Source organism: Eucyclogobius newberryi, unplaced genomic scaffold (genome assembly GCF_026437365.1).
Source record: "Eucyclogobius newberryi isolate DKJ021-1_F unplaced genomic scaffold, fEucNew1.0.hap1 SCAF_16, whole genome shotgun sequence".
In the NCBI taxonomy this organism is placed as follows: domain Eukaryota; kingdom Metazoa; phylum Chordata; class Actinopteri; order Gobiiformes; family Gobiidae; genus Eucyclogobius; species Eucyclogobius newberryi.
The window spans coordinates 3,810,557-3,882,645 of NW_027315790.1; the positions used below are offsets into that span (position 1 = coordinate 3,810,557).

General features: G+C 46.9%; 2 protein-coding genes across 2 annotated transcripts; one reads left to right on the forward strand and one right to left on the reverse strand.

Annotated features, from left to right (window-relative positions):
• Nucleotides 1–927: 927 nt before the first annotated feature.
• On the forward strand, nucleotides 928–40,048 carry LOC140361577 (probable acyl-CoA dehydrogenase 6). The gene is made up of 9 exons (XM_072447297.1): nucleotides 928–1,175; nucleotides 5,522–5,642; nucleotides 8,938–9,067; nucleotides 9,404–9,510; nucleotides 9,815–9,982; nucleotides 26,193–26,366; nucleotides 28,399–28,560; nucleotides 38,954–39,104; nucleotides 39,384–40,048. Exons 1-9 carry the CDS (start codon nucleotides 957–959, stop codon nucleotides 39,472–39,474), a joined length of 1,323 nt encoding a protein of 440 aa, XP_072303398.1. The 5' UTR covers nucleotides 928–956; the 3' UTR covers nucleotides 39,475–40,048.
• Nucleotides 40,018–44,444, reverse strand: bet1 (Bet1 golgi vesicular membrane trafficking protein). The gene is made up of 5 exons (XM_072447299.1): nucleotides 44,331–44,444; nucleotides 41,670–41,776; nucleotides 41,530–41,586; nucleotides 40,981–41,156; nucleotides 40,018–40,373 (listed from the first exon to the last, which is right to left on the reverse strand). Exons 1-4 carry the CDS (start codon nucleotides 44,347–44,349, stop codon nucleotides 41,001–41,003), a joined length of 339 nt encoding a protein of 112 aa, XP_072303400.1. The 5' UTR covers nucleotides 44,350–44,444; the 3' UTR covers nucleotides 40,018–40,373; nucleotides 40,981–41,000.
• Nucleotides 44,445–72,089: the final 27,645 nt, after the last annotated feature.

Genomic DNA, 72,089 nt, shown 5'->3' on the forward strand with positions numbered 1-72,089 from the left:
CAATACTCATACGCAATAATGTCATATTCATGTGCAATACTCATACGCAATAATGTCATATTCATGTGCAATACTCATACGCAATAATGTCATATTCATGTGCATATAACTGCTGTAAATAAGAGTGTTTACATTACCACTATGATTAGTATTTTTTGTCTTATGTTAGCTTGTTTTTTTCTTTTTCTTTTATTTATCTTTTTCATTTTTCATTTTATTTTTTTCTCTATTCCCTATCAAGAATATGAGAGGTTCTGTACATAGGGGTTTTGTTTATAAGAGGTTTTTTTTCCAATAAGAGTGTTATCTGTTCTTTTCTTCTGTATTGACTGCGTTGCAACACCGACATTTCCCCATTGTGTGGACAAATAAAGTCTTATCTTATCTTATCTTAAACTGAGGAAAATCATATTCAAAACTGTTCACAAAATCTGCCCTTGTAGAAATATTCTTCAAAGATTTCATGAATTCACTTTGCTCCTTCTGTAACTGTTCAGACCGTTTTACAAACCATTTGCCATTTGTATCTTGATTGTTTGTACTGTAATGGTCAAATACATCCCTCTTCTACACAAAACTGACAAGAAAAAGGCAATCAACATCATAAAGTACCTCACTGACAATATTAATCTTCCTCTCGACAGTTATCTTTGATTTTCTGACTGTACCTGTATTTATTTATCAGTTTTTTGTAATATCATTTGTTTGTGAATGCTGGAACTATCTTATTTGTTTCATTGGGTTTGTAAATTAATAAATAAAGTAGGGTTAGAACAAAAAAGAAGACGAACGCGGATCATATTATGAGCGTATTATATATATATATATATATATATATATATATATATATATATATATATATATATATATATACATATTAATAGATCATGACGTATATTCACGAGACACGCTAGGAGGAGCGACACTGCGCATGCGCATGGTTTGTTGTTGCGGAAATGGCGCTCCGCACTCAGCTCCGCTGCGGCCACAGTATTCTCTCCAGAACACGGCTCTTCTTCGGGCAATTTCCAGCTCTGGTCCGCGCGCTGTCCGAGCAAGCCTCCGGTAAAGTCTCCGGTACAACTGCCTCGTCCGGTGGAGAGCCCTCGGGGGCTCTCGTGGACCATCTGATCTACTCACACGAGCACCTGGCTCTCAAGGACTCTCTGCGGAAGGTACTGTCAACTCTGTCATCTCCAGCCCAGGCACGAGCCCACAGGGCCTGCGCATGCGCAGCTGACTGTGGGGGTGACTGTGGGGGTGACTGTGGGGGTGACTGTAGAGGCGACTTGGGGTGACTGTGGAGGTGACTGTGGAGGTGACTGTGGAGGTGACTGTGGAGGTGACTGTGGGGGTGACTGTGGAGGTGACTGTGGAGGTGACTGTGGGGGTGACTGTGGGTGACTGTGGGGGTGACTGTGGGGGGTGACTGTGGAGGTGACTGTAGAGGCGACTGGGTGTGACTGTGGAGGTGACTGTGGAGGTGACTGAGGGTGACTGAGGGTGACTGTGGGACTGACTGTGGGTGACTGTGAGGGTGACTGTGAGGGTGACTGTGAGGGTGACTGTGAGGGTGACTGTGGGTGACTGTGGGTGACTGTGGGGGTGACTGTGGGGGTGACTGTGGGGGTGACTGTGGAGGTGACTGTGGGGGTGACTGTGTGGGTGACTGTGTGGGTGACTGGAGGTGACTGTGTGGGTGACTGTGGAGGTGACTGTGTGGGTGACTGTGTGGGTGACTGTGTGGGTGACTGTGGAGGTGACTGTGGGGGTGAATGTGGAGGTGACTGGAGGTGACTGTGGGGGTGACTGTGGAGGTGACTGTGTGGGTGACTGTGTGGGTGACTGTGTGGGTGACTGTGTGGGTGACTGTGGGGGTGACTGTGGAGGTGACTGTGGAGGTGACTGTGGGGGTGACTGTGGGGGTGACTGTGGAGGTGACTGTGGAGGTGACTGTGGGGGTGACTATGGGTGACTGTGGGTGACTGTGGGGGTGACTGTGGAGGTGACTGTGGGTGACTGTGGGTGACTGTGGGTGACTGTGGAGGTGACTGTGGGGGTGACTGTGGAGGTGACTGTGGAGGTGACTGTGGGGGTGACTGTGGAGGTGACTGTGGGGGTGACTGTGGGTGACTGTGGGGGTGACTGTGGAGGTGACTGTGGGGGTGACTGTGGGGGGTGACTGTGGAGGTGACTGTAGAGGCGACTGGGTGTGACTGTGGAGGTGACTGTGGAGGTGACTGAGGGTGACTGAGGGTGACTGTGGGACTGACTGTGGGTGACTGTGAGGGTGACTGTGAGGGTGACTGTGAGGGTGACTGTGGGTGACTGTGGGTGACTGTGGGGGTGACTGTGGGGGTGACTGTGGGGGTGACTGTGGAGGTGACTGTGGGGGTGACTGTGGGGGTGACTGTGTGGGTGACTGTGTGGGTGACTGGAGGTGACTGTGTGGGTGACTGTGTGGGTGACTGTGGAGGTGACTGTGGAGGTGACTGTGGAGGTGAATGTGGAGGTGACTGTGGGGGTGACTGTGGAGGTGACTGTGTGGGTGACTGTGTGGGTGACTGTGGGGGTGACTGTGTGGGTGACTGTGGAGGTGACTGTGGGGGTGACTGTGGGGGTGACTGTGGAGGTGACTGTGGGGGTGACTGTGGGGGTGACTGTGGGGGTGACTGTGGGGGTGACTGTGGGTGACTGTGGGTGACTGTGGGGGTGACTGTGGAGGTGACTGTGGGGGTGACTGTGGAGGTGACTGGGTGACTGTGGGGGTGACTGTGGGTGACTGTGGGGGTGACTGTGGAGGTGACTGTGGGTGACTGTGGAGGTGACTGTGGGGGTGACTGTGAGTGAGACCTGCCCCTTTATGCAAAACTGAGATACAGGGGCAGTTTTGTTCCCTCAGCTATTAAAATACTAAATAGCCAGATTATAGACTACAAATGGTCAGACTACACACTCATTTATTAATTTATGGATTTATAGCTTTCTTAATCTATTTATTTATTTATTTATTCTGGACTATTATTATAGTATTTTATCCGCTGTATTCTGACACTAATCAGTGTGCCTCATGACAGGTTCTCGTGTCGTAATAGTGACTGCAGAAGAGAGTCCATGTTTCTGAAACTACAATGGAAAGTAATGAGCAACTTATATTGTATTCATCCATTTTTAATTTTAAAAAATGAATGAATGCCACAACTGAGCCCAAATAGCACAACAACAATGTAATAAAACACCAGGAATTGCTATAAAGCTAAAGAAGTGGGTACATCAGAAGAAATGTCAAAAGGGTCAGATTTACACTAGATTTACACCATAAAGGTCATAAGGTCATGGACCAGAGTGCAATATGTTTGGAATAATTTAATTATCCCAAACAGGGGAGATATTCAGGTTTTAAGAGTGTCAAAATGAGGCGAAAGTGAACCCACAAGCTGTGACCTCTGACCTCTGCTGGTCAGTGCTGCTGTGCAGGGGAGCGGTCACCTGCACAGGGGAGCGGTCACCTGCACAGGGGAGCGGTCACCTGCACAGGGGAGCGGTCACCTGCACAGGGGAGCGGTCACCTGCACAGGGGAGCGGTCACCTGTGTGTACACAACCCCCATGTGGTCAGTCTGTTACTGGATTCATGCTAAACCACATACTATTATGTTCTGATATGTCAGAATTGAAGTTATTGAAAGGGTTTCATCAAATGTTGATATTCCATGTTATAACTGTGTTAATTAAGGAGGAAACGGTGATGTATCTGAACTTTCTGGGCATGTTTCACAATCTGTATCATCTGTATCATCTGTATCATCTGTATCATCTGTATCATCTGTATCATCTGTATCATCTGTATCATCTGTATCATCTGTATCATCTCATACAGTCGGGCGAGCAACGAGCATTTTGAATGATGCCATGCAAATATTTATGACCCGACTTGGACCTCCCGGGAGCAGAAGGAGGTCACAGGCGGTCCAACAGGCGGGCCAGCAGGCGGTCACAGGCGGTCACAGGCGGTCACAGGCGGGCCAGCAGGCGGTCACAGGCGGGCCAGCAGGCGGTCACAGGCGGGCCAGCAGGCGGGCTAGCAGGCGGTCACATGTGGGCCAGCAGGCGGTCACAGGAGGGCCAGCAGGCGGGCCAGCAGGTGGTCACAGGCGGGCCAGCAGGCGGTCACAGGCGGGCCAGCAGGCGGTCTCAGGCGGGCCAGCAGGCGGGCCAGCAGGCGGTCTCAGGCGGGCCAGCAGGCGGTCTCAGGAGGGCCAGCAGGCGGTCACAGGCGGGCCAACAGGCGGTCCAAAAGGTGGTCACAGGCGGGCCAGCAGGCGGTCACAGGCGGGCCAGCAGGCAGTCTCAGGAGGGCCAGCAGGCGGTCACAGGCGGTCACAGGCGGGCCAACAGGCGGTCCAACAGGCGGTCCAACAGGCGGTCCAACAGGCGGTCCAACAGGCGGGCCAACAGGCGGTCCAACAGGCGGGCCAACAGGCGTTCACAGGAGGGCCAACAGGCGGTCACAGGAGGGCCAACAGGCGGTCACAGGCGGGCCACATACCTACATACTGAGAAGAGGACTTACCTGGCCTTCGTACAGGTCCATGTACCATTCAAGGACGTGTCATATGGTCAGATATTTATTTATGGTCACACTTGTGACTTTGTGTAAAGCCTAGAACCATCATGAGGGTGTCGGTTCATGAGGGCGTCGGTTCATGAGGGCGTCGGTTCATGAGGGTGTCGGTTCGCGAGGGTGTCGGTTCACGAGGGCGTCGGTTCACGAGGGCGTCGGTTCACGAGGGCGTCGGTTCACGAGGGCGTCGGTTGTGCTGACTTTAGCCCCAGTGAACTAAACTGTGCCAAAGTGTTTAAAACTAACTGCTATGACACATTAACCACAGTATTTTGAATCATCTGTGACTTCCTGTGGAAGGATTCAGAGGCTAAAAACAGAACTTCAGACAGGGTCACGGGGCCACGTACACTCCGCCCACTGTGTTTGTTGCACAATCTGGGCCCCTGCTCCAGACTCCATGGCTTCCTATGCGCTAATCTAAATCTAATGTTTTCCGTTTTGCACGTTGTTGCCAAGTCGAGCAAAGCGTCACGCAAATTCTAATACCTGAAGGTCCAACCCCAAAAACAGTCCAGTCCCCAGTGCAGCCGAGTCCTAGGGCTGTTTTCAGTGTTTGAGTCACGTAAAGCACTTATAGCCCAGTGGAGGTCGAGGAATGTTTGATAAACTGAATATGTATTATTCATCCAGAGTAAAGGGTTTCATCTCTAACACTGACACCCTCAGCTCTAGTGTAATCAGGGGCTTTGTGTACGCTGTACACTGATGAGAACTACTTATACAGTCATTGATTGTTTTTATAAGCGGCGTTCTCTCATCCTGATTTCTATTCATTGAAATGTAATCCCCTGTGTCCTGGTGCAAGCAAGGCCTTTTTTCACCAGGACACTTCATGCATCATAACTCTGTATTTAAACTGTTTCTACTTGTAATATATCGCCTGATGTTTGTCTAGATCATTGACCAGGAGATCAACCCTCATGTTGACCAGTGGGAGAAAGAGGGCATTTTCCCCGCCCACAAAGTCTTCAAGATTCTGGGGAACGCTGGTTTCCTGGGAGTGAACAAGCCAGTGGGTAAGAGAGACCTTTGCACCCGACTCTGCATGGCTGGAATCCACTTCACAATCTAATTATAATAAGGAAACTAAAGGTCCTCACTCCTATCTTGTATACATGGAGTTTACTTTGAAGTGTATTATTGAGTGGCCATATTTGTTGTTGGCGGTGGGCCTTCTTCTGGGCGGTGTTGACACCTGACCATGTCTCTGGTTCTGTACCTGATTCTTCTTCTTCCAGGGCCCATATGCTCTAAACGCTAGGTTCCATAGCATGACGTCATCAGGTCTTGATCCAGAACCTTCACCGGGTTCCTTCAGATCATTTCAGCGCTCTAATGTCCTGCACTTCAAAGCAAGTCTTGTTAATAGCTAGTCTTATTGCCTGGGCTGCTTTAAGATAAGATAAGATATTCCTTTATTGTCTGGGAAATGTCATTGTTCCAACGCAGTAGATACAGAGGAAAGGAAGTTTAAAAAACACTCTTAATAGAAGAATTCTTATAAACAAAAACTCCTATAGACAAAACCTCTCATTTCTTAATAAGGAATGGAGGGAAAAATAAAGATAAAGATAAAATAAAAACAGCTAGCGTAAGACAAAATAAAATAATACTAATAATAACGGTCAAATTTACGTCCTCTGATGGCAACAGTGGTATTTCAAAGTGATAATGCCTTAAATTTTACCCCTGAGCCTCTGATCCCATTGAATTGAGAATCTTAAGAGAAAATGTATTACTCATTCTGTGAAAAAAATCATGTGATCGGTATCAACATCTGCAAAATGGGCCGATCAAACGCACCAATCATACTTGTCTTAGTCATCACGTTTGCCTTGAGGTAGATGATCTGTAAGTTATTGCAGTGGTGTAATTTGTAATTTAATCTTCTTATGAAACCCTTTTGGTTAAAACGCTCTGCTGTGGTCCTTTTAAAGGGCCCATATCCTGCAAAATCCACTTTTCAGAGCTTTTAATCTTCAATACCTACAGTGCTATTGGTGCCTTGTATAAGTGTTCTTTATTGAAGTCTGCAGTCTTTAGCTAGAGAACAGTCTTTATCATTCCCCTCGGATGAGCAGATGGATGGGGCGTGCTTTCCTGTTTCAGCCCATCCTCCAGGAAGCACTCTGAACCTGTAACACGGGAAAAATAGCATCAAGTGGCATCTTTAAGTCCCGATGTATCTGCTCCCCCTAACCCCCTAACCCCCTAACCCTGCTCCCGCTCACACCTCGTCTGTTCCCGAAACTACGAGCTCACCCACTTGTCCATCTTCTTCTGTTTATCCGGAGCCGGGTTGAGGCTGAGGCGTTCCCAGGCCAGCCCAGAGACATATTCCCTCTAGCGTGTCCTGGGTCTTCCCTGGGGCCTCTTCCCGGTGGGACATGCCCGAAACACCTCCCCAGGGAGGGGCCCAGGAGGCTCCGGAACAGAAGCCCGAGCCACCTCAGCTGGAGGAGCAACGGCTCTACTCCGAGCTCCCCCCGTGTGACTGAGCTCCTCCCCCTATCTCTAAGGGAGCGCCCAGCCACCCGGTGGAGGAAACTCATTTCGACCGCTTGTATCTGTGATTTTGTCCTTTCGGTCACTACCCAAAGCTCAAGACCATAGGTGAGGTCAGAACGTAGAGTGACCGGTAAATCCAGAGCTTTGTCTTTGGACTCCACAACAGCTGCTGCAGCGACTGCATCACTGCAGCAGCTGCAGCGATCCAACTGTAAAACATAATGTTGCTTGTTAATCTGAAGGTTTGTGTGAATGTAAAAGTGACATTGACCCATTTTCTGGAATTGAATGAACACTTTACCAAATGTGGTTTATGAAGATTTATTGACCAAATAACTAAACAGATATATGAATATGGAATATGCAAATGAGTCCATAACAGATGGAGAGGCTGGACATGATTGTTCTAGATCTAGTTGTGTGTTAGAGTTAATTCTAGGACGATATTATCAGCCTGTGAAGTGCATCATACGACCAGAACCAGAAGCAGTGAGGAGATGGGCCTGTGTGTGTCTGAGAGCCTTCGTGTTCCCTCCAGGGGTCACTCAGGGGTCACGCTGCAGCTCGGTCCACACGCTGGGCAGGGCACGGACAGTGTCAGGCTGAAGAAGCACTGGATCAGGTTCAGTGCTCTGAGTTCTCTTTGGCTCTGAGGCGTTCCTCAGATAAAAAGGGCAGATTCACGGATGAGGCTGGTCTGAACAGACTGTCCTGGACTTGAAAAGTTGCAAAAAGGTCCTTTGCTTGAGTTTGCATGAATTAGTTTTAATCACGTCTAAAAACGGGCACAGAATTCTTATTTATGGGAGAGAAAAGTTAGCTTCCGCGGGCGTGTCTCTCTGGAATGTTCTTTGTACCGTGGGTTAGCTTAGCATTGCTAGGCCAGAGATGAGGCCTTTTTCTCATCTCCTGGGTTGAGGTCATTCCTTTCTTGAAGACCTGATGGAACTGAGTTTGTCTTGTTTGGGTTGGTTTTGCACCAGTGTTCGACCAATCGGCATCATGCATTCTGAGTCAGAGTTAATCCGAGAAAAAGATCCGGAATGATGCAGCCATCGTGTAGCATTAACATTAACAAGACGAGCTATAAAACAATGAAATGAACATGCAGAACACAGTAACATTCTTTAGAGTAAACTTATCTTGTGTACAAAGTTACTAAAACCGTCTTTGTTGCATTTTAGCTAATGGCTTTGTGAGTTAATTTTAATCCAGTCATTTGATGTAAACGGTTTTAGTGATATCTATTTGTTTGGTTCTGCGCTAACTGTGTGGCAAATTAGGCTAAAATGTGCCTAACTAAAAGCTAAGGTGTACGTAGACTAATGTTGATTAAAGTTTATAAGTGATCAAAAAGTGATTATGAATTTTCAAATTCTTATAGTATAACATAGTAATTTGGATAGCTGTTCAGAATCTTTTGTTTTGATAACGCTGCCTCTGTACATTTTTGAAGTTGAAAACTAAGCCTACAAAGCTTAAGATTTACATCAATACTAAAATAATTTGCAAAAATTTGATAAGAAAAATATTTTTTTGCTATTGAAAACATTAACCTCATTAAAAGGAAAAGTGTGCATAGATATTAGTTCAAGGTTTGGCAAAGGTTAGTATAAATTTAAACGGCTCCTGTGGTTAAAGAAGGGATTGTTGTTTAAGCAGCTCAGCGTTGCTTGTGTAACGCTGAAGGGTTTGAGACTGACGGACCCAAGAGTGCAGAGGTCGTTGTTCTGGACTTTAGTTGGTCTGTGTCTTTGTCCATGTGTCTGGTGTCTTGTGGTGACCTCCATGTGTGTCTTGCAGAGTACGGTGGGCTGGGGCTGGACTTCAGCTACAGCATGGCTGTGGCAGAGGAGCTGGGACACATCCGCTGTGGAGGCGTGCCCATGGCCATCGGAGTGCAGACCGACATGGCCACGCCCGCGCTGGCTAGGTATGACCACGTGAATACTTCATTTACTCGTTTCCCCACTGCTCTGTACTATTGTACTATATATATATATATATATATATATATATATATATATATATATATATATATATATATATATATATTTGTATAAATTATTGCATGCATTATTAGCAAGTATTGAAGAAATCTACATTATAGCAGTTGGAATATAGACAGATTTAAAATAAAAAAACATCACTCAACAAAGTAATACAATTTGACGGATTGAAATGACAGGGTGACTCATGAGATCCTTGAGGATAAAGAAAACATATTTATGGTCTGTCGGTCTCTGATGTCTCGTCTGTGCTTGCTCAGGTTTGGCTCTGAGGCTTTGAAGAGCGAGTTCCTGCTCCCGTCCATCCTGGGGGACAAAGTGTCCTGTCTGGGCGTGAGTGAGGCGGGAGCCGGCTCCGATGTCTCCAGTAAGTCTTTTCTTTCCAAATTGACTCTTACACATATTATAACAGATTTTGACGTGCGGTGATGAGAGCAAGGGAGGCGGAATGAAGAGTAAATGTATCATGTAACATATTTGTCTGCTTGATGTTAAATATATTTTATTATATGTCAGTGAAAGCACTTTTCTTACATAAAAGTGAAAACATGTGTTTTTGTTTTCAGTAATAACACTAAATTAACTGTACATAATTACAGATTTATTTAAGATGGTTGTTTTTGTTCTCTTGGTTTGAATGTGTAAGAGCGTGACCTGAGCTTGTGGTGCAGGCGTCCGGACTCAGGCCGTGAGGAAAGGCGACGACTATGTCATCAACGGAGGCAAAATGTGGACCACAAACGGCACTCAGGCCGACTGGATGTGTCTGCTCGCCAACACCAGCCACGGGCCCCCGCACAAGAACAAGTCTCTCATCTGCCTTCCCATGGACCTTCCAGGTACTCTCTGTCTGCCCTTTGACCCATAGTGTAGCGTCTCCCCATCGCCGCCGTCTCCTCGTCTCTTACGACATTCTCTCACACATGAGGCAAAGCAGCATCAGAACACACTTGAAACTATTTAATCAAGCAAACGGTCTGAAGTGTCTAAAATAATCTAATATACAGGTATTTTCCCTTGTAGTAAATATTGAAAGGGTGGCAGAGTAATTGCAACACTGCTGGAAGAAACATTTCATCTTTAATTTGAAGTTGATGTCATTGGAAGAACAAAATATGGAGCATGATATTTTTTACAGAAAAGACCACAACAATGAGTAAAAACAAATCATACTTTAAGGAGTAGCAGAAATGATGTCATATGGAGCTCATAGACTCACACTGGGAAGAGTAAGAGTACTGTTACTTAAATACAAATGTTACTCAGGTAGGAGTAAAGATTTCGTGCTAGAAGTATAAATTGTGTGTGTATAATTTGACCACCCCTCACATCAGAACATATGGAGTGTTGTGTTGTGCCGGAGGTTCCTGTACAGGCCCAACTGGCAGATGATAAACAGTGGAGTCATTTGAAGGAGGTGGAAAATCTGTGTCTCTGACCTGGAAAGACCTAAACAAAGATGTTAAAATCTTAAACTGGTTGGCTACATTGACGTCCGTTTGCATTTTCATTAATTCGCTCTTTTACGTCTCCGTGAATATGAGGTAGCTTGTCATCAAATGACCTTCATTATTTAGCTTTACACCAGCAGAACGTGCTGTGCCAGCTCTTTCCCCCTGACCTTGATGCCCGTATCTGTTCAGAGTCTGCTGTGAGAGAGTTACTAAAGAGGAATGAAAGTGACAATGGGGAAATGGGAGAGTAAAGTTTGTGCACGTCTAAACTGAGAGAAAGGAGATATGATATGCATCATCAGCACTCAATTTGTAGTGGGCACACACAAATCCAACCGCACTTCTACTGAGTGTATGGCGTATCATTAGTTTGTTCAACAAAGCGTAGTTCTGTTATAATAGGCTCCACGCCGCTGTGAGCTCTCCTCCAGAGAGAGGACACGCTCTCACGCTCTCACGCTCTCACGCACACACTTCTGCTTGTGTCATTGTTGTGTCCTGTAGAGCCGGCACTCAGGCTCAATCTAACCTTTTTGCACGGGCTGCTACTCTGTTATGTAGTACATGAGCGTGCAAGCTGGGACGAGGTGTTTAGGTGGAAAACAGAGCGTCTCACAAGTGAACAAGGCTAACATGGCTAACTGGCCCTGTGCGGCTGCGGGCGGCCATCCCTCCGATGCTAAACTTGAACGGCCCTGTGTGGACTCTCCAGGGACTTGCCCGTCAAAATGAGGAGAGTAGATAACTTAACAAGAGTTGGCCCTTATGATGCGTGAAATGCATCGGGACACGACATCAAGAGCGGGGCCTGGCGCAGCCCAATACGACCAAATTGAATCTGACATAAAGGAGCTGAAAGCCAGAGGAGGAGACAAAGTGTGCATCAGTTACAGGTGCTGAGGGCCAAGGTGGTGGAGCTGTGGACGGAGGTAAAGGATATGATTCTGGAGTCACGGAAGGAAAAGATGGAGACAACACTGAAATTTCCCATAAGAAGGTGATTTGAGAAGAGAAAGAGCACATCTGTGAGAATAAGGCAGAGGTGATCATCAGGAAAATGCAAAACACAGAACTGAACAGCGACAAGAGGTGGAGCCATCAATGTGGGGAATGTGAGTTCAGGATGTGGTCACATGGGACTGATGGTTGTGACATGACATTACGCTCCGTGTTGTCTGCTTTGTACATAAACTCATCCACTCATTAATGTGCCAAATGTGGGAGAATTAAAATGGAACAAAACAAAAAAATATTACTATTCATCATCCAGAAGCAAACATAGGAGGGGAGTTTCCATGTTGATTTCAAACTGAAGCTGTAAAGACAAAGATGGCTTTGGATGGCCTTCTATATTAATATTATGGACCTGATTGCAAACAACTCAAGGAGAACCCTAATCTGTGGCGGTGTTTAGCAATATTTGCCTTCAACCTTCATTAGACGTGTCAAACTCGAGAGGCGCTGGAGGGAAGTAAATAATAAATGACATAAATTAATTAAAAAGATGGGACTGATTGACATCTGGATTCATCTGGATGTATTTAAATTTGTGGCGCTGGTGAGACCCATCCATCCATCCATCTTCTTCAGCTTATCCGGGGCCGGGTCACAGGGGCAGCAGTCTAAGCAGGGACTCCCAGACTTCCTTCTCCCCAGACACTTCTTCTAACTCCTCCGGGGGGATCCCGATGTGCTCCCAGGCCAGCCGAGAGACATAGTCTCTCCAGCGTGTCCTGGGTCTTCCCCGGGGCCTCTTCACTGTGGGACATGCCTGAAACGCCTCCCCAGGGAGGGGCCCAGGAGGCTCCGGAACAGATGCCCGAGCCACCTCAGCTGGAGGAGCAGAGGCTCTACTCCGAGCTGCCCCCGTGTGACTGAGCTCTTCCCCCTATCTCTAAGGAAGCGCCCAGCCACCCGGTGGAGGAAACTCATTTCGAGCGCTTGTATCTGTGATTAAAGGACCACATCAGGGTGTTTCATAAGGATAAACAACAGAACTGCAAACTTACAGATCATCTACAAGACAAATGTTATGACGTGTAAAGTGTGATTAGTGTCTGATTGGCCCATTTTGCAGATCACTGATCATGTGATTTTTGCTGTGATCGCGGCCGATCGATTTGCGCACCTCTAGTTATAATAATAATTTCTCAAAGCGGGTCATGGATACAGCGAAGCGCTAATGTAGATGGTCCAGGACTGACACGCATCATTTACAGATGGACTGTAGACTCAAGGGGTCATCCAGCCAGGTACGGGACTGAGGGGGTCACCACTGGTGCAGCAGGAGCCAGGCATCTGGGGACCTAAAATATTGAACATTGTTGATGGGGAAAGTCGGAGGAATCAGAGGATGTGGTCGAGCTGCCATACTTCCCCCAAGGCAGCGCCGCTAAAACTGTGGGTTTTATGTGTGTTCCTCACAGGAACGAGCTGGTCCTTCATGAGACTGTGTTGGCGTCTTTAATGTGGACACCTCTGTAGACACATTGAACACCACCACAGCATTTTCTATCTTAAGCCTATGTAGAGGCGCATTGACGTGTAACCAAAATGGCGTGAATGAGGCGTGAATGAGGCGTAAAGTACGATGCCTTTCCACTATTTTGGTCGAATCAAGCGGCACAAACACAGCGAACGGGAATCAAAGCACGAACAACCTGTGTGAACACTGGACGAAGCTTAGAGCCATCAATGTGAATACAGCATTCAACAAGCGACTGGACTATGTCTAATAATCATAGGCCAAACGTCCCTTTAAGTCCAAGATTGTCATTAAAAGCTGTAAAATATAACTTATGTGCAATGATAGAAAATGTCTCCATGAAAGTTCTGTCCGGCCTCTGTCACAGATCGAATGCCCAAATTTAATGTTTAATTTGCCGTTAGAAGAAATCCTAGGCCACAATTTCTGTTTCTGTTAGTGCTGTTAGTGCTGTTAGTGCTGTTGTACTGTTAGTACTGTTAGTACTGTTAGTACTGTTAGTGCTGTTAGTGCTGTTGTACTGTTAGTACTGTTAGTGCTGTTAGTACTGTTAGTGCTGTTGTACTGTTAGTACTGTTAGTACTGTTAGTGCTGTTAGTGCTGTTAGTGCTGTTGTACTGTTAGTACTGTTAGTACTGTTAGTACTGTTAGTGCTGTTAGTACTGTTAGTGCTGTTGTACTGTTAGTACTGTTAGTACTGTTAGTACTGTCAGTACTGTTAGTGCTGTTAGTACTGTTAGTACTGTTAGTACTGTTAGTACTGTTAGTGCTGTTAGTACTGTTAGTGCTGTTAGTACTGTTAGTACTGTTAGTACTGTTAGTGCTGTTGTACTGTTAGTACTGTTAGTACTGTTAGTGCTGTTAGTACTGTTAGTGCTGTTAGTACTGTTAGTGCTGTTGTACTGTTAGTACTGTTAGTGCTGTTGTACTGTTAGTGCTGTTAGTGCTGTTGTACTGTTAGTGCTGTTAGTACTGTTAGTACTGTCAGTACTGTTAGTGCTGTTAGTACTGTTAGTACTGTCAGTACTGTTAGTGCTGTTAGTGCTGTTAGTACTGTTAGTGCTGTTGTACTGTTAGTGCTGTTAGTACTGATGTTGTTGTAGTTACTGATGATGCCATTCCAGGGATAAACCAGTACTTGGGTGTTTTAGGTCAGACTGCTAAACCAAGTCTTAGAAACTTGGGTGTTGTCTTTGACAAAGACATGTCTTTAGAGCACCACTCCAAGCTGTTGACGAGGAACTGTTTCTTTCAGTTGAGGAAAATCTCTAAGCTCAGGAAAATGGTGTCTCAAAATGACCTGGAACTTATAATTCATGCATTTGTGTCTTCACGTTTAGACTATTGTAACAGTTTGTTTTCCTGTCTTAACAAGAAGGAACTCTCTCGTCTGCAGCTGGTCCAGAACTCTGCAGTGAGGATCTTGACCCGCACAAATAGAAGGGCCCACATTTAAATGCACTTGTTTTACGGACTGATTTTACTGTATATTGTTGTATATGTATTGTTCACTGTAAGTTTTTTGTGTTTTTATTGTTTTATTCTGTGTTTTGTGAAGCACTTTGTGACCTCTGTCTGTGAAAGGTGCTATATAAATAAAATTTACTTACTTACTTACTTACTGTTAGTACTGTTAGTACTGTTAGTGCTGTTAGTGCTGTTAGTACTGTTAGTGCTGTTAGTACTGTTAGTACTGTTAGTACTGTTAGTACTGTTAGTGCTGTTAGTACTTAGTGCTGTTGTACTGTTAGTACTGTTAGTACTGTTAGTACTGTTAGTGCTGTTAGTACTGTTAGTACTGTTAGTGCTGTTGTACTGTTAGTACTGTTAGTGCTGTTAGTACTGTTAGTGCTGTTGTACTGTTAGTACTGTTAGTACTGTTAGTACTGTTAGTACTGTTAGTACTGTTAGTACTGTTAGTGCTGTTGTACTGTTTGTACTGTTAGTACTGTTAGTGCTGTTGTACTGTTAGTGCTGTTTGTACTGTTAGTACTGTTAGTACTGTTAGTACTGTTAGTGCTGTTAGTACTGTTAGTGCTGTTAGTACTGTTAGTGCTGTTGTACTGTTAGTGCTGTTAGTGCTGTTAGTGCTGTTAGTGCTGTTAGTACTGTTAGTACTGTTAGTACTGTTAGTGCTGTTAGTACTGTTAGTGCTGTTGTACTGTTAGTGCTGTTAGTACTGTTAGTACTGTTAGTGCTGTTAGTGCTGTTAGTGCTGTTAGTGCTGTTAGTGCTGTTAGTACTGTTAGTACTGTTAGTACTGTTAGTACTGTTAGTGCTGTTGTACTGTTAGTGCTGTTAGTACTGTTAGTACTGTTAGTGCTGTTAGTGCTGTTAGTACTGTTAGTGCTGTTAGTACTGTTAGTGCTGTTGTACTGTTAGTGCTGTTGTACTGTTAGTGCTGTTAGTACTGTTAGTACTGTCAGTACTGTTAGTGCTGTTAGTACTGTTAGTACTGTCAGTACTGTTAGTGCTGTTAGTACTGTTAGTACTGTCAGTACTGTTAGTGCTGTTAGTGCTGTTAGTACTGTTAGTGCTGTTGTACTGTTAGTGCTGTTAGTACTGATGTTGTTGTAGTTACTGATGATGCCATTCCAGGGATAAACCAGTACTTGGGTGTTTTAGGTCAGACTGCTAAACCAAGTCTTAGAAACTTGGGTGTTGTCTTTGACAAAGACATGTCTTTAGAGCACCACTCCAAGCTGTTGACGAGGAACTGTTTCTTTCAGTTGAGGAAAATCTCTAAGCTCAGGAAAATGGTGTCTCAAAATGACCTGGAACTTATAATTCATGCATTTGTGTCTTCACGTTTAGACTATTGTAACAGTTTGTTTTCCTGTCTTAACAAGAAGGAACTCTCTCGTCTGCAGCTGGTCCAGAACTCTGCAGTGAGGATCTTGACCCGCACAAATAGAAGGGCCCACATTTAAATGCACTTGTTTTACGGACTGATTTTACTGTATATTGTTGTATATGTATTGTTCACTGTAAGTTTTTTGTGTTTTTATTGTTTTATTCTGTGTTTTGTGAAGCACTTTGTGACCTCTGTCTGTGAAAGGTGCTATATAAATAAAATTTACTTACTTACTTACTTACTGTTAGTACTGTTAGTACTGTTAGTGCTGTTAGTGCTGTTAGTACTGTTAGTGCTGTTAGTACTGTTAGTACTGTTAGTACTGTTAGTACTGTTAGTGCTGTTGTACTGTTAGTGCTGTTGTACTGTTAGTACTGTTAGTACTGTTAGTGCTGTTAGTGCTGTTAGTGCTGTTGTACTGTTAGTGCTGTTGTACTGTTAGTACTGTTTGTACTGTTAGTGCTGTTAGTGCTGTTAGTACTGTTAGTGCTGTTAGTACTGTTAGTACTGTTTGTACTGTTAGTACTGTTAGTGCTGTTGTACTGTTAGTGCTGTTAGTACTGTTAGTGCTGTTAGTACTGTTAGTACTGTTAGTGCTGTTGTACTGTTAGTACTGTTAGTACTGTTAGTACTGTTAGTACTGTTAGTGCTGTTAGTACTGTTAGTACTGTTAGTACTGTTAGTGCTGTTGTACTGTTAGTACTGTTAGTACTGTTAGTGCTGTTGTACTGTTAGTACTGTTAGTACTGTTTGTACTGTTAGTACTGTTAGTGCTGTTGTACTGTTAGTGCTGTTAGTACTGTTAGTGCTGTTGTACTGTTAGTACTGTTAGTACTGTTAGTACTGTTAGTACTGTTAGTGCTGTTAGTACTGTTAGTACTGTTAGTGCTGTTGTACTGTTAGTACTGTTAGTACTGTTAGTGCTGTTGTACTGTTAGTACTGTTAGTACTGTTTGTACTGTTAGTACTGTTAGTGCTGTTGTACTGTTAGTGCTGTTAGTACTGTTAGTGCTGTTGTACTGTTAGTACTGTTAGTGCTGTTAGTACTGTTAGTGCTGTTTGTACTGTTAGTGCTGTTTGTACTGTTAGTGCTGTTGTACTGTTAGTACTGTTAGTACTGTTAGTGCTGTTGTACTGTTAGTACTGTTAGTACTGTTAGTGCTGTTGTACTGTTAGTACTGTTAGTACTGTTAGTGCTGTTGTACTGTTAGTACTGTTAGTACTGTTAGTGCTGTTAGTACTGTTAGTACTGTTTGTACTGTTAGTACTGTTAGTACTGTTAGTGCTGTTGTACTGTTAGTGCTGTTAGTGCTGTTAGTACTGTTAGTACTGTTAGTGCTGTTAGTGCTGTTAGTGCTGTTAGTGCTGTTAGTGCTGTTAGTACTGTTAGTGCTGTTAGTACTGTTAGTGCTGTTAGTACTGTTAGTGCTGTTAGTACTGTTAGTACTGTTTGTACTGTTAGTACTGTTAGTGCTGTTGTACTGTTAGTGCTGTTAGTACTGTTAGTGCTGTTGTACTGTTAGTACTGTTAGTACTGTTAGTACTGTTAGTACTGTTAGTGCTGTTAGTACTGTTAGTACTGTTAGTGCTGTTGTACTGTTAGTACTGTTAGTACTGTTAGTGCTGTTGTACTGTTAGTACTGTTAGTACTGTTAGTGCTGTTGTACTGTTAGTACTGTTAGTACTGTTAGTGCTGTTAGTACTGTTAGTACTGTTTGTACTGTTAGTACTGTTAGTACTGTTAGTGCTGTTGTACTGTTAGTGCTGTTAGTGCTGTTAGTACTGTTAGTACTGTTAGTGCTGTTAGTGCTGTTAGTGCTGTTAGTGCTGTTAGTGCTGTTAGTACTGTTAGTGCTGTTAGTACTGTTAGTGCTGTTAGTACTGTTAGTGCTGTTAGTACTGTTAGTGCTGTTGTACTGTTAGTACTGTTAGTACTGTTAGTGCTGTTGTACTGTTAGTGCTGTTAGTACTGTTAGTACTGTTTGTACTGTTAGTACTGTTAGTGCTGTTAGTACTGTTAGTGCTGTTAGTACTGTTAGTGCTGTTGTACTGTTAGTGCTGTTAGTACTGTTAGTGCTGTTAGTACTGTTAGTGCTGTTGTACTGTTAGTGCTGTTAGTGCTGTTAGTACTGTTAGTGCTGTTGTACTGTTAGTGCTGTTAGTACTGTTAGTACTGTTAGTGCTGTTAGTACTGTTAGTGCTGTTAGTACTGTTAGTACTGTTAGTGCTGTTAGTACTGTTAGTGCTGTTAGTACTGTTAGTACTGTTAGTACTGTTAGTACTGTTAGTGCTGTTGTACTGTTAGTGCTGTTAGTACTGTTAGTGCTGTTAGTACTGTTAGTACTGTTAGTGCTGTTGTACTGTTAGTGCTGTTAGTGCTGTTAGTACTGTTAGTGCTGTTGTACTGTTAGTGCTGTTAGTACTGTTAGTACTGTTAGTGCTGTTAGTACTGTTAGTGCTGTTAGTACTGTTAGTACTGTTAGTACTGTTAGTACTGTTAGTGCTGTTGTGCTGTTAGTACTGTTAGTACTGTTAGTGCTGTTAGTACTGTTAGTGCTGTTAGTACTGTTAGTACTGTTAGTACTGTTAGTGCTGTTAGTGCTGTTAGTGCTGTTAGTACTGTTAGTGCTGTTGTACTGTTAGTGCTGTTAGTACTGTTAGTGCTGTTGTACTGTTAGTGCTGTTGTACTGTTAGTACTGTTAGTACTGTTAGTACTGTTAGTACTGTTAGTACTGTTAGTACTGTTAGTACTGTTAGTACTGTTAGTGCTGTTAGTACTGTTAGTACTGTTAGTACTGTTAGTACTGTTAGTACTGTTAGTGCTGTTAGTACTGTTAGTGCTGTTGTACTGTTAGTACTGTTAGTACTGTTAGTGCTGTTGTACTGTTAGTGCTGTTAGTACTGTTAGTACTGTTTGTACTGTTAGTACTGTTAGTGCTGTTAGTACTGTTAGTGCTGTTAGTACTGTTAGTGCTGTTGTACTGTTAGTACTGTTAGTACTGTTAGTACTGTTAGTACTGTTAGTGCTGTTAGTACTGTTAGTACTGTTAGTGCTGTTGTACTGTTAGTACTGTTAGTACTGTTAGTGCTGTTGTACTGTTAGTACTGTTAGTACTGTTTGTACTGTTAGTACTGTTAGTGCTGTTGTACTGTTAGTGCTGTTAGTACTGTTAGTGCTGTTGTACTGTTAGTACTGTTAGTGCTGTTAGTACTGTTAGTGCTGTTTGTACTGTTAGTGCTGTTTGTACTGTTAGTGCTGTTGTACTGTTAGTACTGTTAGTACTGTTAGTGCTGTTGTACTGTTAGTACTGTTAGTACTGTTAGTGCTGTTGTACTGTTAGTACTGTTAGTACTGTTAGTGCTGTTGTACTGTTAGTACTGTTAGTACTGTTAGTGCTGTTAGTACTGTTAGTACTGTTTGTACTGTTAGTACTGTTAGTACTGTTAGTGCTGTTGTACTGTTAGTACTGTTAGTGCTGTTGTACTGTTAGTGCTGTTGTACTGTTAGTGCTGTTAGTGCTGTTAGTACTGTTAGTACTGTTAGTACTGTTAGTGCTGTTGTACTGTTAGTGCTGTTAGTACTGTTAGTACTGTTAGTGCTGTTAGTGCTGTTAGTGCTGTTAGTGCTGTTAGTGCTGTTAGTACTGTTAGTGCTGTTAGTACTGTTAGTGCTGTTAGTACTGTTAGTGCTGTTGTACTGTTAGTACTGTTAGTACTGTTAGTGCTGTTGTACTGTTAGTGCTGTTAGTACTGTTAGTACTGTTTGTACTGTTAGTACTGTTAGTGCTGTTAGTACTGTTAGTGCTGTTAGTACTGTTAGTGCTGTTGTACTGTTAGTGCTGTTGTACTGTTAGTGCTGTTAGTACTGTTAGTACTGTTAGTGCTGTTGTACTGTTAGTGCTGTTAGTACTGTTAGTACTGTTAGTGCTGTTAGTACTGTTAGTGCTGTTAGTACTGTTAGTACTGTTAGTACTGTTAGTACTGTTAGTGCTGTTAGTACTGTTAGTGCTGTTAGTACTGTTAGTACTGTTAGTACTGTTAGTACTGTTAGTGCTGTTGTACTGTTAGTGCTGTTAGTACTGTTAGTGCTGTTAGTACTGTTAGTACTGTTAGTGCTGTTGTACTGTTAGTGCTGTTAGTACTGTTAGTGCTGTTGTACTGTTAGTGCTGTTAGTGCTGTTAGTACTGTTAGTGCTGTTGTACTGTTAGTGCTGTTAGTACTGTTAGTACTGTTAGTGCTGTTAGTACTGTTAGTGCTGTTAGTACTGTTAGTACTGTTAGTACTGTTAGTACTGTTAGTGCTGTTGTGCTGTTAGTACTGTTAGTACTGTTAGTGCTGTTAGTACTGTTAGTGCTGTTAGTACTGTTAGTACTGTTAGTACTGTTAGTGCTGTTAGTGCTGTTAGTGCTGTTAGTACTGTTAGTGCTGTTGTACTGTTAGTGCTGTTAGTACTGTTAGTGCTGTTAGTACTGTTAGTACTGTTAGTACTGTTAGTACTGTTAGTGCTGTTAGTACTGTTAGTGCTGTTGTACTGTTAGTACTGTTAGTACTGTTAGTGCTGTTGTACTGTTAGTGCTGTTAGTACTGTTAGTACTGTTTGTACTGTTAGTACTGTTAGTGCTGTTAGTACTGTTAGTGCTGTTAGTACAAACAGTACTAACAGTACTGTTAGTGCTGTTAGTGCTGTTAGTACTCAAATCAAATCAAATCAATTTATTTTTGTAAGGCCCAAAATCACAACAACAGTTGCCTCTGAGGGCCACAGGGAGAAATGAATCAACAATGTCTGTGGTGGCGATGGAGTCAGACAATGTCTGTGGTGGCGAGGGACGATGTCCCAGGGTCCTCTGTCCTTAGACTCTTCCTTCTCGGCCAGGAAAAACTACAAAAAAAACCTCTTTGGGGAAAAAAGCGTAGAAACCTGGAGGAGTTCCAGTGAAGGAGAGATCCGACTCTCACAGACGGACAGACGGACACGAGGGAGACTGGAGCTGGACCCACTCTTCAGGCAGATGAGGGACCGTCTGATTCGAGCTGGACCCACTCTTCAGGCAGATGAGGGACCGACTGAGGCGAACTGGACCCACTCTTCAGGCAGATGAGGGACCGACTGAGGCGAACTGGACCCACTCTTCAGGCAGATGAGGGACCGTCTGAGGCGAGCTGGACCCACTCTTCAGGCAGATGAGGGACCGTCTGAGGCGAGCTGGACCCACTCTTCAGGCAGATGAGGGACCGACTGAGGCGAACTGGACCCACTCTTCAGGCAGATGAGGGACCGACTGAGGCGAACTGGACCCACTCTTAAGGCAGATGAGGGACCGTCTGAGGCGAGCTGGACCCACTCTTCAGGCAGATGAGGGACCGTCTGAGGCGAGCTGGACCCACTCTTCAGGCAGATGAGGGACCGTCGGAGTCGAGCTGGACCCACTAACAGTACTAACAGCACTAACAGTACTGTTAGTACTGTTAGTGCTGTTAGTACTGTTAGTGCTGTTAGTACTGTTAGTACTGTTAGTGCTGTTAGTGCTGTTAGTGCTGTTAGTGCTGTTAGTACTGTAGTACTGTAGTACTTTAGTACTGTTGTCCTCTGCAGCTGCATTTTGAACCTGTTAAAGCTTTTGATAAAGGTTCACTAAAATATGCAGGTTGTGGGTTTGCTCCTCTCTCATGACAGTGGACATCTGTGTGTAACTGTGTGTAACTGTGTGTAACTGTGTGTATCTGAGTGTAACTGTGTGTAACTGTGTGTAACTGTGTGTAACTGTGTGTATCTGTGTGTAACTCTGTGTAACTCTGTGTAACTGTGTATAACATGCCACTGTTTCTGAGATAACGTCACTCCTTCCAAATATTATGGCTAAGCATGGAGGAGCTAAACAGCTGATTGTGCACGTGGGTGCAGTGGACATGCGGCGGGAACAGACTGAAGTTTTGAAAAAAGACTTCTTGAAGTTATTCGACGTGCTTGATAAAATGGAAATCAAAACATTCATAAGTGGACCTCTTCCAAACATCGACAGGAGGATAAACAAGTTTAGCCGGCTTCTTCAGCTGAACACATGGCTGTCCAAAGAGTGTTCCCCGAGAGGACTACACTACATTGAGAACTTCTATCTATTTTGGAAACGAGAGGACCTGTTTAAGAGAAATGGCCCCCACCTATGCAGAGGTGGAGTGAGGGTGCTGACAGAGAACCTGCTCCACGCTCTGAGGCATTGGACGGGGCCTGGACAGGGTCCTGAGCAGATAGTTAGAGAAGAGAGGAATGAGAGAAGAATTCCTGCTCCATCAGCCAGAGACCGAGCCAATGTTTCAACATCAAAAGCACCACAACCTCAGCCTCCACCAAAGGATTCATCAGCAGCTGCTCCACCACCACCAGCAAAGGATTCAGCTCCAGCTGCTCCACATTCCCCTCCACCGCCTCCAGCAAAGGAACAATCTTCAAAGGCCTTGGACCCATCTGTGACAAGCTCAACAACATCCCTGTCATCGCCCCTGCCTTCACACCAGCCCTGGGTTCCCCCTGCAACATCTACTCCCACTAAAGATTCATCATTCTCCTTCTCATCTCCACTCTCACCCATGGGCCTTCCCAGCCATTTTGAAAGCCTGATCAAATCAGGCATTAAGATGGCTCCACTCACGCCCAATATAGCAAGGGCTATGTCAGTACCGACTACACCAACAAAAGCCCCACCACCCATCCCCCCTCGCCTCTCACCTGGTCCCAAACTCTCCTTGGCTACAAAAGCCCCACCACCCATCCAACCTCGCCTTTCACCTGGTATCTCCCATAGCTAGGATGCACTGGGTCTCAGCGTTGCCGGGACTTATTGTCACATTAAAAATCAAACCAACCCGGGGCCCTATGTAAAAAGAGCCCCCCCTAGTGCTATTTCTGTAGTCACATCATCACAGAGATGGAAAAACAAAATGCGAGTCAGGCCCAATCTGAGAAATGTGATTCATATTCCCTGTGAGAAGATAAAGCCCAGTCTCACTGAAACTAGTCTGAAACTTGCTGTGCTAAATGTCAGATCCTTATGTAACAAATCTCTCTTAATTAATAATTGTATTTCTTCTTATAATCTTGATTTTATGTTTTTAACTGAAACATGGCTTGACAAAAACACAGGAAATGTAGTTCTGATAGAATCTGCTCCACCCAACTTTAAGTTTGAATCTGAAACACGAGAAAACAAAAAAGGGGGTGGAGTCTGTGCTGTCTTTAGAGATGAAATAATTACCCGCAGGTTGTCTTTTGGGGTGTTTTCATCATTTGAGGATGTATCCTTTAAAATGGAGCTAAAACGGTCTCCATCCATTCTCTTCATTGTTTTATACAAGCCTCCCCAGCACTGCCAACGTTTTATTGATGAATTTACTGAGATGCTTTCAGTCATATGCACAGACTTTGATGGTTTGGTCATTACAGGTGATTTCAATGTGCATGTTGATAATATTTGTGACAGAAACGCTAAACAGCTTGATGCTGTCCTTGAAACCTTCAGTCTTACTCAGCATGTGAGAGGCCCCACCCACAGCAAAGGACACACTCTAGATCTCATAATTACAAAGGGGGTAAATATTTCAAATGTTAATGTGATCGATGTTGCTCTGTCTGATCATTTCTGTGTCTTCTTTGACCTGTCTGTTTCTCCCAAACCTCCGGTTGGTCCTGCAGTTGTTCAGAGGAGACACATAAGTGATGGCACAGGTGCACTGTTTATGGAAATGATAAACTTTGAAAATGTCTCATGTTCTAATGTAAATGATTTGTTGAACTCTGTTACATCTAGTGTTTTGAATGTTCTGGACACTATCGCCCCTATAAAGGCTAAAATGGTTAAAAATAAGCAGAAGGCGCCGTGGAGAAATGATGATTCGGTCAGGGCACAGAAAAGGGAGTGCCGCAGGGCCGAACGGAAATGGCGCAAGTCAAAGCTCCAGGTTCAAAAAGAGATTTACAAAGAAAAGCTGAACATGTACAACCTAATCTTATGTAGAACTAGGGAAAGATATTTTTCTGAAATAATTGGAAGCTGCAGTAACAACTCGCGTGTCCTGTTTGCCACAGTAAACAGATTAACAAACCCTCCAGCTCAGCTGCCGTTAGAACTCATTTCCACATCCAAGTGTAATGAGTTTGCATTATTCTTTAATGACAAAGTTCAGGGCATTAAAAATGCTATAAATCCCACAATGCAAAAAATTACCCTAAAACCACCAAGACACTTAGAGCTAACTCACTTTGCACCAGTAACTGACAAAACTGTCCATGAGATCATCACCAGTCTGAGTTCATCTACATGCTGCCTTGATGTGTTACCCACCAAATTTCTAAAGTCTGTGCTGAACAGTTTGTTAGCACCATTCACTCACATGTCGCTTCAATCTGGAACATTCCCAATGTCTTTGAAAACTGCGGTCATAAAGCCTCTCCTAAAGAAGAGCAGTCTTGATGCCGCAGTACTGAGTCATTACCGGCCCATCTCTAATCTGCCATTTTTGGGGCAAAGTCCTTGAAAAGGTTGTTTACCAACAGCTCACAGATTTCCTCTTAATAAACAACTCATTTGATGTTTTTCAGTCAGGTTTTAGACCTCATCACAGCACTGAGACTGCTCTTGTCAAGGTGACAAATGACATCCGCCTGAACACTGACACGGGCAAAGCCTCTGTCTTAATTCTGTTAGATCTGAGTGCTGCTTTTGACACTGTCGATCATGGGATCCTCTTACAGAGACTAGAGGACTGGGTGGGCATCACTGGCACTGCCCTAAACTGGTTAAGGTCCTATCTGGAAGACAGGAAGTACTTTGTTGAAATTGGTAGCTGTGTCTCAGACCACATGACCCTGACCTGTGGAGTGCCCCAAGGGTCAGTCCTGGGTCCCCTTCTGTTCAACCTCTACATGCTGCCGTTGGGTCAGTTGATACGCAGTGAAAATGTGTCCTATCACAATTATGCAGACGACACTCAGATCTATGTTTCACTATCGGCAGGTGACAATGGACCAGTAGATTCACTCTGTCACTGCATCCAACAGATCAGTTTGTGGATGCAAAACAACTTTCTCCAGCTGAACTCAGACAAGACTGAAATAATCGTTTTTTTTTGGCCCACAGAAACAAAGAGAAAGTGTTAGCGGTCACCTCCAGAGTCTCGCTCTAAAACCTACAAACCAAATTAGAAATCTGGGAGTAATAATGGACTCAGACTTGAACTTTAATAGCCACGTCAAATCAATAACATCAGCGGCTTTTTACCATCTAAAAAACATTGCCAAAATCAAAAATATAGTGTCAAAACCAGATTTAGAGAGACTTATCCATGTGTTTGTCTCCAGTAGATTAGACTGTAACGGCCTGCTCACTGGTCTCTCCAAACGAGCTGTAAAACAGCTGCAGTACATCCAGAACGCTGCTGCTCGGGTCCTGACCAGAACCAGGAAGTATGATCACATTAGTCCTGTTCTCAGGTCTCTGCACTGCCCCCTGTGGCTCAGAGAAGAGACTTTAAAGCAGCTCTGCTTGTGTACAAGTCTCTCCATGGCCTAGCACCAAATCTTACTTACATCTTGGATATGTTAGTGCCATATGAACCATCTCGGACTCTGAGGACCTCAGGGACCGGCCTCCTGCTGGTGCCCAGAGTCAGGACAAAACATGGGGAATCTGCGTTTCAGTTTTATGCAGCTAAAATCTGGAACAGTCTTCCTGAAGATGTGAGACAGGCTTCTACTCTGACAATGTTCAAATCTAAGCTAAAAACAGTTTTGTTTAGCTGCGCATATGACTGAAAGGATTTTTTCTTTGCACTCTTCTCTTTTGTTTGTGATTTTATTAGTTTAGAAAATCAGTTGGATTGATAATTTTTAATTTTATTAATTTTATTGTATTTCTGTAATTTCTTTGTGATTTGAATGCATTTTCCTGCTGTGTGAAGCACTTTGAATTGCCTTGTGTATGAAATGTGCTCTACAAATAAACTTGCCTTGCCTTGCCTTGCCTATAACTGTGTATAACTGTGTATAACTGTGTATAACTGTGTATAACTGTGTGTAACTGTGTGTAACAGTGTGTAACAGTGTGTAACAGTGTGTAACAGTGTGTAACAGTGTGTAACAGTGTGTAACAGTGTGTATCTGTGTGTAGTGTAACAGAGTGTAACAGAGTGTAACAGTATCTGTGTGTAACTGTGTATCTGTGTGTAACTGTGTGTAACTGTGCTTGTGTTGTGTTGCAGGGATCCACATTGCTCGCTCCATCAGTAAAATGGGCATGTGGTCCTCGGACACAGCGGAGGTTTTCTTTGATGACGTCCGTGTGCCCTGCTCCAACGTGATTGGCCAGGAGGGCATGGGCTTCACCTATCAGATGCTCCAGTTTCAGGAGGAGCGCCTCTGGGCTGTGGCAAACAGTGAGTCTGAGGAAACCTCTTATTTGGGTTTTAGAGTGTGTCCTGGGCCTGAGTCCAGTACACACCTGAGGGGGGGGGGGGCTCCAGGTTGTTACCGCTGCACCAGGACACCAGCCGCTCCACCTCCTGTAGACACTCATCCCCGTCCAAGAAGGTGGAGTCAGTGCTCCCCCTGCAGGTGGAGTCAGGCACGTTGAGCTGGGAGAGCTTGTCCTGGAGCAGAGCAGGAGGTGGTGTTGATGCAGAGCTGAAGTCCACAAACAGGATCCTGGTGTAGGTTCCCCGGGAGTCCAGGTGCTGCAGGTGAAGTGGAGAGCCAGGTTGATGGCGTCGTCCACAGACCTGTTGGCTCTGTAGGTGAACTGCAGGGGGTCCAGCAGGGGGTCCAGCAGGAGGTCCAGCAGGGGGTCCAGGAGGGGGTCCAACAGGAGGTCCAGCAGGAGGTCCAGCAGGGGGTCCAGGAGGGGTCCAGCAGGGGGAGGTGAAGGACTTGAGGTGGGGCGGGACCAGGCGCTCAAATGACTTCATGACAGACGTCAGCGCCACAGGTCTGAAGTCATTAAGTCCAGTGATCCAGGGCTTCTTGGAGACAGGGACAATGATGGACGACTTGAAGCTGGGACATGGCCTGACTCCAGGGAGGTGTCTGTGAAGACGGGAGACAACTCTTCTGCACAGTGTCTCGGAGTGGCAGGGGAGACACTGTCTGGTCCAGCAGCTTCTTGGGGGTTGGATTTCCGAAATAGTCTGTTCAAATCCTGTCTCTAAACAGAGATAGACGCGGGGGAGGAGGAGGAGGAGGGTCCCGGGGTTGGGTTGGGTTGGTAGAGGTGGTCACAGTGGGGGGGAGGAGGGTCCCGGGGTTGGGTTGGTAGAGGTGGTCACAGTGGGGGGGAGGAGGGTCCCGGGGTTGGGTTGGTAGAGGTGGTCACAGTGGGGGGGAGGAGGGTCCCCGGGTTGGGTTGGTAGAGGTGGTCACAGTGGGGGGGAGGAGGGTCCCCGGGTTGGGTTGGTAGAGGTGGTCACAGTGGGGGGGAGGAGGGTCCCCGGGTTGGGTTGGTAGAGGTGGTCACAGTGGGGGGGGAGGAGGGTCCCCCGGGTTGGGTTGGTAGAGGTGGTCACAGTGGGGGGGGAGGGTCCCGAGGTTGGGTTGGTAGAGGTGGTCACAGTGGGGGGGAGGAGGGTCCCGGGGTTGGGTTGGTAGAGGTGGTCACAGGGGGGGAGGAGGGTCCCGGGGTTGGGTTGGTAGAGGTGGTCACAGTGGGGGGGAGGAGGGTCCCCGGGTTGGGTTGGTAGAGGTGGTCACAGTGGGGGGGAGGAGGGTCCCCGGGTTGGGTTGGTAGAGGTGGTCACAGTGGGGGGGAGGAGGGTCCCCGGGTTGGGTTGGTAGAGGTGGTCACAGTGGGTGGGAGGAGGGTCCCGAGGTTGGGTTGGTAGAGGTGGTCACAGTGGGGGGGAGGAGGGTCCCGGGGTTGGGTTGGTAGAGGTGGTCACAGTGGGGGGGAGGAGGGTCCCGGGGTTGGGTTGGTAGAGGTGGTCACAGTGGGGGGGGGGGAGGGTCCCCGGGTTGGGTTGGTAGAGGTGGTCACAGTGGGGGGGAGGAGGGTCCCCGGGTTGGGTTGGTAGAGGTGGTCACAGTGGGGGGGAGGAGGGTCCCCGGGTTGGGTTGGTAGAGGTGGTCACAGTGGGGGGGGAGGAGGGTCCCCGGGTTGGGTTGGTAGAGGTGGTCACAGTGGGGGGGGAGGGTCCCGGGGTTGGGTTGGTAGAGGTGGTCACAGTGGGAGGAGGAGGAGGGTCCCGAGGTTGGGTTGGTAGAGGTGGTCACAGTGGGGGGGAGGAGGGTCCCGAGGTTGGGTTGGTAGAGGTGGTCACAGTGGGGGGGAGGAGGGTCCCCGGGTTGGGTTGGTAGAGGTGGTCACAGTGGGGGGGAGGAGGGTCCCCGGGTTGGGTTGGTAGAGGTGGTCACAGTGGGGGGGTTAGTAAGTGAACGGTCTCTTGAGTGTGAGATGTTGACCTCTGCCCTCTGCTGCAGTCATGACGACCATGGAGACCATCATCCAGGAGACGGTGGAATACACCCGGCAGAGGAAGGTCTTCAGCCGGTCCGTGCTGTCCCATCAGGCAGTGCACTTCAGGCTGGCCGAGCTCCAGACCGAAGTGGAGCTGCTGCGCTCGCTCTTCTACAGAGCTGTGGGTACGATTCCCCTGGGGCACGACACACACTGGGGCACGACGCACACTGGGGCACGACGCACACTGGGGCACGACGCACACTGGGGCACGACGCACACTGGGGCACCACGCACACTGGGGCACGACGCACACTGGGGCACCACGCACACTGGGGCACCACGCACACTGGGGCACGACGCACACTGGGGCACCACGCACACTGGGGCACCACGCACACTGGGGCACCACGCACACTGGGGCACCACGCACACCGGGGCACCACGCACACCGGGGCACCACGCACACCGGGGCACCACGCACACCGGGGCACCACGCACACCGGGGCACCACGCACACCGGGGCACCACGCACAGTGGGGCACCACGCACACTGGGGCACGACGCACACTGGGGCACGACGCACACTGGGGCACGACGCACACTGGGGCACCACGCACACTGGGGCACCACGCACACTGGGGCACCACGCACACTGGGGCACCACGCACACTGGGGCACGACGCACACTGGGGCACCACGCACACTGGGGCACCACGCACACTGGGGCACCACGCACACTGGGGCACCACGCACACTGGGGCACCACGCACACTGGGGCACCACGCACAGTGGGGCACCACGCACACTGGGGCACCACGCACACCGGGGCACGACGCACACCGGGGCACCACGCACACCGGGGCACCACGCACACCGGGGCACCACGCACACCGGGGCACCACGCACACTGGGGCACCACGCACAGTGGGGCACCACGCACAGTGGGGCACCACGCACACTGGGAAACACAAACATTCTGGCGTAAGGTCAGTGTATTTATGGTTATTTGATTTTTGTTTTTAAAATGCCAAAAAATAATACCAGGGATTTTTGGTTTTAATCTTCCAATAAATAAATAAATGTATGATTTTGAAAACAAATGTAATTTACTTTTTAACTATAGCAAACAATACAAGAAAAAAAGGAGGACAGTGTCAGGGACCAGGAGGACAGTGTCAGGGGGACCAGGAGGACAGTGTCAGGGGGACCAGGTGGACAGTGTCAGGGACCAAGAGGACAGTGTCAGGGACCAAGAGGACAGTGTCAGGGGGACCAGGAGGACAGTGTCAGGGGGACCAGGAGGACAGTGTCAGGGGGACCAGGTGGACAGTGTCAGGGACCAAGAGGACAGTGTCAGGGACCAAGAGGACAGTGTCAGGGGGACCAGGAGGACAGTGTCAGGGGGACCAGGAGGACAGTGTCAGGGACCAAGAGGACAGTGTCAGGGACCAAGAGGACAGTGTCAGGGGGACCAGGAGGACAGTGTCAGGGGGACCAGGTGGACAGTGTCAGGGACCAAGAGGACAGTGTCAGGGACCAAGAGGACAGTGTCAGGGGGACCAGGAGGACAGTGTCAGGGGGACCAGGAGGACAGTGTCAGCGACCAAGAGGACAGTGTCAGGGACCAAGAGGACAGTGTCAGGGGGACCAGGAGGACAGTGTCGGGGACCAGGAGGACAGTGTCAGGGACCAAGAGGACAGTGTCAGGGACCAAGAGGACAGTGTCAGGGGGACCAGGAGGACAGTGTCAGGGACCAAGAGGACAGTGTCAGGGACCAGGAGGACAGTGTCAGGGACCAGGAGGACAGTGTCAGGGACCAGGAGGACAGTGTCAGGGACCAGAGGACAGTGTCAGGGGGACCAGGAGGACAGTGTCAGGGACCAGGAGGACAGTGTCAGGGACCAGGAGGACAGTCTCACAGTGTCAGGGACCAAGATGACAGTGTCAGGGACCAGGAGGACAGTGTCAGGGACCAGGAGGACAGTGTCAGGGACCAAGAGGACATTGTCAGGGACCAAGAGGACAGTGTCAGGGACCAGGAGGACAGTGTCAGGGACCAGGAGGACAGTGTCAGGGACCAGGAGGACAGTGTCAGGGACCAGAAGGACAGTGTCAGGGACCAGGAGGACAGTGTCAGGGACCAGGAGGACAGTCTCACAGTGTCAGGGACCAGGAGGACAGTGTCAGGGACCAGGAGGACAGTGTCAGAGGGACCAGGAGGACAGTGTCAGGGACCAGGAGGACAGTGTCAGGACAGTGTCAGGGACCAGGAGGACAGTGTCAGGGACCAGGAGGACAGTGTCAGGGACCAGGAGGACAGTGTCAGGGACCAAGAGGACAGTGTCAGGGACCAGGAGGACAGTGTCAGGGACCAGGAGGACAGTCTCACAGTGTCAGGGACCAGGAGGACAGTGTCAGGGACCAAGAGGACAGTGTCAGGGACCAGGAGGACAGTGTCAGGGACCAGGAGGACAGTGTCAGGGACCAGGTGGACAGTGTCAGGACAGTGTCAGGGACCAGGAGGACAGTGTCAGGGACCAGGAGGACAGTGTCAGGGACCAAGAGGACAGTGTCAGGGACCAGGAGGACAGTGTCAGGGACCAGGAGGACAGTGTCAGGGACCAGGAGGACAGTGTCAGGGACCAGGAGGACAGTCTCACAGTGTCAGGGACTAGGAGGACAGTGTCAGGGACCAGGAGGACAGTGTCAGGGACCAGAAGGACAGTGTCAGGGACCAAGAGGACAGTGTCAGGGACCAAGAGGACAGTGTCAGGGACCAGGAGGACAGTGTCAGGGACTAGGAGGACAGTGTCAGGGACCAGGAGGACAGTCTCACAGTGTCAGGGACCAGGAGGACAGTGTCAGGGACCAAGAGGACAGTGTTAGGGACCAGAAGGACAGTGTCAGGGACCAGGAGGACAGTGTCAGGGACCAGGAGGACAGTGTCAGGGACCAGGAGGACAGTGTCAGGGACCAGGAGGACAGTGTCAGGGACCAAGAGGACAGTGTCACGGACCAGGAGGACAGTGTCAGGGACCAGGAGGACAGTGTCAGGGACCAGGAGGACAGTGTCAGGGGGACCAGGAGGACAGTGTCAGGGACCAGGAGGACAGTGTCGGGGACCAGGAGGACAGTGTCGGGGACCAGGAGGACAGTGTCAGGGACCAGGAGGACAGTGTCAGGGACCAGGAGGACAGTGTCAGGGACCAAGAGGACAGTGTCACGGACCAGGAGGACAGTGTCAGGGACCAGGAGGACAGTGTCAGGGACCAGGAGGACAGTGTCAGGGGGACCAGGAGGACAGTGTCAGGGACCAGGAGGACAGTGTCGGGGACCAGGAGGACAGTGTCAGGGACCAGGAGGACAGTGTCGGGGACCAGGAGGACAGTGTCGGGGACCAGGAGGACAGTGTCGGGGACCAGGAGGACAGTGTCGGGGACCAGGAGGACAGTGTCGGGGACCAGGAGGACAGTGTCGGGGACCAGGAGGACAGTGTCGGGGACCAGGAGGACACAGAGCCAGTCAAATCCTTTCATTGGAGCTGGTTTGTTGCAGCTTTTCTCCTTTTTGACTTTAAGCTAAAAATAACTGTGTTTTTGTGTTATTAATTTATTCTATTGCATTTTTTGGATTCAATTTATTTTTGTAACGCCCAAAATCACAACAGTGACGGCCTCAGGGGGATAAAATACTCTTTATATACTCTTTATATACTCTTTATATACTCTTTATATACTCTTTATATACTCTTTATATACTCTTTTTATACTCTTTATATACTCTTTATATACTCTTGTAGGATATGCAGATGTCCTACCCCTGTTGCCATGGTGACAGGAATGCGGGCTAGGTGTTATCTACTGCCCGTGTGGAGTTTTACGGCCCTCAGAAGAAAGAGGATGTTATAGCGACAACAGAGACGCTCTGAACTTTGAAAATAACTTTTCATCAAATGACTCCTTTTGGATTACAGAGAGTAACGATCTCTCCAAGACAAACGCTCAAACGCTGAAAGACTTTGCGGTTTTAGTGGTTTTAACAGACAATCATCGGATTGCAAAAATGTGTCCACCAGATGACTTTACATGTACATATTGTGATATCGTGTTTAACATGTCATTTTAACTGTTTCATAACTTGTTTTGTGGACAATTTTACCTTTTGTGTAACTCTTGTGGCCTAAAGCCAGATCTCGTCTCCTTATCAGCTCTGACCCCAGCGTGCATGCTGATTGGCTGAAGCCACGGCGCCAAAACCCCGCGGGGAAAGACAAAGGAAAGAGCAGGAGTTACAGACCAGTTCCATCCAGAGTTCCATCCGAGCTCCAGAGCGACTTCCATCCGAGTTTCTTTCGAAGCTCGACCCTCCATCCAGGGTCCCACCAGCAAGGTCCATGAGGCCTTGGGAGCAGGCCTCGGGCCTAGTTAGCGTGAGCGATGCTACGCTACGGGACAAAGACTTTTCCAAGAGAAGCTAATGTTCCCTCCCGGAACTAAGAAACCTGTGCCCGTTTTTAAAAACGTGATTGATGCTGCATCACGCAAAATCAAGCATGGACCTTTTGCTACTTTTCAAGTCCACAGCCTTTTACCAGCCACATCTGTGGAGCAGCACGACCGCCTTTTCATTCGGGAACGCCTCAGAGCCAAGGAGAACGCCTCAGAGCCAAGGAGAACGCCTCAGAGCCAAGGAGAACGCCTCAGAGCCAAGGAGAACGCCTCAGAGCCAAGGAGAACGCCTCAGAGCCAAGGAGAATGCCTCAGAGCCAAGGAGAACGCCTCAGAGCCAAGGAGAACGCCTCAGAGCCAAGGAGAACGCCTCAGAGCCAAGGAGAATGCCTCAGAGCCAAGGAGAACGCAGATCGCAGAACCGATCCAGTCCTTCTTTGGCCAGACGACGTCAGAGCCGAGCTCCAGAGCAGGCCCTTGGACCCCACGCAGGCCCTTGGACCCCACGCAGGCCCTTGGACCCCACGCAGGCCCTTGGACCCCACGCAGGCCCTTGGACCCCAAGCAGGCCCTTGGACCCCACGCAGGCCCTTGGACCCCAAGCAGGCCCTTGGACCCCTCGCAGGCCCTTGGACCCCTCGCAGGCCCTTGGACCCCTCGCAGGCCCGTCTCCTCAGGATCACAGCTTCTGGTTCCGTTCGTATGAATGCACTTCACAGGCTGAATTTCATCTTAGACTTAACTCTAACACAGATAGATCTAGAACCATCATGTCTAGTGTTTTCCATCTGTTATCGACTCATTTGCATATTCCTAATTCATATTTATCTGTTTAATTCTTTGGTCATTAAATCTTCATAACCCACATTTGGTTAAGTGTTCCTTCATTTCCAGAAAAGGGGTCAATGTCACGGTTACGTTCTCAAACCTTTAGATCAACGAGCAAAATAATTTCTAATTAATTAATTAACTTAGATATCTGATTTTAGAGTTGTTAAATTGCCGATTATCCGGCTGGTGCCCCCATTCTACTCTTAAAAACATGATTCAAACTCACCCACACTTATGCAGTGTGTCATGTTTGAATTCTTGAACAATTCTTTAATCAATATCAACCTGAATGCCCCGCCCCCTTCACAAGTGGGAGGTCATTCAGAACCTTACAGTACTTGTACTAGTACTTACAGTACTTGTACTAGTATGTTACCCTACACTCTTTATATACTGTAGGCCAAAATTGAATAATAATTTGCCATTTTTTCTCGTTGAGAAACCATGAAATCTCCAGAGTTCTGTGTCTCCTGGGGCCAAAGTGGCTGTGTCTCCTGGGGCCAAAGTGGCTGTGTCTCCTGGGGCCAAAGTGGCTGTGTCTCCTGGGGCCAAAGTGGCTGTGTCTCCTGGGGCCAAAGTGGCTGTGTCTCCTGGGGCCAAAGTGGCTGTGTCTCCTGGGGCCAAAGCGGCTGTGTCTCCTGGGGCCAAAGTGGCTGTGTCTCCTGGGGCCAAAGTGGCTGTGTCTCCTGGGGCCAAAGTGGCTGTGTCTCCTGGGGCCAAAGCGGCTGTGTCTCCTGGGGCCAAAGTGGCTGTGTCTCCTGGGGCCAAAGTGGCTGTGTCTCCTGGGGCCAAAGCGGCTGTGTCTCCTGGGGCCAAAGCGGCTGTGTCTCCTGGGGCCAAAGCGGCTGTGTCTCCTGGGGCCAAAGCGGCTGTGTCTCCTGGGGCCAAAGCGGCTGTGTCTCCTGGGGCCAAAGCGGCTGTGTCTCCTGGGGCCAAAGCGGCTGTGTCTCCTGGGGCCAAAGCGGCTGTGTCTCCTGGGGCCAAAGCGGCTGTGTCTCCTGGGGCCAAAGCGGCTGTGTCTCCTGGGGCCAAAGCGGCTGTGTCTCCTGGGGCCAAAGCGGCTGTGTCTCCTGGGGCCAAAGCGGCTGTGTCTCCTGGGGCCAAAGCGGCTGTGTCTCCTGGGGCCAAAGCGGCTGTGTCTCCTGGGGCCAAAGCGGCTGTGTCTCCTGGGGCCAAAGCGGCTGTGTCTCCTGGGGCCAAAGCGGCTGTGTCTCCTGGGGCCAAAGCGGCTGTGTCTCCTGGGGCAGCGAGTCAAAGCCAATGAAGGGCTCTGGGCGTAACACATGGTGCATGTGGACCAGAGACAGAGCGGCTTCTGGTCTATAGTATAATGTATAGTATAATGTATAGTATAATGTATATAATAGTATAATGTATAGTATAATGTATAGTATAATGTATAGTATAATGTATATAATAGTATAATGTATAGTATAGTATAATGTATAGTATAATGTATAGTATAATGTATAGTATAATGTATAGTATAGTATAATGTATAGTATAATGTATATAATAGTATAATGTATAATGTATAGTATAGTATAATGTATAGTATAATGTATAGTATAATGTATATAATAGTATAATGTATAGTATAATGTATAGTATAGTATAATGTATAGTATAATGTATAGTATAATGTATAGTATAATGTATAGTATAGTATAATGTATAGTATAATGTATATAATAGTATAATGTATAATGTATAGTATAGTATAATGTATAGTATAATGTATAGTATAATGTATATAATAGTATAATGTATAGTATAATGTATATAATAGTATAATGTATAATGTATAGTATAGTATAATGTATAGTATAATGTATAGTATAATGTATAGTATAGTATAATGTATAGTATAATGTATAGTATAGTATAATGTATAGTATAATGTATATAATAGTATAATGTATAATGTATAGTATAGTATAATGTATAGTATAATGTATAGTATAATGTATATAATAGTATAATGTATAATGTATAGTATAGTATAATGTATAGTATAATGTATAGTATAATGTATAGTATAGTATAATGTATAGTATAATGTATAGTATAATGTATAGTATAGTATAATGTATAGTATAATGTATAGTATAATGTATATAATAGTATAATGTATAGTATAATGTATAGTATAGTATAATGTATAGTATAATGTATAGTATAATGTATAGTATAATGTATAGTATAGTATAATGTATAGTATAATGTATAGTATAATGTATAGTATAGTATAATGTATAGTATAATGTATAGTATAATGTATAGTATAATGTATAGTATAATGTATATAATAGTATAATGTATAGTATAATGTATAGTATAGTATAATGTATAGTATAATGTATAGTATAATGTATAGTATAATGTATAGTATAGTATAATGTATAGTATAATGTATAGTATAATGTATAGTATAGTATAATGTATAGTATAATGTATAGTATAATGTATAGTATAATGTATAGTATAATGTATAGTATAATGTATATAATAGTATAATGTATAGTATAATGTATAGTATAATGTATAGTATAATGTATATAATAGTATAATGTATAGTATAGTATAATGTATAGTATAATGTATAGTATAATGTATAGTATAATGTATATAATAGTATAATGTATAGTATAATGTATAGTATAATGTATAGTATAGTATAATGTATAGTATAATGTATATAATAGTATAATGTATAGTATAATGTATAGTATAGTATAATGTATAGTATAATGTATAGTATAATGTATATAATAGTATAATGTATAGTATAATGTATAGTATAGTATAATGTATAGTATAATGTATATAATAGTATAATGTATAGTATAATGTATAGTATAGTATAATGTATAGTATAATGTATAGTATAAAAGCAGTGTTTCTTTTTGTCATTAAACAGTGAGACTTAGTTCTTTAGATCTTTATCAATTCAAACTAAAGTCTCTCCATAGCGAGTTTGAGAAGCGAAGGGGCGGAGCTACAAAAGCGTTACACGTTTGAAGCTGACGCCGAGCGCTCAGGGCGCTCAGGGCGCTCAGGGCTCAGGGCGCTCAGGGCGCTCAGGGCTCAGGGCGCTCAGGGCGCTCAGGGCTCAGGGCGCTCAGCGCTCAGGGCGCTCAGCGCTCAGGGCGCTCAGGGCTCAGGGCGCTCAGCGCTCAGGGCGCTCAGGGCGCTCAGCGCTCAGGGCGCTTAGGGCGCTCAGGGCTCAGGGCGCTCAGCGCTCAGGGCGCTCAGGGCTCAGGGCGCTCAGGGTTTGAATGTATTCTACAAACCACAAGGAGCAGAGTCGTCTTTAGATGATTCAAAATTGCCTCTTATTTAATTATAAACCGTGAAAAAGACGGTTCAGCAAATCCAACGTTTTCAACCTCTGACAATTGTGTAAATAACGTTTTTATAAATGCAACAGAAAAGCATCAGTAGTTTGTAGTGTTTCTAAAGCCTCGATCTGATCTGAGACAAGCTTCAGGTGCTGATAATATAACTAATCTAAAACACTTTATAACCCGCTGACCCCTGTGCCCGCTGACCCCTGTGCCGGTGCCCTGTGCCCGCTGACCCCTGTGCCGGTGCCCTGTGCCCGCTGACCCCTGTGCCCGCTGACCCCTGTGCCCGCTGACCCCTGTGCCGGTGCCCTGTGCCCGCTGACCCCTGTGCCCGCTGACCCCTGTGCCGGTGCCCTGTGCCCGCTGACCCCTGTGCCCGCTGACCCCTGTGCCCGCTGACCCCTGTGCCGGTGCCCTGTGCCCGCTGACCCCTGTGCCCGCTGACCCCTGTGCCCGCTGACCCCTGTGCCGGTGCCCTGTGCCCGCTGACCCCTGTGCCCGCTGACCCCTGTGCCGGTGCCCTGTGCCCGCTGACCCCTGTGCCCGCTGACCCCTGTGCCCGCTGACCCCTGTGCCGGTGCCCTGTGCCCGCTGACACCTGTGCCCGCTGACCCCTGTGCCGGTGCCCTGTGCCCGCTGACCCCTGTGCCCGCTGACCCCTGTGCCCGCTGACCCCTGTGCCGGTGCCCTGTGCCCGCTGACCCCTGTGCCCGCTGACCCCTGTGCCCGCTGACCCCTGTGCCGGTGCCCTGTGCCCGCTGACCCCTGTGCCCGCTGACCCCTGTGCCCGCTGACCCCTGTGCCGGTGCCCTGTGCCCGCTGACCCCTGTGCCCGCTGACCCCTGTGCCGGTGCCCTGTGCCCGCTGACCCCTGTGCCCGCTGACCCCTGTGCCCGCTGACCCCTGTGCCGGTGCCCTGTGCCCGCTGACACCTGTGCCCGCTGACCCCTGTGCCCGCTGACCCCTGTGCCGGTGCCCTGTGCCCGCTGACCCCTGTGCCCGCTGACCCCTGTGCCCGCTGACCCCTGTGCCGGTGCCCTGTGCCCGCTGACCCCTGTGCCCGCTGACCCCTGTGCCCGCTGACCCCTGTGCCGGTGCCCTGTGCCCGCTGACCCCTGTGCCCGCTGACCCCTGTGCCCGCTGACCCCTGTGCCGGTGCCCTGTGCCCGCTGACACCTGTGCCCGCTGACCCCTGTGCCCGCTGACCCCTGTGCCGGTGCCCTGTGCCCGCTGACCCCTGTGCCCGCTGACCCCTGTGCCCGCTGACCCCTGTGCCGGTGCCCTGTGCCCGCTGACCCCTGTGCCCGCTGACCCCTGTGCCGGTGCCCTGTGCCCGCTGACACCTGTGCCCGCTGACCCCTGTGCCCGCTGACCCCTGTGCCGGTGCCCTGTGCCCGCTGACCCCTGTGCCCGCTGACCCCTGTGCCCGCTGACCCCTGTGCCGGTGCCCTGTGCCCGCTGACCCCTGTGCCCGCTGACCCCTGTGCCCGCTGACCCCTGTGCCGGTGCCCTGTGCCCGCTGACCCCTGTGCCCGCTGACCCCTGTGCCCGCTGACCCCTGTGCCGGTGCCCTGTGCCCGCTGACACCTGTGCCCGCTGACCCCTGTGCCCGCTGACCCCTGTGCCGGTGCCCTGTGCCCGCTGACCCCTGTGCCCGCTGACCCCTGTGCCCGCTGACCCCTGTGCCGGTGCCCTGTGCCCGCTGACCCCTGTGCCCGCTGACCCCTGTGCCGGTGCCCTGTGCCCGCTGACACCTGTGCCCGCTGACCCCTGTGCCCGCTGACCCCTGTGCCGGTGCCCTGTGCCCGCTGACACCTGTGCCCGCTGACCCCTGTGCCGGTGCCCTGTGCCGGCTGACCCCTGTGCCCGCTGACCCCTGCGCCCTGTGACTTCTCCCGCTGACCCCTGACCCCTGTGCCCGCTGTAAAGCCTGTGTTTCTCTCCACAGCTCTGTACCTGAAGGGCAACGACGTGACCAAGCTGGCGTCTATGGCCAAGCTGAAGGGCGGGCGCCTGGCTCGGGAGGTGGCCGACGGCTGCCTGCAGTTCTGGGGCGGGATGGGCTTCACCAGCGACTGCCTGGTCAGCCGCTTCTACAGGTCAGAGGTCAAACACCAGCTGCTTTTCTCCTTTGGCCTGGAATGTTCCACCCTCTAATATTGCATTTTATTATTTGAATGCAGATATGTTTATGGCTGAAAAATACATGTATTCTTACTGTCTCCTCTCCACAGATCTGACCAGTAACTTGGCCTGGTAGTGTCACTTGCTTGTCTCTATGGAGATAGAAACGTTTAATGCCATAGGTGGAACATTCCATACAAAGCAGAAAACACACTAAATGTTTCACTCATTTATTTATTTATTATTTTGTCCAGAGATTCCAGACTCATGTCCATCGGAGGAGGAGCTGATGAGGTCATGCTGGGAATCATCTGCAAGTACATGGACACACTGCCCAAGAAGTGACCGACCCCCAGCCGTCCTGTCCCGACCCAGCCTGTCCCGGGTCAGCCGTCCACACAAGTGCACTTCACTTTGATCCGTTGCCATGGATACTAATTGTTTTCAGGTACTAGAATGTGATATAACCAGAGGCAAGAGCCAGATTTCCCATTAATGACATTGAACTTTGCCCTGAACTATCCAAAAGGTCAATTTGATTTGTGATGAGCAGCTGGACATCAGCTCGTATATTACAACAGAAACCTGCATTTCAACTGCTCTGTATGAAATATTGTGATGTCATCTGAAACCGTTTCCATGGATACAGCTCCAGATTCTACAGTAATGGAAACACAATCAGGCCAAGTATGTTTTTGAAACGTCCCATTTGTAACTTCAAGATCAGGGAAATCTTTTAGAAATAGATTTGATACTAATAAGTATTTTTGATAAGTGTTGATCAGGAGTGTGATGTAATAACACAGATGTAATACAGATGTAATAACACAGATGTAATAACAATGTGATAATACAGATGTAATAATGAAACAAAAGCATGTTTGTAAAATAAAGATTTAATGGTTGTAAACAGTTTGAACACATGTGCACTTCAACTTATTTTGAACATTGGTAGTTTTATTTTTCAGGCAATTACAGCTGAAACTGAAAAGTCCAAACAATAGAACTTCAAAGAGATGAAGAGTTGGTGATGATGAGGCGGCACCTTCTCTTTGTCGAGGGGCCATGGAATGATTAGTATCACTGTGTTTCCCATCCACAAGACACAAGGTTTAGTTTTTAATCTTTAATTACCAACATATACTTCCTCTCACTGGGGTCAGAGCTGTGGGACATTAGTTTCTGCTTCTTACACTTTTTATTGGCAGAACTGCATCAAAAGTTGTCGTGACTGATGATTGTAGCTGAAAGAGGAGAGGACGGTTCTGTTTGCATTTCAACTGTAAAGCATCAGATTTAAAAGAACGTCCATGATGTAGGACTGGAGACCATGAGGCACTGTCTCCAGAGAACCTACACTGGCCCAGCTTTGTTCTGGAGGATCAGATCAAACAGTTTCTCAGATTTCTGACATCAAAGATGGAGATTCAGAGGTTTAAAGTCCCTTAGTCATCACAAGACTCATTGTGAGCGTTTCAGTAACTCTACAAATGCATCATCTGTGTCCTTTAAGTACTCATGACTTATGGACTTGAACCAGCAGGAGACGTCTCAATCTCTATCTTTGATGTAAAACTATCTTTTTATGAGGCTCAGAAAAGGAGTGAAGACGACGAGCTCTTTAACTGGACTGGAACAGATAAAAGCTCAAAGTTACTTTTGTATAATGTGTGTCCTTTAAAGTCTGTAAAGTACTGCAAACCAATTTATTTTTTTTCTTCTAAAACATGATGTTAATTAATCATCTCGTAATTATCTTGCTAAGTCTGATATTACTTCATATTTTTGTTGAGTTTTCTATGAATCGTTCTTCCTCCACGGCCTCTCCAAACACATGTCTACAAGTCCAACCTGGGGCCGGCGCGTCGGGGTCACCTCAGTCGAATGAACCAGTACAGCACAAAGAAGATGAAGAGGCAGAAGAGCAGCATATAGCACAGCAGTTTGCTCTGGCTCCCTCTTGACAGCTGTTTGACCCGGCCGATGGTGGCCCCCAGGAGCCCCCCTGTCGAGTCGAAGTCAGAGTCCTGCACAGAGGCAAACGGCCCTCATGAACTGCAGGGCAAACAGATGTAGACTTACATTTGCATAAATAACAGATTAACCCAAAACGTTGCATAGATTTGTTTTTTAAATACACATATGTGTAATTATTTCAGCTGATGCAGATAATGTGCTGCTTTAATCTGCAATATTAAATCTAGAGACGTATTAGTTCATCTGCTGTTTGTGCTCGTGCATCATAATCCCAACACCATACGCTGCACACACATAAACCAATAAGATAAACCAATGAGCGCTGAGCTGAGGCCAGTGTGTGTCTGCAGCCGAGACCTTAGAATCAGGAGGATTTCCCCCTCAAATAGACTACGATATTATCAAAGAATAAGCAACACTTGCCATGTCCTCCAACATCTTGTTCTGGTATTTGACTTCAGTTCCTATGTCGATGGTCAGCTGTAGAGAGAGGGCACATTGGTCAGAAAGAGTGGCCTCTGAGATCGTCCTGAACTGAAGCAGAATGAGCCTGGAGGACTCACACTTTTGAGGGCGGTGACTTTGGCCCTCAGGCCCTCCTGCAGCTCCTCGTTCTCCTCCTCGTACACGCTGTAGCCACTGGCCACATAACTCCCCGCGCCTCCTTCTCCTGCACAAACACACACAGCATTGTAGAGCGTTCTCACTCGTCCTTTCAACTTGACCAGTCGTCCTAGTCTGGTCTGAGAAACTCTGTCCTACGATGAGACGGGGCCCGAGCTCGGGGCCAAGAGAGCAAAAGAAGAACATTCTTACATTTAGTAGAAGTTAAAACACTCAGCAATCTAATGAGATGTCGTCTTCACTGATGGAAAAATGTAAATGTTATGTTCAAATTGACTATAAACTGGGACTAATCTACAAAAATATGAGCATTTTGCATAATAAAGGAAGCCAAAATAATGTCAAGTATAGTCGTAGGGCCCCGTGCACAGGAGTCGTAGGGCCCCGTGCACAGGAGTCGTAGGGCCCCGTGCACAGGAGTCGTAGGGCCCCGTGCACAGGAGTCGTAGGGCTGGTGTTTCGGGCTAGTTTAACTGGGCTGTTATTTGGGGGCGTGTCTTGCTTCATGCTGCTGACACGCCCACTTCAGCCCAAACCAGGCTTTAAACTCTTACATTTATAACATTTTGAAGCATCTGTTAAAAGTCTGGCGGTAATGCGAGATGGCGGAGGAGAGTGGATCGGTGGTCGAAGACGTTCTGGACGGCGTGGAGGAGCAGCCTTTTCTGCCTGCACGTGCCCGGAAACGTAAAAAGTCCCTTAGCTCGTCCGAGGGTTCTGGGAATGAGCAGCAGGATGAGGCTGAAGCTATTGATATCCGGGGTGAGAGCAGAGACTGTAAGGTGATCATAAAGCTTGCACAGGATAGTGCATCCTTTAAGGAGTGGAATTCAGTGGCATTGTCAAAGAGCCTAACTGTAGCTGTGGGAGTGATCAAGAGTGCGAGTGTCCTTAGAGATGGCTCGCTGCTGGCCGTGTGCAAGGACGCGGCTCAGCAACGGAAGGCGATTGGAACTAAACGTCTGGGTGGAAAGGACATTCTTGTGTCTGATGCTGAAAGAAACACGGTCAGAGGAGTTATCGTAGGTGTCCCTACGGCGACGTCTGTGGATGAAGTTAAGGAGAATTTGACGGGAGCTACGGTGGTGGACGCTAGGCGGTTGAAGGTGACCCGGTCTGGGGTAAGATGTGACAGCTTGTCGGTAATGGTAACACTTGAAGGGAGGTGCCTGCCTCGTAAGGTGTTCATTGGGTTCATGTGCCATGACGTTAGGCCATATGTTCCACCGCCCCTGCGTTGCTTTAAGTGCCAGCGCTTTGGGCATATTGCAGCGGTCTGTAGAGGGAGGCAAAGATGTGGTAAATGTGCAGGAGATCACGAGTATGGGAAGTGTGACGTGGGAGCAAAACTGAAGTGCTGTAACTGTGGGGAAGAACATAGCTCTGCCTACGGGGGATGCAGGTTTAGCAAAAGAGCTGCTGAGGTGCATAAAATAAAGGTCTCTCAAGGTGTATCCTATGCAGATGCAGTCAAGAAAGTTTCAAGTAACGAGTTTAGAGTAAATACAGAGAGAGGAGCCAGCGCTGCTCCCAGCCAGGGCGAAATGAGAAAGGCCAGCGTGGCTCCCAAGAAGTGTGAAGGTTTCAAGAGTGGAGGTCCCAAGTGTGCAGGTTCCAGAATTAATGAGAATACCCTGGTTGTGGATAGAGAGGATTTTGTACTCTTCATGGTGGATGTTGTAAACTGTGCTGCTCAGACTCAAAGCAGAACTGAAAGGATCAGGATCATTGCTAAAGCTGCAGGGAGATTCCTTGGAACAAAGGAGCTTGATTGGGCAGATATAGAAAACAGGCTAAAGGCGCTAAATGGGAGTCGGAGTGATGGGGGTCTGCTTTTGGGGAGTCAGGGTGATCAGAGTGACGAGATGGGGGTGGGGGTGGTCTCCTGTCCTCGTCCAGTCTCGTAGACGCACGGCTACCAAGCGGCGACATCAGTGGACATATTAAAGCCTATAGAATGAAGCCTAAAGAATAAAGCTGTACGGTGGAGTACTTTTACGGACTACGACAGAGTCTGAGGACTACGACAAAGTCTGAGGAATAAAGTCTGGCGGTAATGCAAAAATTGGATGCCAACCGCCATAAAACAACAACAACAACAACAACATGAGCCTCCACTTTTTATGGACTCCACTGAACATTCTCTGGTTGTGGTTCTGGTTCTTCAGAGCTGCACTGATTGTTTCACCACTGTCACTCACAAACTGATGATGTTATCAACGTATATAAAATCTAACTTGAATGTAATAATAAAGACTTTATATTCTTAAAGGTATAGTCTCACAAGTTGCCAGTTCTACAAACTGTCCTTAAATCGACTTTTATTTCATGGTATATCCAGTGGTGTTGTTGGTAACTAAGTCTTCATTTGGAGGACAAGAGCCGGGTTAAAGTGCTTCACACATTCTGTGTCAAAGGCAGAGAAAGTTCAAAAAGATTCATTTGTAATTCCAATAGTTTGTATTTAGACCTTGGGGCAGATCATGAGATTATCGGGCACAAAGTCTACTCTGTTTACACTGGTGGCGGCTAATGCTAGCGGCTAATGTTTGCTAACGGACATGGAGGCCAGATGTGGGCTTTAAACGCGCTGTTCTGACCCAGATTGGCGCGTCTCATCTCCGGTTCTCACGCGGCGGCTCTGCTCGGGACACGGCGCGGATCCACAGCGGACACGGAGACAAGTGTCCCAATGGCGTCGCAGACTGAGGACTCGGGCCGGAAGCGGAAGTGACGCAAAGCCACGACATCAGACGGTGGCCGCGAAGGATCAGGTGCCACAAGAAGCGAAGCGAATTTGATCTGATCTGGTTCTTCTTCTGGTGTTTTCAACTCTCTGACATGTTTTTGATTTTTTGTCCTCAAGTTGTTGTTTTTCTTGCGTTACAATATTTGAGAGACGAGTTTAGAGTATTTTGGTGCCGTGTGCAGTGGCGGCTGGTGGTACAAATTATAGGGGGCGCTATTTGACATGACCGTGTTTTTGTTTTTTTTAAATGTCCAAAATATATTTTTTTAACATTGACTGTTTGATACATATTTTAAATCCACATTTACAACTGAATTAATTAAGTAAACACACTTTATTTCCACTTTTGTTAATGATAAGTTAGAAGTTAAGCATTAATGCTTAGCGTTAGCCTTATGCAAGTAATAAACTAAAAAAAACTGCGTGTTTGTTGTCATGGTAACGGAGCACGGGGTTTGACAGACACATGTGGCTCGGATTGATACGAAATCAGCCGCTTTCAACACGAATAAAGCAGGAAACAGTTGAGCAGCTCATTCTGAGTCGTTTTTACCTTTTGTCACACGTGATGCAATTTTAAGACGTAAACACGGTGTGTGGCACTTCCGTGTATGCGCGCGCACCTGCCTCTGTCTCTAGCGTAAAAAGCGTAGCTCCGTGGCGTAAACACTACGTTAAAAGGTGCTTTCTGGAGCCCCAAAGTCACTATTTTCCTCTGGAGAAAACCACAGTGACGTAGTCACTTTTGATTTGATTTGATTTGATTGGCTAAAAATCTCCATTGGTTTTCTCTGAGGCTCTGGAGCTTTTCAAACCGCCTCACGGGTTCTATATCTATTTATATATATATATATGGATATATATTAATATTTTACACAATTACACTAATAAGTATATAAGATATTTTTGAATACATTATATTGTTTTTAGACACAAAGAAATTGACATAGTTGGCAGATTGACAGGGGGGCGGCGCCCCAGCGCCCTTAATGGACCAGCCACTGCTGGCTGTGTGACGTCATCGTCAGTGACATCACCGTCAGTGACATCATCGTCAGTGACATCATTGAAGTGACATCATCGTCAGTGACATCATCGTCACGGAAATTGTATTTATTCTATTGCGCAAAGCAATATACATAAATGAAATACAATATCCACAAAAAACACAAAAACAGCTTTAAAGACAGTTTATCCCTGTCTGGGGTCTGGGGTGGTCCGTCCCTGTCTGGGGTGGTCCGTCCCTGTCTGGGGTGGTCCGTCCCTGTCTGGGGTGGTCCGTCCCTGTCTGGGGTGGTCCGTCCCTGTCTGGGGTGGTCCGTCCCTGTCTGAGTGGTCAGTGTTGTAAACGATGCTTTGTTTCTTTGTTTGACTTGAGTTATTGCTTATGAAGCATCTGTTCTCTCATTGGCTACTGTAAAGTGATTCTGGCTGTATTTACTGTGTTTACTGTATAAATGATGATGAGGCGTTAATGGTTGGAATTTACGCATATTAATTACTCATGACACATATACATTAATTAGGCTCAGTTTATCTTTGTCGATCAAAAAGAATGTTGTGCAAAGCGACTTTCAAATCCACTGTTTAGAGGCAGAATAACAGTAAATGTCACATTACTAAACACAATCCTAAATGAATAGAACCTTCTAGAACAATAAGCTGCAAAAAAAAAATCCTTTGATTTACTTAATAAACCGTCAGTTAGAGAATATCGGCGATCACAGGGGTCACCAGCCTTTACAGGGCCAAGGGCCACTTCATACGTTTGTGGAGAGCTTCCTGTTCAATTACATCATCACCAAATCACAAACTTATTGATATATTAAAGGAATAATGGAAGATTTTTCGCCGATTTGAGAACTCGAGCAGAAGTGCACATGCCACTCCCCCCCACACTCCCCCCCCAGGGGCCTTGTAGAGGTGACAGGGGCCCTGCAGAGGTGACAGGGGCCTTGTAGAGGTGACACGGGCCCTGCAGAGGTGACAGGGGCCTTGCAGAGGTGACAGGGGCCTTGCAGAGGTGACAGGGGCCCTGCAGAGGTGACAGGGGCCTTGCAGAGGTGACAGGGGCCCTGCAGAGGTGACAGGACAGGGGCCCTGCAGAGGTGACAGGGGCCTTGCAGAGGTGACAGGGGCCCTGCAGAGGTGACAGGGGCCTTGTAGAGGTGACAGAGGCCCTGCAGAGGTGACAGGGGCCCTGCAGAGGTGACAGGGGCCTTGTAGAGGTGATAGGAGCCTTGTAGAGGTGACAGGGGCCTTGCAGAGGTGACAGGGGCTTTGTAGAGGTGACAGGGGCCCTGCAGAGGTGACAGGGGCCTTGTAGAGGTGATAGGAGCCTTGCAGAGGTGACAGGGGCCTTGTAGAGGTGACAGGGGCCTTGCAGAAGTGACAGGGGCCCTGCAGAGGTGACAGGGGCCCTGTAGAGGTGACAGGGGCCTTGCAGAGGTGACAGGGGCCCTGCAGAGGTGACAGGGGCCTTGCAGAGGTGACAGGGGCCTTGCAGAGGTGACAGGGGCCCTGCAGAGGTGACAGGACAGGGGCCCTGCAGAGGTGACAGGGGCCTTGCAGAGGTGACAGAGGCCCTGCAGAGGTGACAGGGGCCCTGCAGAGGTGACAGGGGCCTTGTAGAGGTGATAGGAGCCTTGTAGAGGTGACAGGGGCCTTGCAGAGGTGACAGGGGCTTTGTAGAGGTGACAGGGGCCCTGCAGAGGTGACAGGGGCCTTGTAGAGGTGATAGGAGCCTTGCAGAGGTGACAGGGGCCTTGTAGAGGTGACAGGGGCCTTGCAGAAGTGACAGGGGCCCTGCAGAGGTGACAGGGGCCTTGTAGAGGTGACAGGGGCCTTGCAGAGGTGACAGGGGCCCTGCAGAGGTGACAGGGGCCTTGCAGAGGTGACAGGGGCCCTGCAGAGGTGACAGGGGCCTTGCAGAGGTGACAGGGGCCCTGCAGAGTTGAGTCACACTTACATAATCTCATTCAGGAGATGAAATGGCTTCATCTCCATCTATTTCCACTCAATCTCCTCAAAACAATTACGACCAGAGGCCCCCATCTTCCTGTGACATTTTGAACCGCAGCTCATTGTCTGACACGGCCAGGGCCCCTTCTTTATGTGGACCAGTGAAGCCATATCCATGCGCTTGTGTCCCCAAGGGGCCCCGGCTGTGTGGGCTCATTACATTTGTCCCTCTGCTGAGCTCACACTGAAGATTAAAGTAGATTTAATGGTCTCCATAGGGACATTTCTCCTTCTGCTCGAGCCACACTTCCATAACTTGAGCACATGGGGTAATGGGCCCCGCTGCTGAAGGAGCCGCTGCCCTCTGCGGCTCCGGACGTGTTCTATAGTAACTCTGAACACGTGTCCTGCTGTTGTCCAGAGGGTCGTCAGCTGCTGCTGTAGAAGCAAACTGTGTGTCCAGAGGGAAAGTTCAGTGCCTCCATTTTGTACTCAACACTCGCTGAGGTTTAGGCCCTTTATGTTGAGAGAATTATCGACACACGATCTGGTTTTAGCCTTCATGTACAACGTGAAGCGCCTGTAAACTCTGTTAGGATCTACGCTCGATGCAAAGGCCTGAACCAGGACTGAACCAGGGCAAAATGACACTTTGGGGCCTCAGGTGCTACAGGGGGCAGTGTGTAGGGCCTCAGGTGCTACAGGGGGCAGTGTGTAGGGCCTCAGGTGCTACAGGGGGCAGTGTGTAGGGCCTCAGGTGCTACAGGGGGCAGTGTGTAGGGCCTCAGGTGCTACAGGGGGCAGTGTGTAGGGCCTCAGGTGCTACAGGGGGCAGTGTGTAGGGCCTCAGGTGCTACAGGGGGCAGTGTGTAGGGCCTCAGGTGCTACAGGGGGCAGTGTGTAGGGCCTCAGGTGCTACAGGGGGCAGTGTGTAGGGCCTCAGGTGCTACAGGGGGCAGTGTGTAGGGCCTCAGGTGCTACAGGGGGCAGTGTGTAGGGCCTCAGGTGCTACAGGGGCCCCAGCAGGCAGTTTGGATTGAATGACAGAATAGGCAGCAGCAGCCGCGTTGTTCCTTTTGCTATAAAACATGGTGTGTATAGTAGGCCCACTTTGTCTTGTTGTTTATCATTTAAACTGACTCTAGGACTCGAGCGATGTCGCCGCTCTCCCTCCAAAGCGAGTTGGAGATTCACAAGGGCAGCGGCATTACATATACTTTAATCCACTATTATATTTTATATTATTATAAGGCTAAAAACGATCTTTAGAGGATGAAAATCGGTCTCATATTCAATTAGAAACAGTGAAACAAGTGAAACGAGACATGGATGGAAAATCCGTCCTTAAACAGAAACGTTGGTTTAAGATTCAACCTTCCGGCCGTTTATAACGGTGTTTTGTCCAGGGCGTGCGGATGCTGATCAGGCCCTGTACTGGAGGGCGGGGCCAACTCAGATAAATATCTGAGGTCCCGGACCTGATTCACAGATGGAGAATGACTCTTGGATGAGAGTCAAAACGTGTCGGCTAACTAACATTAAGAGACGCCCTATTGAAGGATGGGGCGAATGCACTGGACAATAAAGTGCACCTTAACCTTTATTATTTTAATGCAGATGATTTGATGCTTTACTGTTGCTTTCTCACCCACCTTTAAGTGGCATTCTCTCCTCGTTAAATAAAGAATGGCAAATAAATACAAAATGAAGACTGAGGCTTGTTTTCAGAAGACAATTTTATTTTATTTTGATGTGGTTGTTTCTGCAGGCGTTATGCATTATATTATTATACATATTATATTATGTGGTGTTATGCATTATATTATTATACATATTATATTATGTGGTGTTATGCATTATATTATTATACATATTATATTATGTGGTGTTATGCATGGATCTATTATATTATTATACATATTATATTATGTGGCTTTATGCATTATATTATTATACATATTATATTATGTGGCTTTATGCATTATATTATTATACATATTATATTATGTGGCGTTATGCATTATATTATTATACATATTATATTATGTGGCTTTATGCATTATATTATTATACATATTATATTATGTGGCGTTATGCATTATATTATTATACATATTATATTATGTGGCGTTATGCATTATATTATTATACATATTATATTATGTGGTGTTATGCATTATATTATTATACATATTATATTATGTGGTGTTATGCATGGATCTATTATATTATTATACATATTATATTATGTGGCTTTATGCATTATATTATTATACATATTATATTATGTGGCTTTATGCATTATATTATTATACATATTATATTATGTGGTGTTATGCATTATATTATTATACATATTATATTATGTGGTGTTATGCATTATATTATTATACATATTATATTATGTGGCTTTATGCATTATATTATTATACATATTATATTATGTGGCTTTATGCATTATATTATTATACATATTATATTATGTGGCTTTATGCATTATATTATTATACATATTATATTATATTGTGTTGTGTCACATTCTCTGCTTCAGCTACACACACAGTGCTGCACTAAACAGCAGCGCCCCCTTGTGGCATGTGCCATAATAGCTACAGATCATAAAGGAGGCGTCATCACACACTGGTCCACGGACATGGAAGAACATGCCTGAAAGAACTTCATTAGATATTTTATTACAGCAAAACTAAAGCCAAATGGGCCCTTGGGCCCTCACTCGGGCCCTCACTTGGGCCCTCACACTTTCTGCTGCGATGCGCTCGCTGTGTGCCGTTATGTCAGCTGTCGGGTGTGTTCTGTCCAGTCGTCCGTCGCACTTGTCCATCTACAACTGCAGATCTGAGCCGTGGAGCTTGTGTGCACTGTCACCGCCTGGTCTGGTCTGGTCTGGTCTGGTCTGGTCTGGTCTGGTCTGGTCTGGTGTGGTCTGGTCTGGTCTGGTCTGGTGTGGTCTGGTGTGGTCTGGTCTGGTCTGGTCTGGTCTGGTCTGGTGTGGTCTGGTCTGGTGTGGTCTGGTCTGGTCTGGTGTGGTCTGGTCTGGTGTGGTCTGGTCTGGTCTGGTCTGGTCTGGTCTGGTCTGGTCTGGTCTGGTCTGGTGTGGTCTGGTCTGGTCTGGTCTGGTGTGGTCTGGTGTGGTCTGGTCTGGTCTGGTCTGGTCTGGTCTGGTGTGGTCTGGTCTGGTGTGGTCTGGTCTGGTCTGGTGTGGTCTGGTCTGGTCTGGTCTGGTCTGGTCTGGTCTGGTCTGGCCTGGTCTGGTCTGGTCTGGTCTGGTCTGGTCTGGCCTGGTCTGGTCTGGTCTGGTCTGGTCTGGTCTGGTCTGGCCTGGTCTGGTCTGGTCTGGTCTGGTCTGGTCTGGCCTGGTCTTTACATTTAGCTGGTCCTGGGCAGCTTTGTTGAGTTTTATAGACATTGGATGGTTCTAATCTGGACTAAGCTAAATTACTCTTGGAATACCACACACTGAAGGCCTTTTCACTCATGGTAATATCAATATATTCATCCTCCTCCATCAACTTATTAAAGCAGATTACAAGATGGAGAACAGCAGTATTCAATGGTTTATTCAAAGCTTTATTGCCATTGATAATGAACAGAATGAACAAACATAGGAACTTGCTTTGGTGATTCATAATCCAAATGTGTGAATCTGATTTCATGTTATTTGATTAAACTGTTAGATGTTTCCAACCATAACACGACATGTGAACTTTGACCTGACAGCAGTAACATTGGCTGCTGGAAATATAGGCCATAGGTGTCCCGTCCCGTTCAGAACTTCTGACGTTAACTCTGGAGTTAATGTCCTCTGTCCTCTGTCCTCTGTGTCCTGTCCTCTGTGTTCTGTCCTGTCCTCTGTGTTCTGTGCTCTGTCCTGTCCTCTGTGTTCTGTCCTGTCCTCTGTGTTCTGTCCTGTCCTCTGTGTTCTGTGCTCTGTCCTGTCCTCTGTGTTCTGTCCTGTCCTCTGTGTTCTGTCCTGTCCTCTGTCCTCTGTGCTCTGTCCTGTCCTCTGTGTTCTGTGCTCTGTCCTGTCCTCTGTGTTCTGTCCTGTCCTCTGTGTTCTGTCCTGTCCTCTGTCCTCTGTCCTCTGTGCTCTGTCCTGTCCTCTGTGTTCTGTCCTGTCCTCTGTCCTCTGTGCTCTGTCCTGTCCTCTGTGTTCTGTCCTGTCCTCTGCTTCCCAGTCACACTGGTGAGTTGAAGCTCTCTCTGTTGTGCTTTAAACAGCGATACATCCATGGAAACGGCTCAGAGGACCACGAGTATGAAACAGAAAGTCTGTGATGACGAGGCCAAGACACGAAGGCTAAAGTGAACGGCACACGGAGCCAACGCTGCAAAGTAAATGCAGAGTTCCAGCTCCAACAGCAGCATCACTGGTCTCACCAGGGACTGGAACTGTTATAGTCTGTGACACTGAATCAGTCCTTTATATTCTTTATATACAACCAGAACACTTTGGACTGAAGTGAAATGTTACTGTTTTGAGGGACACAAACAGCAACATTTATGTGAAAATTAAGAATAAATGTGTTATTTCAAGCAGAAACTCCTTGTTTGTAATTTTGTTATTACTATGAACTATAATTTTCTATTTGATTTTGTTTTTATATCTTATTTTATTACTTTTATCCTATTTTTGCCTGTCTTTTACCTTGCTGTGAAGCACTTTGGAACCCTCTGGTTGTATAAATCGTGCTATATAAATAAAGTGGATTGGATTGGATAATGTTTGTTTAATAAATATTGAATGTGCTTTTAAATGATTTACGGAATGTGCAAAACAATTACTATCGATAGCCGCGGCCCTAGAATGAATAAATATGAAGAGGAATATCAAAAAAGAACAGTAGCACTTCCCGTTCCGCGCAGGGTTTGAACCCGGGCGTCCCATGTTAGAATCCAGCGTCTGTAAAACACTGTAAAACCAGGAAACACTTTTATTTACTTACTTTTATTAAGTAAATTAAAGTAACACCACTTGCCTCTTGCTTCTACCACAGCCACATGTTCTATAAAAAGAGGAACGCCGCCCTCTAGTGTGACAGTGAAGACACTTTCAGAGTCTCAGCTTGACAGAGCTGGAACTGGATAAAGAAGCAAAGAAAAACTCATGTAAGAGTTTTGTTATTTCAAAATAACATTGGTTTACTATTTCTCTTGTTGTGCCAGGGGTTCCTGTACAGGCCCAACTGGCTGGAGGAATCCCTGGGTAAAATCTGTGCTTACGACCTGAAAAGAACTAATTACGACCTGAAAAGAACTTATCAAGACCTAAACATAATATGGTAAACTCTTAAGATGTATAAGAAATTAAACAAAGCAATGACTTTTATAGCCCTGTGACTGAATGTGTGTGTAAGGCTTATAAATCAGAACTTATATCAATAATATCCAAATGATATCAATGCTTTGCAGGTCTGGACAGCTCCTCTACTAAATATATGAAAAACAAATGGATAAGAGAAGGTCCTCGTGTTCTGACATACAAGGACCACGAAATCTCATTTTTGCTGGAAAAAATCAACCGCTTTTGTGATTTGGGCCGTTACAAAAATGAATTGAAACGCGAGGAAAACCTCCATCACGTGTTCTGGGACCGTCCTGTCGATCTGATACCAGGAACATAGATACCAGGAACATAGATACCAGGAACATAGATACCAGGAACATAGATACCAGGAACATAGATACCAGGAACATAGGTACCAGGAACATAGGTACCAGGAACATAGGTACCAGGAACATAGGTACCAGGAACATAGATACCAGGAACATAGATACCAGGAACATAGATACCAGGAACATAGATACCAGGAACATAGATACCAGGAACATAGGTACCAGGAACATAGGTACCAGGAACATAGGTACCAGGAACATAGATACCAGGAACATAGGTACCAGGGAACATAGGTACCAGGAACATAGATACCAGGAACATAGATACCAGGAACATAGATACCAGGAACATAGATACCAGGAACATAGGTACCAGGAACATAGATACCAGGAACATAGATACCAGGAACATAGATACCAGGAACATAGATACCAGGAACATAGATACCAGGAACATAGATACCAGGAACATAGATACCAGGAACATAGATACCAGGAACATAGATACCAGGAACATAGGTACCAGGAACATAGATACCAGGAACATAGGTACCAGGGAACATAGGTACCAGGGAACATAGATACCAGGAACATAGATACCAGGAACATAGGTACCAGGGAACATAGGTACCAGGGAACATAGATACCAGGAACATAGGTACCAGGAACATAGATACCAGGAACATAGATACCAGGAACATAGGTACCAGGGAACATAGGTACCAGGGAACATAGATACCAGGAACATAGATACCAGGAACATAGGTACCAGGGAACATAGGTACCAGGGAACATAGGTACCAGGAAAATAGATACCAGGAACATAGGTACCAGGAACATAGATACCAGGAACATAGATACCAGGAACATAGGTACCAGGGAACATAGGTACCAGGGAACATAGGTACCAGGAACATAGATACCAGGAACATAGGTACCAGGAACATAGATACCAGGAACATAGATACCAGGAACATAGATACCAGGAACATAGATACCAGGAACATAGATACCAGGAACATAGATACCAGGAACATAGGTACCAGGGAACATAGGTACCAGGGAACATAGGTACCAGGAACATAGATACCAGGAACATAGATACCAGGAACATAGATACCAGGAACATAGATACCAGGAACATAGATACCAGGAACATAGGTACCAGGGAACATAGGTACCAGGGAACATAGATACCAGGAACATAGATACCAGGAACATAGATACCAGGAACATAGATACCAGGAACATAGATACCAGGAACATAGATACCAGGAACATAGATACCAGAAACATAGGTACCAGGGAACATAGGTACCAGGGAACATAGATACCAGGAACATAGATACCAGGAACATAGATACCAGGAACATAGATACCAGGAACATAGATACCAGGAACATAGGTACCAGGGAACATAGGTACCAGGGAACATAGATACCAGGAACATAGGTACCAGGAACATAGATACCAGGAACATAGGTACCAGGAACATAGGTACCAGGGAACATAGGTACCAGGGAACATAGATACCAGGAACATAGATACCAGGGAACATAGATACCAGGAACATAGATACCAGGAACATAGATACCAGGAACATAGATACCAGGAACATAGGTACCAGGAACATAGATACTTGGAACATAGGTACCAGGGAACATAGGTACCAGGAACATAGATACCAGGGAACATAGATACCAGGAACATAGATACCAGGAACATAGATACCAGGAACATAGATACCAGGAACATAGGTACCAGGAACATAGATACCAGGAACATAGATACCAGGAACATAGGTACCAGGAACATAAATACCAGGAACATAGGTACCAGGGAACATAGGTACCAGGGAACATAGATACCAGGGAACATAGATACCAGGAACATAGATACCAGGAACATAGGTACCAGGGAACATAGGTACCAGGGAACATAGATACCAGGAACATAGATACCAGGAACATAGATACCAGGGAACATAGATACCAGGGAACATAGATACCAGGAACATAGATACCAGGAACATAGATACCAGGAACATAGGTACCAGGAACATAGATACCAGGAACATAGGTACCAGGGAACATAGGTACCAGGGAACATAGATACCAGGGAACATAGATACCAGGAACATAGATACCAGGAACATAGGTACCAGGGAACATAGGTACCAGGGAACATAGGTACCAGGGAACATAGATACCAGGAACATAGATACCAGGGAACATAGATACCAGGAACATAGATACCAGGAACATAGATACCAGGAACATAGATACCAGGAACATAGATACCAGGAACATAGATACCAGGAACATAGGTACCAGGGAACATAGGTACCAGGGAACATAGGTACCAGGGAACATAGATACCAGGAACATAGGTACCAGGGAACATAGGTACCAGGGAACATAGATACCAGGAACATAGATACCAGGAACATAGATACCAGGAACATAGATACCAGGAACATAGATACCAGGAACATAGGTACCAGGGAACATAGGTACCAGGGAACATAGATACCAGGAACATAGATACCAGGGAACATAGATACCAGGGAACATAGGTACCAGGAACATAGATACCAGGGAACATAGGTACCAGGAACATAGATACCAGGGAACATAGGTACCAGGGAACATAGATACCAGGAACATAGATACCAGGAACATAGATACCAGGGAACATAGATACCAGGAGCATAGATACCAGGGAACATAGATACCAGGGAACATAGGTACCAGGAACATAGATACCAGGGAACATAGGTACCAGGGAACATAGATACCAGGAACATAGATACCAGGAACATAGATACCAGGGAACATAGATACCAGGGAACATAGGTACCAGGAACATAGATACCAGGAACATAGATACCAGGAACATAGATACCAGGAACATAGATACCAGGAACATAGATACCAGGAACATAGGTACCAGGGAACATAGATACCAGGAACATAGGTACCAGGGAACATAGATACCAGGAACATAGATACCAGGAACATAGATACCAGGAACATAGATACCAGGAACATAGATACCAGGAACATAGGTACCAGGGAACATAGGTACCAGGGAACATAGATACCAGGAACATAGGTACCAGGAACATAGATACCAGGAACATAGATACCAGGAACATAGGTACCAGGGAACATAGGTACCAGGGAACATAGATACCAGGAACATAGATACCAGGAACATAGATACCAGGGAACATAGATACCAGGAACATAGATACCAGGAACATAGATACCAGGAACATAGATACCAGGAACATAGGTACCAGGAACATAGATACCAGGAACATAGGTACCAGGGAACATAGGTACCAGGAACATAGATACCAGGGAACATAGATACCGGGAACATAGATACCAGGAACATAGATACCAGGAACATAGGTACCAGGAACATAGATACCAGGAACATAGGTACCAGGGAACATAGGTACCAGGGAACATAGGTACCAGGGAACATAGATACCAGGGAACATAGATACCAGGAACATAGGTACCAGGAACATAGATACCAGGAACATAGGTACCAGGGAACATAGGTACCAGGGAACATAGATACCAGGAACATAGATACCAGGAACATAGATACCAGGAACATAGGTACCAGGGAACATAGGTACCAGGAACATAGATACCAGGAACATAGATACCAGGAACATAGATACCAGGAACACAGGTACCAGGAACATAGATACCAGGAACATAGGTACCAGGGAACATAGGTACCAGGGAACATAGGTACCAGGGAACATAGATACCAGGGAACATAGATACCAGGAACATAGATACCAGGAACATAGGTACCAGGGAACATAGATACCAGGAACATAGATACCAGGAACATAGATACCAGGGAACATAGATACCAGGAACATAGATACCAGGAACATAGATACCAGGAACATAGGTACCAGGAACATAGATACCAGGAACATAGGTACCAGGGAACATAGGTACCAGGGAACATAGATACCAGGGAACATAGATACCAGGAACATAGATACCAGGAACATAGGTACCAGGGAACATAGGTACCAGGGAACATAGATACCAGGAACATAGATACCAGGAACATAGATACCAGGGAACATAGATACCAGGAACATAGATACCAGGAACATAGATACCAGGAACATAGGTACCAGGGAACATAGGTACCAGGGAACATAGATACCAGGAACATAGATACCAGGAACATAGATACCAGGAACATAGGTACCAGGGAACATAGGTACCAGGGAACATAGATACCAGGAACATAGATACCAGGGAACATAGATACCAGGGAACATAGGTACCAGGAACATAGATACCAGGGAACATAGGTACCAGGAACATAGATACCAGGGAACATAGGTACCAGGGAACATAGATACCAGGAACATAGATACCAGGAACATAGATACCAGGGAACATAGATACCAGGAGCATAGATACCAGGGAACATAGATACCAGGGAACATAGGTACCAGGAACATAGATACCAGGGAACATAGGTACCAGGGAACATAGATACCAGGAACATAGATACCAGGAACATAGATACCAGGGAACATAGATACCAGGGAACATAGGTACCAGGAACATAGATACCAGGAACATAGATACCAGGAACATAGATACCAGGAACATAGATACCAGGAACATAGATACCAGGGAACATAGATACCAGGGAACATAGGTACCAGGGAACATAGATACCAGGAACATAGATACCAGGAACATAGATACCAGGGAACATAGATACCAGGGAACATAGGTACCAGGAACATAGATACCAGGAACATAGATACCAGGGAACATAGATACCAGGAACATAGATACCAGGAACATAGATACCAGGAACATAGATACCAGGGAACATAGATACCAGGGAACATAGATACCAGGAACATAGATACCAGGAACATAGGTACCAGGGAACATAGGTACCAGGGAACATAGATACCAGGAACATAGATACCAGGAACATAGGTACCAGGGAACATAGGTACCAGGGAACATAGATACCAGGAACATAGATACCAGGAACATAGATACCAGGGAACATAGATACCAGGGAACATAGGTACCAGGAACATAGATACCAGGGAACATAGGTACCAGGAACATAGATACCAGGGAACATAGGTACCAGGGAACATAGATACCAGGAACATAGATACCAGGAACATAGATACCAGGAACATAGATACCAGGGAACATAGATACCAGGAACATAGATACCAGGGAACATAGGTACCAGGAACATAGATACCAGGAACATAGATACCAGGAACATAGGTACCAGGGAACATAGGTACCAGGGAACATAGATACCAGGAACATAGATACCAGGAACATAGATACCAGGGAACATAGATACCAGGAACATAGATACCAGGAACATAGATACCAGGAACATAGATACCAGGAACATAGGTACCAGGAACATAGATACCAGGAACATAGGTACCAGGGAACATAGGTACCAGGAACATAGATACCAGGGAACATAGATACCAGGAACATAGATACCAGGAACATAGATACCAGGAACATAGGTACCAGGAACATAGATACCAGGAACATAGGTACCAGGGAACATAGGTACCAGGGAACATAGGTACCAGGGAACATAGATACCAGGGAACATAGATACCAGGAACATAGGTACCAGGAACATAGATACCAGGAACATAGGTACCAGGGAACATAGGTACCAGGGAACATAGGTACCAGGGAACATAGATACCAGGGAACATAGATACCAGGAACATAGATACCAGGAACATAGATACCAGGAACATAGGTACCAGGGAACATAGGTACCAGGAACATAGATACCAGGAACATAGATACCAGGAACATAGATACCAGGAACATAGGTACCAGGAACATAGATACCAGGAACATAGGTACCAGGGAACATAGGTACCAGGGAACATAGGTACCAGGGAACATAGATACCAGGGAACATAGATACCAGGAACATAGATACCAGGAACATAGGTACCAGGGAACATAGATACCAGGAACATAGATACCAGGAACATAGATACCAGGGAACATAGATACCAGGAACATAGATACCAGGAACATAGATACCAGGAACATAGATACCAGGAACATAGGTACCAGGAACATAGATACCAGGAACATAGGTACCAGGGAACATAGGTACCAGGGAACATAGATACCAGGGAACATAGATACCAGGAACATAGATACCAGGAACATAGGTACCAGGGAACATAGGTACCAGGGAACATAGATACCAGGAACATAGATACCAGGAACATAGATACCAGGGAACATAGATACCAGGAACATAGATACCAGGAACATAGATACCAGGAACATAGGTACCAGGGAACATAGGTACCAGGGAACATAGATACCAGGAACATAGATACCAGGAACATAGATACCAGGAACATAGGTACCAGGGAACATAGGTACCAGGGAACATAGATACCAGGAACATAGATACCAGGGAACATAGATACCAGGGAACATAGGTACCAGGAACATAGATACCAGGGAACATAGGTACCAGGAACATAGATACCAGGGAACATAGGTACCAGGGAACATAGATACCAGGAACATAGATACCAGGAACATAGATACCAGGGAACATAGATACCAGGAGCATAGATACCAGGGAACATAGATACCAGGGAACATAGGTACCAGGAACATAGATACCAGGGAACATAGGTACCAGGGAACATAGATACCAGGAACATAGATACCAGGAACATAGATACCAGGGAACATAGATACCAGGGAACATAGGTACCAGGAACATAGATACCAGGAACATAGATACCAGGAACATAGATACCAGGAACATAGATACCAGGAACATAGATACCAGGAACATAGATACCAGGGAACATAGATACCAGGGAACATAGGTACCAGGGAACATAGATACCAGGAACATAGATACCAGGAACATAGATACCAGGGAACATAGATACCAGGGAACATAGGTACCAGGAACATAGATACCAGGAACATAGATACCAGGGAACATAGATACCAGGAACATAGATACCAGGAACATAGATACCAGGAACATAGATACCAGGGAACATAGATACCAGGGAACATAGATACCAGGAACATAGATACCAGGAACATAGGTACCAGGGAACATAGGTACCAGGGAACATAGATACCAGGAACATAGATACCAGGAACATAGGTACCAGGGAACATAGGTACCAGGGAACATAGATACCAGGAACATAGATACCAGGAACATAGATACCAGGGAACATAGATACCAGGGAACATAGGTACCAGGAACATAGATACCAGGGAACATAGGTACCAGGAACATAGATACCAGGGAACATAGGTACCAGGGAACATAGATACCAGGAACATAGATACCAGGAACATAGATACCAGGAACATAGATACCAGGGAACATAGATACCAGGAACATAGATACCAGGGAACATAGATACCAGGGAACATAGGTACCAGGAACATAGATACCAGGGAACATAGGTACCAGGGAACATAGATACCAGGAACATAGATACCAGGAACATAGATACCAGGGAACATAGATACCAGGGAACATAGGTACCAGGAACATAGATACCAGGAACATAGATACCAGGAACATAGATACCAGGAACATAGATACCAGGAACATAGATACCAGGGAACATAGATACCAGGGAACATAGGTACCAGGGAACATAGGTACCAGGGAACATAGATACCAGGAACATAGATACCAGGAACATAGATACCAGGGAACATAGATACCAGGGAACATAGATACCAGGAACATAGATACCAGGAACATAGATACCAGGGAACATAGATACCAGGAACATAGATACCAGGAACATAGATACCAGGGAACATAGATACCAGGGAACATAGGTACCAGGGAACATAGGTACCAGGGAATATAGATACCAGGAACATAGATACCAGGAACATGGATACCAGGAACATAGATACCAGGAACATAGATACCAGGGAACATAGGTACCAGGGAACATAGGTACCAGGGAACATAGATACCAGGGAACATAGGTACCAGGAACATAGGTACCAGGAACATAGATACCAGGAACATAGATACCACGAAACATAGGTACCAGGAACATAGATACCAGGAACATGGATACCAGGAACATAGATACCAGGAACATAGATACCAGGGAACATAGGTACCAGGGAACATAGATACCAGGGAACATAGGTACCAGGGAACATAGATACCAGGAACATAGATACCAGGGAACATAGGTACCAGGGAACATAGGTACCAGGGAACATATTTACCAGGGAACATAGGTACCAGGGAACATAGATACCAGGAACATAGATACCAGGGAACATAGGTACCAGGGAACATAGGTACCAGGGAATATAGATACCAGGGAACATAGGTACCAGGGAACATAGATATTAGGGAACATAGGTACCAGGGAACATAGGTACCAGGGAACATAGGTACCAGGGAACATAGATACCAGGGAACATAGGTACCAGGGAACATAGATACCAGGGAACATAGGTACCAGGGAACATAGGTACCAGGAACATAGATACCAGGGAACATAGGTACCAGGGAACATAGGTACCAGGGAACATAGGTACCAGGGAACATAGGTACCAGGGAACATAGATACCAGGGAACATAGGTACCAGGGAACATAGGTACCAGGGAACATAGGTACCAGGGAACATAGATACCAGGGAACATAGGTACCAGGGAACATGGATACCAGGAACATAGATACCAGGGAACATAGGTACCAGGGAACATAGGTACCAGGGAATATAGATACCAGGGAACATAGGTACCAGGGAACATAGATATTAGGGAACATAGGTACCAGGGAACATAGGTACCAGGGAACATAGGTACCAGGGAACATAGGTACCAGGGAACATAGATACCAGGGAACATAGGTACCAGGGAACATAGGTACCAGGGAACATAGGTACCAGGGAACATCTGTGTAAGTTGTGTAAGCTGGGAAGTATCGACCTACTGCACAACAATAGTTTGGTGAATGCTGTGAACAGTTGCATTATTAGAAGGGAGTGTCTGCAGCCACGGCCTTATTAGAAAGCCGCCTGTGCCACTCGGTGGTTGAGTAGCTAGCACATGTGCGCTGCATGTGAGCAGCATCGTGAGTTTGCATCTGGCTCTCGACAGCTTCTCATCCCCATTTCACGCTGCATCGTCCCATGGGCCAAAAAATCCTGAAAGAAAGAACGCCTCCGGCTTGTTTATATGGGGATGTTATTGCTTTGTCTGAAATGTTCCACAGTACGGCTTAAATACATCTATTAAATCACAGATGTTGGAAAAAAAATCTAGATTTCCATAATGTCATTTTGAATGTCGGTACAATCGTTAAAAAGATAGATTTTTGTCAATATGGCCAACCCCTAACAGTTCTAATGGGCACTGTAAGAGCCCCTGACAAGATAACCAAGGATAACTAAGGATAACTAAGGATAACTAAGAATAACTAAGAATAACTAAGGATAACTAAGAATAACTAAGGATAACTAAGAATAACTAAGGATAACTAAGGATAACTAAGAATAACTAAGGATAACTAAGAATAACTAAGGATAACTAAGGATAACCAAGGATAACTAAGGAAAACTAAGGATAACTAAGGATAACTAAGGATAACTAAGGATAACCAAGGATAACCAAGGATAACTAAGGATAACCAAGGATAACCAAGGATAACTAAGGATAACTAAGGATAACTAAGGATAACTAAGGATAACCAAGGATAACCAAGGATAACTAAGGATAACTAAGGATAACCAAGGATAACCAAGGGAAACTAAGGATAACTAAGGATAACGAAAGTTACGACTGTAACTACGGTTCTATGAATCCCGGATGACCGCCAGAGGCGGTGCATAAAGCACTGGATGGTCATCCTTGCGCATACACAGGTCGAGAATTAATAACAAAAAAGTCACCTTTGACCCCCCGGTGGCTCACTTGAGTCTATATAGTCACGTGACACCGGGAGCTCATTCCCTGGAAACCTTCTCGCAAAGCACGAGAATTCCGAGGGACCTGATGCTCTGGCGGTCATCCGGGATTCATAGAACCGTAGTTACAGATGTAACTTTCGTTCTATTTCATCCCTACTGACCGCCAGAGGCGGTGCATAAAGCACTGGATGACGAATACCAGCAGGGTCCCGAGGAATAGACAAAACCATACCTCAATGGGACGCAGAAGAGTGTTGCCGGAGAACCTCTTCCAGCGGTTGTGGAGAAACCACATTCACTCTGTAGAATCTTGCAAATGTATTCGGGGATGTCCAAGAGGCCGCCGCACAGATCACGTCCAAGGACACCCCGTTCATAGCGGCCCACGAAGTTGAGAGCCCCCTTGTGGAGTGGCACCTCACCCCGGACGGCAACGGTCGCCCTTGTCGAGTATAGGCTTCCGTGATTACATCAACAATCCAACGCACGAGACGCTGTTTGGACAGAGCCTGGCCCTTGCGGGGGCCGGCAAAACAAACAAACAGGTTCTCAGATTTGCGTATCAACGCTGTAGCACGCACATATGCCTCAAGCGCACGGACAGGACACAGCTGTTCGGCGGCAGATCCCGCACCAAAACGTGCAAGTTGTAGCGGCCGGTTGTGCCCCTCCGACAAAATCACCTTTGGAACAAAATCTATATTCGGCCAAAGGGAAACCCCAGAGTTGTCGGGGTGCCAACGAAAACAGGAGTCTGCCACGGACAAAGCCTGGAGCACACTCACCCGCTTCGCAGAGGCCATCGCCAAAAGGAATGCCGTCTTCATTGACAGCCATTTAAGGTCAACCTGCGACAGAGGCTCAAATGGAGGGGATCGCAACGCCTCCAGCACCAGGGACAGGTCCCACGCCGGGGCCACAGACTGGGCCGGCGGATGCAAACGCGGAGCACCCTTTAGAAAAAGGGAAATATCTTGGTTACGGCCAACCGAGAAACCATTCCACCCCACATGGCCACAAGAAATTGCGGCAATGTATACCTTCAGGGTAGATGGAGAGCGCCCCTGGCCAAGTAGCTCCTGCAGGAAAGCGAGCACCGTTGACACAGCACAATGCACTGGATCCTCCCCGCTTTTGCGACACCAGGCGTCAAACAGTTTCCACTTGCAGGAATACAGAAGACGGGTAGACCGGGCACGAGCAATGCTTATTGTGTTCCCAATCTCCCCGGCGTACCTCGAGAAGGTCAGGCCAGGCCCTGCAGCGGCCATACCCAGAGCTTCAGGCGCTCGGGATTGGGGTGCAGAATCTGACCCCCTAGTTGAGAGAGGAGATCCCGCCTGGGGGGGAGACGTCTCGCTGTTCCGCAGCAGAGCCTGCGCAGCAAAGGAAACCATGTCCTCCCTGGCCAAAACGGAGCCACAAGCAGGAGACTGTGGCCCTCCTGAAAGACCCTGAGAAGCGTCTGATGAATCAGGGGGAATGGGGGAAATGCATAAAGCATCGTCCTCGGCCAGTCGTGAGCCAGTGCATCCCAACCCAGTGGGCTGGCCCTGTCCGCCAGCGAGAACCACTGAGGGCAGTGTGTCGCGTCGCGGGAGGCAAAACGATCCACCTGTGCCCTGCCGAAGGTCTCCCAAATGTCCCTCACCACCTCCGGGTGAAGCTGCCAGTCCCCCGGCAGCGGCCGATGGCGAGACAGGAAGTCCGCGGACACATTCCAAACCCCCGGAATGTGAACAGCGCTCAGACTGGCAAGGCGCGTTGTAGCCCAAGTCAGGACCCGTTGTGCAATCCTGAACAGGGTCACCGACCCAGTGCCGCCCTGGTGATTTATGTGAAAAACCACACTGGTGTTGTCGGACTGTACCATGACATGACGGCCGCGCAGGTGTGGCAAGAAATGGCGCAGCGCTAGCTCGACAGCCAAGAACTCCAGCACATTGATGTGCAGCCTGCTCTGCCTCTGGGACCATGACCCTTGCACCATCCGTGCCTGCCATGTCGCACCCCAGCCTAGGAGGGATGCGTCGGTGTACACAACCTCCCGTCTGGAAGGAAGAGGCCCCAGCGGAACGCCCTGTGTCATAAAGGCCTCGTTCCGCCACCTGCATAGAAGAGATACGGGTAGCCGCTGCCGCCTGTGATCCTGACGTGTGGGGTCCAGGTGTAGGCTGTTGAGCCACATCTGAAGGGGGCGCAAAGACCGCAGCCCCAGAGGAACCACCGTTGCGGCCGCAGTCAGCTTGCCCAAGAGGCTTAGGAACAAGACGTAGGGAAGAGAACTCCCCTATCGAAAGTCCCGCAACATTCCCAAAATATCGTCCACCCGCTTGGGCGAAGGGCTTGCAGTCGCTGTATGGGAGTCGAGGACCATGCCGAGGAAAGTTGCTACCTGTGACGGCACAAGGCAGCTCTTTGCCAAGTTCACCCGCAGCCCCAAGTTGGCCACGTGCCTGAGCACAGTCTCTGTATCTTGAAGCGCCTGCTCGTGGCTGGGCGCACAAATGAGCCAGTCGTCCAGATAGGGCAGAATCCGCAACCCCTGGGCCTGCAAGGGGGACAAGGCTGCAGCGACACACCTTGTAAACACTCGAGGGGACAGAGATAACCCGAATGGCAGGACCCTGAACTGGAAGTGTTCTCCCCGGAAAGCAAAGCGGAGAAACTTCCAATGTGGCGGAGCAATGGGGACATGAAAATATGCATCCTTCAGGTCTACTGTTGTGAACCAGTCGCCTGGGGAGATCGCCTGGAGCACTTGTCTGACCGCCAACATTCTGAAAGGGAGTACCTTTAAAAATGTATTTAGACCCCTGAGGTCCAGAACTGGGCGTAAATCGCCCGTCTTCTTGGGCACTAAAAAATAACGGGAATAAAAGCCCCCTGGATCCAGCAGAGGGTCCACAGGAACTATCGCCCCCTTGTCCAGCAAGGTGCAAATCTCCTGACAGAGCGCCTGCGCCTTGGCCGAATCCTGAATAACTGTCATTCAGATCCGACCAGGAACAGGAGGCCGGCGGCGGAACTGCAGACGATACCCTTCGGACAGCGTGGCCAGCACCCAAATATCTGGGGAGTGAGCCGTCCAGTACTCCAGCTGTCCTGGGGAAAAATGTCCTACCGCCGGCCCTGTGGCCTCATCTGGAGACCCCTCGACCCCGCCCGGGTTTGTGGGGGCCACGGCCGGGCTGTGAGGAACGGGATGCACGGGACGGACGAAATCCAAATCTTGGGGCCTGTTGCAAGTCTGAGTCATGATGGGGCGGTGGTGTGTATCTCCGTGAAGAAACGGGAGGGGCGGCCTGAGCCGGTCGATGAGACCCCCGCCTATGAAGCCCCGCCAACTGTTGCCGTGTATGGCAAGCCTGGGCCGTGCGCTCTAGAGCCTCCAGGGCGGCCGGGCCAAATAGTTCTCCGGGAAGAACTGGAACACCCCTCAAGGTCTTCCTACTGGCCTCAGAGAGCGGAGACTGTGCCAGCCATACTTGGCGGCGAGCTTGCACTAATGTAGAGAGCAGTCGCCCTAGTTCCCTTGACATGAGGGCAAAAGCCTGCAAGGAGGCATCAACCAGCCCATGTGTTGGTTGGTCCACTGGCACCGTCTCAAGGGAAACCGATAGGCCAAGCATTAAATGAGACAATGAGTCCTCAATGCGACCCATACGAGCTCCCATGTCGTACGCCTTACACAGAAGGTCGTCTGTAACCCGGCACTGTGGTCGTGGACACCGGGCATTAGTCCGTAAAGTCTCCTCTGGGCGGACGATGAGGGAGGCAATAGCCGGCTCCACTGCCGGCATATGTCCCAGGCCAAGCTTCTGAGGATCCTGCATCAGTGCCAAAACCCTGCCATCTGAAGTAAGCCTCGAAAATGCCTTTGGGTCTGTCCAACAGGCATGTAGTTCGTTAATGTACTCCTCCGAGGGAGGAACTGCAAAGTGGGACGCTGCAGCCTGGCGCCGAAAGAAGGCGCTCGAGGGTGCCGCCTCATCCCGCGGAACATCCAGCTTTAAGCGGGAAAGTGCCGTCCGCAAAGCCGCTGTGACAGTGTCATCACTGTCGGCCTGAGTGCCGGCAGAGGCCAGTGAGCCAGATTCTGAAACTCTGGAGCTCAGAAGGTCAGACTCCAGCTGAAACTGCGTGTCCGAAGCAGCCACAGATATGACGTCATCATATACTGAGGCTGTGTCATGCCCCTCATGCCGTTGTGCCACCACACGACTGGCATCAGTCTGGAGAGTCTGGATAACTGCCCGCATTTGGGCCAGTTCAGATGTCAGCGTGCTCACTTGAGCCGCTAACTTCCTGGGGCCCTTTTTCTTAAATGGGGGGCCGCCTTGAGTAGCCGTGGACGGCCGCTTGAGGCCCCCAGTCTGGCCAGCTGGTAACTGACTCGGAGGCGCCACAGACAACCAGTCTGAAGCGTCCTCGAAAGCCGCCAAGTGCGCCACGCGCACAGACCGGGGCATAACCGAACAGTTGGAGCAAGCATCATCGGAGAGTGCCTCCCGAAGATGATCCACTCCAAGACAAGCAGGGCAGAGATCATGCCCATCGTCAGGCTGCAGCGGCGCCAGGCAGGACCGGCAGCACAGGGACTCCAGCATGATAAGACCGGACCCAATAGAGTCGGGTCGAGCGGAACGCCACTAGCGACTCTAAGATGTAAAACCTCTTACCTACCCCGGTAAGAGGGGCGCAGCGGGGTCAGGTCGAGCAGTGAACGCCACTAATGACCCGCTATATGAGGGGACACCGCGGGGTCAGGTCGAGCAGGGAACGCCACTAATGACCCGCTATGTGAAATGAGACGTGCGGGATCAGACTGAGCTGAGCACGCCACTAATCACCCAATGTAAACACAAAACCAGCTACATGTAACCACCAGGTCGAGCCGAAAACGCCACCGCTGGTGTGTAACTGGCTGAAAACAAAGCAGTTCAGAACTAATGACCCGAACACGGCTATAGTTAGAACTTAGAGCCGCGCGGCTGTATCAGTAAACTAAACAACCGGCTTTAGCACGGATAAACACAGAACCGGGTACAATTGTACGGTTCAAATTCAACAAAAATCTACCGAGCGCACGGCTACGGCGAAATGCATTAAAGGGGTACTTACCAGTCGTAGAAAACAACGTAAATATACCTCCTATTGCAACAGGTCCGACACGCTTGTGCAGCCCCAGGAGGGCGAGCAAACTCGCTGCACCGACTGTACCACAGTCACAGGGCTAACAGGCTACAAGCGGCAAAACGAACCAAACTTTGTGGGAAAACAGCAATATCAGCCGAACAACCACGTATACAACCTGCATGCGAGAAGGTTTCTAGGGAATGAGCTCCCGGTGTCACGTGACTATATAGACTCACGTGAGCCACCGGGGGGTCAAAGGTGACTTTTTTGTTATTAATTCTCGACCTGTGTATGCGCAAGGATGATCATCCAGTGCTTTGTGCACCGCCTCTGGCGGTCAGTAGGGATGAAATAGAACCAAGGATAACTAAGGATAACCAAGGATAACCAAGGATAACTAAGGAAAACTAAGGATAACTAAGGATAACTAAGGATAACTAAGGATAACCAAGGATAACAAAGGATAACAAAGGATAACCAAGGACAACAAAGGATAACAAAGGATAACTAAGGATAACTAAGGATAACTAAGGAAAACTAAGGAAAACTAAGGATAACTAAGGATAACTAAGGAAAACTAAGGAAAACTAAGGATAACTAAGGATAACCAAGGATAACTAAGGATAACTAAGGATAACCAAGGATAACCAAGGATAACCAAGGAAAACTAAGGATAACTAAGGATAACCAAGGATAACTAAGGAAAACTAAGGATAACTAAGGATAACCAAGGATAACCAGGGACAACCAAGGATAACCAAGGGAAACTAAAGATAACTAAGGATAACTAAGGATAACCAAGGATAACTAAGGATAACCAAGGATAACCAAGGATAACCAAGGATAACCAAGGAAAACTAAGGATAACTAAGGATAACTAAGGATAACCAAGGATAACCAAGGATAACTAAGGATAACTAAGGATAACCAAGGATAACCAAGTATAACCAAGGATAACTAAGGAAAACTAAGGATAACTAAGGATAACTAAGGATAACTAAGGATAACCAAGGATAACCAAGGATAACCAAGGATAACTAAGGATAACAAAGGATAACTAAGGATAACTAAGGATAACCAAGGCTAACCAAGGATAACCAAGGATAACTAAAGATAACTAAGGATAACCAAGGATAACCAAGGATAACTAAGGATAACCAAGGATAACCAAGGATAACCAAGGATAACTAAGGATAACCAAGGATAACCAAGGATAACCAAGGATAACTAAGGATAACTAAGGATAACCAAGGATAACCAAGGATAACCAAGGATAATTAAAGCCGCAAGCGGCATCCAACGGCCCTCGCGGGCCGCCGGCCTTCCGACTCTGCTCTCTGCATTTTACAGAGATGGCGCTAACGCAATTGTCTAAGAACTAAGACAGTGACACATTGGACATGTACAATGCTGTGCTTAACCAGTGCAAATGATCACAAATGTCGGTCAAATGTGCAGCTCCAGCGCACAGAGACTGTGACACTTGGAATAAAAATATGGATAACTTTTGATGCTCCGCTTGTGTAGATTATTTTCCCCAAATATGAGCTTGATCGAGCTATTGCCCACAGAGGAGTTCATTAAAGTGTGAAGCATAAATGTGAACATTTCAAGGATTTGTCGTTTTTCCCATTTGTGACATATATTTGCGGCTCTACCGCACAGAGACCCTAGTACTTAAAATTAAAATATGGATAACTTTTGATGCCCCGCTTGTGTAGATGATTCTCCCCAAATATCAACTTGATCGGGCTTTCGCCCTAGGAGGAGTTTCTTAAAGTGTGAAGTGTAAAAATGTGGTCATTTTAGAGATTTTGCGGTTTCCCCATAGGGATAACATGGGATGTTTCTGTCATCGCTACGGCTACGCTGTACAAAATATGACTTTGGCTCTCATACTTTTATTTTGGGGATGGCAATTGAGAATTTTGTGCAAAATGTCATGTCATTTGGAAAAACTCTATTGTTTATAGGCTACTCTGAAGGCCAAATAGTCAGAATTCTGGGAAACGTTTGCGGCTCCGTCGCACAGAGACCGTAAAAGTTATCCTTAAAATTTGGATAACTTTAGATGCCCCACTTGTCCAGAGGACGTCCGCCGATTTTGAAGTCGGTGGGCAAAACGCCCTAGGAGGAGTTCGTCAAAGTTTGACGTGAACAAAATGGCTAACACAGCGTGTTTTCATTTTCAATGGAAGATGGCGGCCATAGGGTAAGTCTGGGGGCGTGGTCACAATGATTTTTTTTGTTTGTCCTCACGAGAGGAATGCGTGTCCCGAATTTCGTAGCTTTACGTCAAAGTTGACCTCGGGGCGTCTCCCATAGGCGCAATGTATTTTGACTTTTGTCGGTGGCGCTGTCGCGCCATTTTTTAACGAAAAAAAAAATGGCCCAGAAAAAATTAAATTTTTCGCCGATTCTGAATTTTGGGCAAAGTTTGGTGAGTTTTTGAGCATGTTCAGGGGGTCAAATTAGAGTTCAAAGCGATGAAGAACAAGAAAAATTAAAGCCGCAAGCGGCATCCAACGGCCCTCGCGGGCCGCCGGCCTTCCGACTCTGCGCTTTTGACTTGATAAAGATGGCGCCCTTATTGTGTCTTGAATAAAAAAAGAACTTGACAGACGGCGACACATTGGACATGGCCAATCCAGTGCAAATGAACACAAGTGTCAGTCAAATTTGCTGCGCCGCCGCACAGAGACCGTAGCACTTGGAATAAAAATATGGATACCTTTTGATGCCCCGCTTGTGTAGATGATTTTTCCCAAAGTAAAGCTTGATCGAGCTATTGCCCACGGAGGAGTTTGTTAAAGTGTGAAGCGTAAATGTGAACATTTCAAGGATTTGGCGTTTTTCCCATTTGTGACAGTATATTTGCAGCTCCACGGCACAGAGACCGTACCACTTAAAATCAAAATATGGATAACTTTTGATGCCCCGTTTGTGTAGATGATTTTCCCCAAATATGAGCTTGATCGGGCAATCGCCCTAGGAGGAGTTCGTTAAAGTGTGAAGCGTAAAAATGTGGTGATTTTAGAGATTTCGCTGTTTTCCCATTTCTGACATATATTTGCGGGTCCGCCACACAGAGACCGTAGCACTTAGAATCAAAATATGGGTAAGTTTTGATGCCCCGCTTGTGTAGATGATATTCTCCAAATATGAACTTGATCGGACAATCGCCCTAGGAGGAGTTCATTAAAGTGTGAAGCGTAAAAATGTGGTGATTTGAGCGATTCTACGATTTTCCCATAAGGATAACATGGGATGTTTCTGTCAACGCTACGGTTACGCCGTACAAAATATGACTTTGGCTCTCATACTTTTATGATCAGGATGGCAAATTAGAATTTTGTTCAAAATATCATGTCATTTGGAAAAACTCTATTGTTTATAGGCCACTCTGAAGGCCAAATAGTCAGAATTCTGGGAAACGTTTGCGGCTCCGTCGCACAAAGACCGTAAAAGTTATCCTTAAAATTTGGATAACTTTAGATACACCACTTGTCTAGAGGACGTACACCGATTTTGAGGTTGGTGGGCAAAACGCACTAGGAGGACTTCGTTAAAGTGTAAAACATAAAAATGTGGTAATTTGAGAGATTTTGTGGTTTTCCCATAGGGATAACATGGGAGGTTTCTGTCATCGCTACGACTACGGCGTAAAAATTTAGGCATTTTTGTGATTGGCTTTTGTGATCGGGACGGCAAAATAGAATTTTGGGTAAAGTTTAGACAATTTTGGTAAAACTAATTTTTGACCTTCAATGTTAATTTAAAGGTCACTCTGTAGGGGGCGCTATCACTGCCATTTCAATTTTGTCAGCCTAAACTGGTCCAAACTAGAA

Bases quoted from the DNA above. Each gene is read 5' to 3' on its own strand.
- LOC140361577 (XM_072447297.1), top strand. From the start codon at position 957: ATGGCGCTCCGCACTCAGCTCCGCTGCGGCCACAGTATTCTCTCCAGA. The intron at 9,068-9,403 runs GTATGACCACGT...GTGCTTGCTCAG, and splicing joins GCCACGCCCGCGCTGGCTAG to GTTTGGCTCTGAGGCTTTGA. The intron at 39,105-39,383 runs GTCAGAGGTCAA...TATTTTGTCCAG, and splicing joins CTGGTCAGCCGCTTCTACAG to AGATTCCAGACTCATGTCCA.
- bet1 (XM_072447299.1), bottom strand. The intron at 41,587-41,669 runs GTGAGTCCTCCA...CTCTCTCTACAG, and splicing joins AAGTCACCGCCCTCAAAAGT to CTGACCATCGACATAGGAAC. The intron at 41,157-41,529 runs GCAAGTGTTGCT...GCCTCTGTGCAG, and splicing joins ACAAGATGTTGGAGGACATG to GACTCTGACTTCGACTCGAC.